We start from the raw sequence: 72,089 nt of genomic DNA on the forward strand, positions 1-72,089 counted from the left end.
CCGACGAAAGGACAATCTATACTAATATATAAATCTACAGTGGTTTTTACGGATGTTCCGTTATAACTACTGAACCATGCATCCAATTGACTTCATCCATGTAGAAAATACATACTTAATGGATATACTAATATTTATATGAGTGTTGAGCTCCCTAATAATAATGATAATAAATAATAATGTTAATTTTAAATACCCAGCGAAGCGGCCCAGTATTGCTAGTAATTTAATAAAATTTACCGATTATCCTGCTGTATACCACGTATTAAGGCGTATACGCCATATGCACAACGGTAAATTAAAAATACAGAGCGAATAAAAAACATGTGTGCAATTCACACGTGGTAGAAGTGAAACCTTCCAAAATTAAAATACAATTATCCTAAACGTCTTAAGTATATGTAAAATTTTGTCATTAGTAAATAATTGTAAGGTAGCGCCCTCTGTGAATTGATATTTTAATTTCACGTATAATCCTAAATTAAAATTCACTACAAGAGCTTTCATACACACGTTAGTATTAAAAAATCTCACAGATGGCGCTGTATTAAATAGTATGTATATTTCTGTCTCATTCTTTGCTGGCTTCATCCTACACATTTTTGTATTTGTGTCTCTTACCTGTCGTTTTTTCCGTTGCATCCGGTTTGAAATCACAACGATTCTAAAGAAGTTTTCACTTCAAAATGCCCCGACACCACTAATTTCGAGCAGGTAGAAGCAGCAAACCATTTGGGTGATTAGCAATATATTCGCTGTGGCTCTAGCATACTGGTTCTGGTTTTGACTTGACAGAATACTGGCCTGCCTTCGTAGGAAAAAAGACATTCATTCCATTAAAGGTATATTTCATTGGATTAAATGAATTAAATAATATACTATATTCGGTTGTACTGTTTTATTTCTCAATGTGTTTACAATAATTGGAAATTGAAATAAAATTAAGAAGTATCGAGTGACGAACGCATACATTGTTTCCGTGACACTAATTATTATCTTAAATCATATTCTAGTGCGACTATATGTGATATATTAAAAGTTACGAACTTTATAAGCATTTGATTGATTTAATAAAATACACGAATAAGATTTAGAAAAAACTACTTAAAAAATAATATGATTTAGTTAAATCGTTGGAGATTTATAATATTTGTTTTCATGAAATTAAATTTCAATGTAAACTCGCGGAAAATTTATAAGTGATCAATTTAACCTATTTTTTCAATTGTTTTTATTTACATGAAAGTACAGTACAATTACAGAATAAAAGGTGGAATAGGAAGTGTTAAATTTTATATATTATTTAAAATCTAAATCATATTAATATTCTAATACTCCTACATTTTTAATACAATTTCTAAAGTGAGCTTTGATTTTATCAAAAAACATATGATATGCTTTTAATTTTAATTTAATGAAACTTCATACATGTACAACAACCGTGTAAATAACAACAAAAAAAATATTACTTTTAATTTCCTTAAAGACACAACTAAGCAATAACAATTTACATATAATATAATTACAAATTCATTTTAATTATCATATAAAAATCGATATTACACAAATTAATTTGCAATCAATTACAAACGAAAACTTTGGTAAAAATTTAGACTAAATAAGATTTCTTTTCGATTTTCAAATCACGACTAATTAATGTATGAAATATTTTTTTTATTTCAAATAAAATCACTTCATTCTATCGAATTGCTGTATCAATAGTCATTAAGTAAAACGTCGCACGCATCACTGGGACATATTTAAATTTAAAATTCTAATAGTATTTTTATTTATTTACAATCTAACATTAATATGTACACAAAGAGTTTAGCTTATTTCACGAGAAGTGAACTAGGAACAAATATTTAAGTCACATTAAACATTTTTGAAACAATTACTGATTTTACGACAGAATCAATAATGTAGCTAAGATAACGTGATTAATAAATCTATTGACCTCAAATCGACGTATTTACAACGTTTATCTTTATGACTACAGCATTTAATTTTTACATTAACTTTACAATTAACATTCAATGTCATGTATTATGCCCTTACAACACTGAACTGAATTCAGAAGGGTCTTTAGTCTTTATTATATAGGTACACTTCAACAAGTACTAGTAGAAGTTAATATCTAATACGTTAAAGAACTGTTGGATTTGGAAGGTAGTGAAGGATTCTGGGAGCGCTATGTAGAGATGGCGAGCGGTGGAGGTGAGCACGTCACCTTTCCCATGAAAGAACGGATATCATCAAAGTACGCATCGTCGCGCTCCGTATCTGCAGAACTTGGTGAATCACCGCCTTCAGCCTCGTGCTTCTTCAAATGCCGATCGAGGTTTGTCTGCTGCCCGAAGCACCTATCACATAGCGGACACCGGAAAGGCCGCTCCTTGTTGTGAATGTTCCTCACGTGTCGCTGCAGATTCGACGAGATCGAAAACGAGCGCTCGCAGTATTTACATTTGTAGGGCTGCTCACCGGTGTGAGTGCGCAGATGTCGGGTCAGGTTGGCGCTGCGCGGGAAAACCTTCCCGCAGAACTTGCAGGCGTACTGATCCCGACCCTTCCTCGAGCCGGAGTTCAGTTCTCTGAACTTGGCGTACGCGCTCTGTTGCCGGTCCGGTCCGTCGGTACCCAGAAGGGGGGATAAAAAATTGAAAGGACTTGGAACGTAAGGAGAGTGTGATGCATTCAGGATAGACTCGGATGCGTGAAATGACGGAAATCTGGGGCGATACATCGCGTCAATGATGCTGTTGTGTTGAGGATGAACGGGCATGGGAAACGCAATTGACGGGGAGACCATCTGTGTGGGAGAGTCTCTCTTTGGCTCTACGCCCTCGACGTCCACATCAGTGGTGTCATTCTCGGGTGTCTTGCTTCTGGCGAGAGGACTCTCTGGTGGTGAATATGACTTGACAGAATTACGAAAGGAACGGTCATCGTTTTCCGCTTCTGATTCTTTGTCGCTCTGTTTCTTTGTAACGGACAAATCGAGAGGCTGGTCTGCTTCATCTTTTTTGGCATCTTCCTCCGCCTCAGAATACTCGGAAGCTTTATCGTCTTCCATTACATTCTTTGATAAATCTTTCGGTAAAGATGGAGAAGATGGTTTCACCCCCATAACTTCATTGTTGTTTAGTTTTAGTGAGAAGTTAAATGGAGACTTTCGTTTCATTTCGTCTCTTGTGAAATTGAATGGTACAATAGGAGTCTGCATTGCCATTATTGATGGATGCGTGGAAACTTCTTCAATTGATGGTGAAGACATTTTTGTGGATGTGCCCGGGTATTTACTAGGCGTGTTTCTATCAGAACTAGCACTGTCTTTCTTGTTCAATTCTGATTCAAAATCCTTCATTTTTTTCGCATCATCGAGGGACGTGCAGCTGTCCATGCTTTTGACAGACATTCTACCTTCTTGTTGTTTGGAAACTAAGTTAGCATTTGACATAGCAAGATCGTGTTCCATGGCCAATCTAGCGGCTCCTTGTACATTAAGGAATGGATTCAAAAAGTCAGGTGAATAAGCAGCAGCGGCTGCAGCCGATAGCAATGCTGGGTAGTGGGCAAACGTGTTATAATGCAACGGCAAAGTATGACCTCTGTACATTGGGAATGGATTGGCGTTATTTGCAGGATTCATCGCAACGTTTGGTAAAGGTGGAATCGGGGGCAGTCCTTGCGGCATCTGTCCTCTTAAATTTACGGATGCCGTGGCAGTATCGCAGAATCTCTTGTGCTTGGTCAGGGATGCGTACGATGCGAAGGACTGTCCACACTTGCCGCATTCAACCACTGCACGACAAGCGACGTGCATGCGTTTATGGCGGCACAGATTTGAAAACTGTGTGTAGGCCTGTAACGACACAACATATATCATTCACATAGATGCTCAAACTTATCTTTTATTCTGATTGCTTTATACTGTCAAGCTCAAATTTTTTTTTTTTACAAAATATTAGAACGCTTTCATTATAGAAGTACTTGATATATGATATATATGATAGTTATTTAAGTGTTTTGTTAGATAAAGTTAAGGAATATAAAGCGTTTAAAGATTTTGAGAAAGGCACCACCGCCCTGCCTATTTCTGCCGTGAAGCAGTAATGCGTTTCGGTTTAAAGGGTAGGGCAGCCGTTGTAACTATACTGAGACCTTAGGACTAATATCTCAAGGTGGGTGGCGCATTTACGTTGTAGATGTCTATGGGCTCCAGTAACCACTTAACACCAGGTGGGCTGTGAGCTCGTCCACCTACCTAAGCAATAATATGGTGATTATATACCCTGGATACCCTATATACCCTAGTATATAATCACCATATTTCCAGGGTTGCCAAGTAAAGATTAACAAAGCTGACCTTAAAGCAAACTTTGCACTGGAATGGCTTGACGCTGGAGTGTATGTGCGTGTGCTGCTTGAGGCCGGAGGAGGTAGCGAAGGTCTTGCCGCACTCGGGACAGGCGTGGCTGCGCGCGCCGACGTGCTGCACGCGGATGTGGCGCTGCAGGTTGGAAGGATCGGTAAACGCCTGAAATAACATCAGGTTTCGCGACACGTGAAATATTTACCGTTGCATTTACATTCTGCGCTTTCTTTATGTAAGTCCAATATTACGAGAAAAGACTTATTCTGTTTTTGTATTGAAACAAAAGGCTATTGGCAACTCAATGTGAGCATGATCGCCCGATCGAAACAGTTTAAGATTATCATCAAGAAAAGGATAATACGGCCTCTGTGATAGTAAACGCTTACCGTCGCTTATAGACTTTAGTAATATTTGGACCATAGCAAAGCTGTGAATGAATCCGTTTTAAATCCAAAGTATTTGGCAAAAACAATTTTTGATTGTATGAGCTAGTCTTTGACCTTCAAAATAACCCCGTTGAGGAACAGCACCCGAAATTACAAACTCGAAATCCCAATACATTCAGTAGCATGGTACCTCTGTGATGGGATCCCCAGAAAATTTGTAAATCCGACTTCCGACTAAATTCGAGGGCCCCTTTTGAACAATGCTTCTAAAAAAACTCTGATGATCGAATGATTGCGCATCTCCGGTACTTTCGACATATACCATTAACAGACTTTTCGTTCGGAACAGAAGTAAAGCGTACAGAAGTAAAGCATGAGAGACAGCAACAAATTACTTCACGTTAGGAATAAATGAAACACAGGCAACTGTAACTGGATTTAAACGGCGAAGTCGAGAACTACATCACACCTTAGGGCAGTTTTCGCAAGGATATTTCCTGATGTCGGTATGTGCGAGAGCGCGGTGTCTGAGTAGCAGCGCCCGTGAGCTGTACGAGCGGTTGCAGAGCTCGCAGTGGAAGGCACCGGCCGGCTGACCGTGACGCTGGATCAGATGCTGGTCGAGCCTGGAACAAACATTCATATCACTAAATCAGAGCCGCTTTTGATTATTTTTTTGGAACGAAGTTCCTTATGGACGATGCGGAAGGGTACCCTAACCGGGGAAAAACGTCCGTAACGTAAGATTTTTATTACTAATGCACACAGTGTACGACTTAACTTTGTAATAACGTACAAAAAATAACATGTTTTTTATCATTCATTGACCACGATCTCAGAGCGTTCGTTTGCGCAATACACTAACTCTTATGCAAACAACCGTGAATGAAGTGTACCACAATAAGTTCGCACATTACCGAATGACCGGGGGTTGTTGCGAAACCTCCAGTTTTATTTTATTTATATCTCGAATAGAACTTAAAATTAATATTTTTATAATAAGGAACTTCGTTCCTATCCGGTGTCCCACGACACCACACATCTTTTTTTTTATAGCTTAGACTGATGATCAAGCTCACGGCCAAGGACGTTAGGAGGTATAGTCATTACCAGAGCCCATAGATATCACACGTGAATGCCGCCACCTACCTTGAGACTTGAGGTGTGTCTCAATTGCACAGGAATTACGCAAATTCTCATTATTTTTAGCAAGTTTAGTTTTTATAATAGAGTTGTAGGGACACAGTTTGTTATGTAAACAAAATTGTTCGTAGTCATAACATGCGGCTGCGCCCGCAAGCTGCGTTGCTTTTTACTTTTTAAGTTCAGTCGCGAATAAACGCTCCGATTAACCAGTTGTGTTATTTAATTATCTCACTTCCGATAACCCCCTAATTCCTGAACCATTACACAACTCTACAAAAAAAAATTCGTTCTCTGTCCTAGCGTTTATACTAGGTTTTTGCGGTTAATTATTCACAAAAACGAAAATAAAATACCTTTTTTTGGTATAAAGTTTGCTTTTGTGATAGTTATAGTAATAATACTCATTTTTAATTTTTTTTATAAATTTTAATTAATTTTAATACTTTCAAAAAAACCACGCTATGAGAGTGGGGTGTTTCCGTTTACATAGTACCACTAGATGGCACTCGAGTCATAAGCAACGATCAGACGTTTTGTACAAGCCCAGAAAAACTTAAAATGTCACGAAAGTGGAAATACGATGCTGAAGCATTTTTTTTCATACGTGGTCAATTTATTCAAAAGCAAACTGTTTCTTGCCATGTATTTTTTTTCGTCTAATTACGATCTAAAATACCGAAATTTTATGCTTCGCAATCAAAGTCAAATTTGGTGTTGACTCGTGTTATTGACCACTACCAATATAATTCCTAAAGAGTATTTGGTATGCCTGCATAGTGGAAGTCATTCGTGAACATGAGCTGAATACGTATTTTAGTAGAAACTTTTGGTACGTATCTACGAGATTCGAACGCCGACAAAGTAGCATCTTATGATAAAAGTATATCAACTGTCTTATCATTTAGGACACGACAACTTCTAACGGTTTAATTATTTATTTTTTGTTCATTTTGACCATACTATCAAATAACTTTCAATTTGAGTGCTGTAAAATTCAAATTGATATAATTTACATTTTCAGGTGAAAAAGCTCATTAGTGTGTAATTAAATTAAGCAAAAACGTATGAATGTACTTGTTTCATAAGTTCGCCTGGGTTCATTTTGAAACATGAAATATGGTTATGTGTGAAAACAATATGACATTGACAACTGTATTTGTTAAGATTCAATGCATTCGGAAACGAGAACGCATTGAACACCAAAAAATAACCGACGCCATTAATAGACTCGGACACGTTTCGCGACGAGATGGTCGGTCCATAGAACGCCTCGTTGTACAGGGAAGCGTTGATGGTACAAGACCGCGCGGGAGGCCACCAATGCGGTGGACCGACCAAATTAAAACTGCAGTGGGAGGTCCCTTAAATGAGTGCAGTAGAATGGCTTCGAGCAGGGAGAGATGGCGCGACATCGTGAGACGCATCAAGTCTGCCCCTTCCAACACTACATGACGATCACGACCACTCTGTCAAGAGTGACACGATTGAGAAGAAGAAGAAGAAGAATATCTTTAAACGAGCAATTATTGTATATATATAATCTAAATATCGGAAACGGCTCCAACGATGTTCATAAAATTTAGTATACAGGGGATTTCGGGGGCGATAAATCGATCTAGCTACGATTTATTTTCAGAAAATGTTGTTTTATTCGTGTTTTCAATAATTAGCTTTATCGATAATCAACTTACACATAAACTTTTTTTTTATTGAAAGAAAATAACAAATAATATAATAAAAGATCAATATGTAATTTGTATTTAAATATAATTTCTAAAAAAAAACAATTTATAAAAAAAAAAAACGAGCAAAGCTCCTCTAGTTTAAATTTAAATGAAGTAAAGATTGGCTCGCGAATCGAAAATTGGTTCGAAAGCTTGAGAGTCGTTAACTTTCATTGTGTTTGGTTAATTATTTATAATTTAGTGTTGGTCTAGTCATAAAATTTATAAAATATTGTCTAAATTGAACATAAAATCTAGGTAATACTAAAACAGTAAAACAAAATTATCTCGACTAAGCCCCATTTTCAATATCATAAGCCGATATAATGTTTAATTAGGACGTTATAAACGAAATGCGTTCTATAAACTAGTTATTGGTGCTCTATCAGCAGCTCATGCACTTATTATCACTAAGTATAGACTTCATTTACTTTGCCTAGTTGATTATATTTTACGTACGCTTAAAAAACCAGCCCTACTGTTAGAACTAGGAAAAAATAATCAAAATAAGTATTCGTTAATATTAATCATTTTAATAATAATTACCAAACTATAGCATAATTACAACGGACTGAACTATGACCCCAATCTCTTTCATATTTGATATGTTCAACCAATGAATTTAATAAAAATCACTATTTTCATTATCATTATTTTTCTCTTTGTTACCAGAATGACTAATAGCTTAACTTAATTTAATACAACAAAATAACAACAAAAATATACAGAAATCCAATTAAAGAACCTCACCGATAAACACAAGTTAAATCACTAGGGAAACAAGAAATTAAGTAAGCAGCAATATATGCATATAATTATATGTAAATAATATATAATAACTATGCTCCTTGTTTTCTAAATAGGGACAATCTAAGTCAATATCTAAGCCGTGACGACATCTGATGGAAAACGTGTATCATTTGCTAAACGGCCTCAGTGAGTCTCCTTGACGTAACTGGTCCGCCACATGCAACCCTTACAGCCTCCGGCGATTTTCTAATGCTACACCTGCTACAACACGTTTATTGAGAATAAAACAAAAGTTCCTGTTCCATTGCCACTTTTGTCTGATAATTACTCCGATGATTGATACATAAAGATCAGTCGACATCGAAAAAGTCATTAGCGTTCCTACAACGGACACGATGAGACACGTTTTCATTCTTACGGACGGTTCGCCTTTCGTCGTATCTTTTAATTAATCTGAGAAATAAAATCGGCCGTCCGTAATGTAAGAGTCGTTTACGTGCTGGCTGTCTGGTCGTCTATTGCGTATTCGTGCCGTCCTACACCTGACTGGTATTGCTAAGAAAGCTATTGCGTACGGTTCCGGATAGATGGTGGTCACTTTGGATTTCGATTACCTAATAGCTGCCTTTCAACGATTAAATCCCAAATATATTTTTTTTTGTTCCCATACAACCCACACGGAGCCATTGAAACTGAATACAAAATTTCTAAGTTTAAATATTACCAATTAATGATTTATTAATCATAAAAACTGTTCCACTGAACAAGTAGATATAAAGAAGCATAGAGCATCAATACTTCAAACTAGACACGATCTTTGGCAATGAAGAGACCGACTAAGAAGAAGAAGAAGAATGACAAAGAAAACTGCACTGCTTCAATTGCGTTACGGCTGTTTCACAACGAGCACATTTAGTTGAATCAATTCGAGATTTGGCAATATTTCTAACAATCGAGGCAGTACACTCATTTATAGTAGTTATTTAGTAGATTGGTAATCAAGGCACGCGCACCGGTACAACAGACCGCCCCGGGGCTCGCTTACAACAGCTCCCATCTGTCAGAACAATCTGCGGCGGCAACATCTGTTTTTTTTTTTCTTATTACAAACGCATACAACATCTAAGTAAATGTTCCTAACAGAGATCGATTGTGTACGGTTTAATAGGATGTTGCATAATTTACGTTTACAATTGAAAGTACGTTGCGAATTCGTTTTGTAGCTCATAATAAGCGTTTTGATTGGGACGTTATTGAGTGGCGTTATCATGATCGTCGCTCAGATTTAAAAAGGTTTTATTTATTTTTTATTTTTTTAAGCGACCCGTATTCGTTTGAAGGGTAGGGAGATATTTGAAATCTAGAGCTAGACGGCCCATCGGTGGCCCAAATGCTTGGAAGCCAAAAATACAAGGCTCGTTTTGCACAAAATTACAAATCACTTTTGATTACTTTAGTTTTTATTTTTATTTTTATTGCTTAGATGGGTGGACGAGCTCACAGCCCACCTGGTGTTAAGTGGTTGCCGGGGCCCATAGACATCTACAACTTAAATGCGCCACCCACCTTGAGATATAAGTTCTAAAGTCTCAGTATAGTTACAACTGCTGCCCCACCCTTCGAACCAAAACGCATTACTGCTTCACGGCAGAAATAGGCAGGGTGGTGGTACCTACCCGTGCGGACTCCCAAGAGGTCCTACCACCAGTGAATAAATAAGAAAATGAATAATTAACTCTTGATTGAAACAAAAATGGCCTCGATCTCTCTTAACTTCAACGATAGCCTGATCATTGCAATAATCTACATGTTCTCGAATTGATAACATCCAATGAACAACTTTCGTTAGAAGTCGATCCATTAAGCTCCACCCACACGAGCCACCAGATGTGCATTAAAATGACGCATTTTAATTATTGAATTATTTAATTCGAAATACAAAAACATACTCCATCGAGACAATATAATATTATTCGATGCAATTCAATGATAAAAAAAATCTGAGTAACATACTTTTGATACATATTTTTATCTACATATAAAGGTCGGTGTGTGTATGTCTCCTATAGATTCCGAAACGACTGGGTCGATTTCGATGAAATTTTGAGGAAATCTTCAAATTGCCCTGTGAAATAGCGATCGGTTCAAAGTTGTCTCAAAGACTGGGCAGCAAAGCCTAAGGATTCGACTAATTCAACAAACTTACTTATCGTTTTTTTAGTAAAAAAAAAGATGAGCTGACGAACATACATCCTACCTGAAGTAGTGATTACAAGAGGCAATCACGAGAAGCAACACAACTAAAATACCTTTATTTAGTCCTAAGATCGAAGACCCTAAGACCTTGGAAAAATAATCATTCTTATCTTTGATGTGCCTACAGCCTACCCTTGCGGACTAACAACATCCCCTACTAATCGTTTAGTTGATTGATAAATTAGCAAAAATTTTAAATAGATTGACAAAAAAAAGCGTGATTTTATTGCTTCGCCACGAATAATGAACTACCGACGAGTACGCTTACATTTTAATAATCGATTGTATATCCCGGTACAGCTAACAATCGTTTGGATTCCGTAGCTCAGTCGATGTTGCGATAAAATCGATATTGCTAACTCATGTACGATTTGTATCTGTCTTCAAGCTCTTCAGAAAACAATAGGATGTCTATATTAATTATTTTTAAAATGATTATTGTGTTTTGAATGTCTATGAGGATTTTTTTTCAGAATGTTTTCTTTATTCAATTGAAACTCAGATAAATCAAGTAATTAATATTAAGCATTATTTAACATCTCGTAAACATTTAGTTTTATATTAAATAAAATAAGCGTAAATTACATATAAAATCAAAGTTCTTTGTTGTCAGTTGTATTGTGTAAAAAAAGCATAGTTACCATTTTGATTTAGTAACAACGAAATAAATCTAATATTTCTTCAAGGTGTTTGTTTAAGTATTTGTGGCTTAAAGGATAAGACGCCCAGTGGATGGCGGCACTAACGTGATCGATGTCTATGAGCCCCCGACGACCACTTAACATCAAGTGGGCCGTGAACTGGTCCACTCATCTAAACAATAAAGGCGTCACAATAGTGATGATCAAGCGAATCTTACCGAACACAGTGCAGAACGTAAGAGTGATAAAAAATAAAGACAAGACCCAGAGTGAGAGTGAGAGAGGGAGAGAATAAAAAATTGTAATAAAAGAAAAAAAAGTTTTACAGTTTTCACATATCAATGATACTGTTTAGGTAGTTAAGATATGTGTATGATATAAAATTGCTCGTGTTTTTGCGGGTATAGAACCAGAGGAGATGAAGATCATACAATTAAGGGAAAAATAAAAATAATCATGATTATATAATAGAAGACAGAAAAAGAGGTTGTGGATGTCTGTTAATTGTCTAGATACGAACAATAAAAAATTGAATGTTAAATAGATATTATCTGACAACCCTATGGTGCACAGAAGTACTATTACGTAGTAGTAGTTCTAAGAAAGCTAAATCCAAATAAAAAAGGATAATAGTTAGGGGCAAGAGCACGAGGACTGAAACGGGTAATTATCTATCTAATCATATTTTAATTGTATGCGTCTCTATATCTCTTTGTATGTTTTTAGGAATAGAATTTTTTTTTTTTTATAGAAACCAAGAAAGCTTATAAACTGGCCAAAATTTAGCAATTCTGTTCATTAATCCAAATAACATAATATTGTAATGGTTTTTTTCTTTTTATGAATAAAATAAATAATAATAAAAATTCGTTATGGATTTATACATAGTTCTTGTAAAAATATTGTTATTAGATACCGACGAAATACGAATAATTTAGTGACGTTCAGGATACAACACAGAGCACAGATCGAAAGTCATGTTTGAATCGTTAAGCACTAGTGATGGCGCGATACGACTATGTGTGCATGTCGATAATCTCGATATCGTGCATTATTGACAACCCAACGCTGTTCTAATAAATATGATGACACACCACGAATGGCCGATGATAATCGTCACAAATAATGAATTCACGATAATTGTTTTTTCGTGACGAACCAGTAAGGTATGTTTATAAACCGATGCTCCATAAACTCTATTTAAGATTCACATATGTTGTATATAAATAATAATAATATCAGACAGTAAACACAATCGAAGGGTTAATAGTGATAATGAATGTTTTTGAAGCTTATTATGTCTTGCAGTCTTAATGAAATTAATCTTTCAGACAATAAGAAACCTAACATTTTATTGTATTCTGAAATCAATTAATGTACGCCAAAAATGTCACAGGTGTTGTTGGTCCCGGCTAACAAAAAAAATCATCAGTGTTTCTCTTGATATTAGATCAAATGGGGGTCAATTAGAATATTGGAATATATATATTTTATAAAACTAGAGGTCCCGCAGTAGTCGAAATTCGACTATAATTAATTGGAATTGTAAGTTTGTACACTATTATGATTGTATTTTATAGTTCTATAATCACAAATTTCGCCAAGGCTACACTAAAAAAAAAACATTAATAAAGACAAACAATATTTAATCTATTCTCAATTTGACCACAGACGTCAAGAACAAAAGTTTGACAATAAATAGTATGCATGCGTGTGTGCGTCAAATACATGGTATGTAGTGTGTGTAATGTTTTCTTTATTGATTTAATGTATCTTTTATGCATTATTTAAAAAAAAATTACCATTTTACACTTATTCTCTATATTCTCTATAAGTGTGGAAAATTTCATACTCCTCCGTCCGCGCAATTTTCGTAAAAAGGGATACAAAGTTTTCGCTTCACGTATTAATATATTAATTATTATGTAACTTGATCAGTCTGCACTTCTCTACGTAGAAAAATGTACTCTAAATCTTACGTCATTAAAGTTACTTACAGTTCTATATTAGCGCAAGGAGCGTCGCAGAAGGAACACCTTGGCTCTGTGTCTTCTCTGTCTTCTTCTTCAGTTATCGACTGGGAGCTGAACTTTTCGCTGGTCGCTTGACGATCTGAAAATTGCAATAGTAAAGTTTGGATCAGTTTATTTTCTAACTTTGATACTTTGAAACTTGTTGCATAAAAACAAAAAATCCTTAAAACCAAGAAATATTAAAATTACTGGTGTTAGGACCTCTTGTGAGTCCGCGCGGGTAGGTACCACCACCCTGCCTATCTCTACCGTGAAGCAGTAATGCGTTTCGGTTTGAAGAGTGGGGCAGCCGTTGTAACTATACTGAGACCTTAGAACTTATCTCAAGGTGGGTGGCACATTTACGTTGTAGATGTCTATGGGCTCCAGTAAGCACTTAACATCAGGTGGGCTGTGAGCTCGTCCACCCATCAGAGCAATAAAAAAAAATTTGACTGAGACCCGTAAAATTTCTAAATGCCCGCAATTAGTCAATATACGGACACTTCAAGACTTCACCTGAAAGTGGGCGGCGATATTCGCGTTATGATGCCTATGAGCTCTTCTCACTTAACACCATTAACTCGTCCATCGATCCAATATATAAATTAAATTCCAATAATCTGGCTAGTTCAAAGCCATCAATCATTACTATCTTGAATTCATGATGTATCATAAGTTAAAACAAAATAACATTGAGAAAGAAAATTGAGTTACAACAAAACGGTGTAAAGATTTTAAGTCGCCTCTTCAGGCATAAAGAAAGTTTGGTCATAAGCTATCCCATTCTCTGTGTTATTATCTGGATATGCTAAATAAACGGATTAATGCAACAAACCGCCAGTTATTATACTGAAGACTCGTAACAGGACACATAACTCATTGTAGATAGTCTAACGTATTGACACGTGTTAATTCGTTATTTATCGAGTCCCCAGACAAGAGTGCAGTTCGTTAGCGACTATGTAAATACGCGGCTACCAACACTATGTCTTGCTATCGGCGAAAATTGACGTGAAATAATGCTCCGATGCTGTATGCTGATGTGTTTGAATATTCAAGAGATCGGCGGCGTTAGCTGTCGAAGCTCTAACATCGCCTTTTTGAAGTTTCAAAGAGAACATAAATATGAAATTTCCGAAATCAGATTTAATTATGCTAAATTTAATCGTCACTAGAGGTCCCGCAGTAGTCGAAATTCGACTATAATTAATTGGAATCGTATAATAAGTTTGTGCACTATTATGATTGTATTTTATACGTCTATTATCACAAATTTCGCCAAGGCTACACTATAAAAAAATATTAACAAAGACAAACAATATTTAATCTATTCTCAATTTTGACCACAGACATCAAGAATAAAAGTTTGACAATAAATAGTATGCATGCGTGTGTGCGTCAAATACATGGTATGTAGTGTGTGTAATGTTTTCTTTATTGATTTAATGTATCTTTTATGCATTATTTTAAAAAAGATTAGCATTGTGCACTTTTTCTCTATATTCTCTATAAGTGTGGAAAATTTCATACTCCTCCGTCCGCGCAATTTTCGTATAGATATAGAATATAGATAGTTAGCTTGCTGTACTTATTTCCTTAATAACAGTTTTCGTTTTTATTACAGCACGTGTTTCAACTATGAAACACATTTAACTAGATAATTACGGATGTTTCTTTAAACGGTACATAACAACGCCCTCATACACACAAATACGTGTGTGAGTGTGTGTGTGTGTGTACATGCAGAGCCGCTTATCTCGCGCTGACAACGATCTAGCATCGAAGACGATATTTATGACTGCATGATCACGACCCAAACGTCGGAAGTACGAAATGGTTCGCATTGACACATGCAGAATTAATACAGTCACGACGAGAGAGGCCACGCCTCGAGCATTGTCTGACGAAAGCCGCGTCCGTGATAAGGCAAGGCTGATAACGTGATATCATCAGGGAAATATGAATGGGCGATGTCAGCATCGTGATCCCTGATATGTGAAGGAATTTGTCGTCGCACGGGAATATCATTGTCTCAGACACGTCGCTCTAATTATACTCTAAATTTGAATTATATCTCAAGGTGGGTGGCGTATTTACGTTGTAGATATCTATGGGCTCCAGTAACCACTTAACATCAGGTGGACTGTGAGCTCGTTCACGCATCTAAGCAACAAAAAAAAATAAAAAAAATCAACTTGTCATCAACAACAATCATTTATGTTTTTTTTTATATATTTCTATACCTATCTATCTGTCTATATTTGATAAGCAAGTTCTATGAAAAATCTTATCCGTTCTATCATCAATTTAGTTTATAAATAAATAAATCCTACCTAAGCTTCCGAAGATTCGATCGGTATTTTAAATGGTCACGTCACAGGAGCACTTCAAAGGTCAACCAAACTGTATATGATGGCACAAAACACTGAAGTGTTGGTTACAAATTATCAGGGGCACGCCACCCCCACCCCACCTGCGAGGTGAGGGTTAATATGCTCACTTGACCCGGCATTTGCATCGGGGAAAATAGTAAAAATCATTTGTGCGTGACTAATTCAGCGTATGTAGGTTTAAAATTTAAGTATGCACCTAAATCTGTTTGTAGATCACGATAATGCTGACGAGGCAGTAATGAATTGGCACACAAGCAACTTTTTTTGATTATTCTTACCTACCAGATACGTACCAGACATGATTTTAAATGTTCGAGGTAAAAGATAAAAAATAAATGTATGTAACTTCCTAATCTTATACCTTTAAACGAGCTTGTATATAAATATATATAATATCTGAATTTCGGAAACGGCTCCAACGATTTTCATGAAATTTAGTATACAGGGGATTTCGGGGGCGATAAATCGATCTAGCTACGATTTATTTTCCGAAAATGTTGTTTTATTCGTGTTTTCAATAATCAACTCTTCCCGACATCTATTGGCGAAGAATAATACTATTTTTCTTGATTGAGGGCAACTAACCGCTTTAAAGAAACAACAAGATGGCGTTATCAAAAAAAAATCTAGTCATCATCTAGTGTTAACTAAGGTAGGACGTCTTGTGAGTCTGCACTGGTGCACCATGATTGTGCCTATTTCTACCGTGAAGCAGTACTTTCGGCTTGAAGCGTGGGGCAGCCGTCGTCTGTAAAAGCCTTAGAACTCAAGGTGGGAAGCCGCATTTACATTGATAATGTCTATGGGCTCGGGTGACCACTTAAGATCAGGCGGGGCGTGAGCTCGTTCACCTATCTAAGAAATAAAACATAAAAACAGCAATTCGAAATAGAGTTAGAATATACGGGTATGCAATGCGAGAACAATAAGTGTAGGCGATGTAAATAAAAGACGAGATTTTACTGAGGTATGAGCGCGTCCGATTGTCGTTCGTGCGGTGCCGATGTATCTGCCCGACTGACTGTATTAAAAAATGTCACAGTTCTTCAGACCATCGTTGACGATCGGGTGCGCTCGTGTATTTATTATAGAAACAAACGGAATCACAATTAACAACGAAAACATGTACACTGTTATAAAACACAATTCTAAATGTAACCAAACAAATAACCAAAATATTGATATGTGTCGCCTACATCCTGCCTCCCTAGCGATAACTAGTTAGCGCTATAATCCCGTGGTGTAAGCAAGGCGACACGCGTCACGGGTCTACGCAGAACACCCGTGCGAGTACGCACGTCTACAATTCGGACACGTCCATCCCTGCCTGCCTGTGTCGCACTCACTACTCCGTGACGCCAACAACTTCGTTCGATATTGGGTTCGACAAGGATGACGTAATCACCTACCTGCAGTGACCTAGACTCCTTGTTCCATTTTTGTCGTGGCAATAAAGTTGGTAAATATTCTTTAAGCCATCGGGTCCAGAACATATCTGCCAGTCTTTGAGCCACTCGCCAACGCTTTCTTAGACAGAGATCAGTGTTATCGTACTTACCGAACTGTGGACTTGTTGATGATGCACCAATAAGAAAGTGATTGGGCGTGAGTGCCTCGGGATAATTGGGATCGTCGGATACATGTGTAATAGGACGACTATTAACCAGCGCTTCAACTTCAGCTAAAAGAGTCACCAAAGTGTCCGGATGAGGCGCACGTTCTTTTAAAATTACCTTGAGCGAAGACTTAATGGTGCGAATCATTCGCTCCCAGCATCCTCCCATCTCTGGAGCACCTGGTGGAATAAATCGCCACTCAACTCCACGTAGAACTCCAGCTTCTCGAACTGCCTCCGTGTCCAGCTCGGCTACACTACGCTTCAACTCTGCATCGGCACCTCTCAGGTTGGTGCCGTTATCAGATATAATTACCTGAGGCATACCACGGCGAGCTGCCATTCGTCGAAGTGCCATAATGGTGGAGTCAGCTGTAAGGTCCTCGGTCACCTCAATGTGGATAGCGCGTACTGTGAGACATGTGAACAGCATTGCATACCGTTTGTGTCTTCTGCGACGGATTGTAACTTCAAGCGGTCCAAAGAAATCCACCCCAGTATAAGTAAAAGGACGCCTATTGTGTTGCATTCTAGCAGCCGGAAGATCAGCCATACGTTGTGGCCGGGGTATAGCTCGTCTGTACCGGCAGAATAGGCAACGTGAGGCTATTGTTCGAACAGTTGGTCTGAGCTTTAATATCCAATATTGTTGTCGTAAATTATTTACAACAAGCTCATTAGCGCCGTGAAGGGCCTGTCTATGATGGTAATCCACCAACAAACGTGTGATCTTATGTTTTCCGTCTAGAATGACGGGTCTTCGAGTGTGGTATTCCACACCCACCACCTTATCAATACGTCCGCCGACACGTAAGATACCTGTGTCATCAATATATGGCGAGACTTGTAGTAATCTACTACTCGAGGGCAGTTGTTTATTTTGTTTCAAATAAGACAACTCAGTTCTGAAATTGTCAAGTTGACATTTCTTAATAAGTAGGTTTTCAGCATCCTTCATCAAAGTAATGTCTAGCTTGCAAGATTTACGCTGACATCTTCTAATAAAGAGCAAAACCCTAGCTGTGGAGCGCACAAGAGTGATCCAACTCGAGATTCTATCTTCACTGGGTAAAGAGAATTCCGAGGAGAGTTCGATCACCACATGAACAGATCGCTCTTCACTTATTACCTCCTCCAGTATTTTAGTGCGTTTGAGGTCCCTGGGCCATTGATCTTCAGGACGACGTAAAAACGAAGGACCTTGGAACCAGTCACTAAGGTAAACAAGTTGTGGTGCATCCTCCCGCGTGGCTATATCAGCCACGTTAAGCCCGGTTGGCACATAACGCCACTCGCTTGATTTTGACAACTCGTCAATTTCACCTAAGCGATGAGCAACGTAAGGCTTATAGTTTCTAGGATCACTATTTATCCACTGTAAAACAGTGCTTGAGTCCGTCCAAAAATATCGCTTACTAGGTGAAGTATCTTTGTGGTCGCGCTGTACAGTAGTCGCGAGCCGTGCCGCCAATAGCGCGCCTTGTAGTTCCAACCTCGGTATAGATATTGGACGCAATGGACTCACCCTACTTTTACTGGAAACAAAACAAATAAGTACACGACCGTCTGATCGTCTAAAACGCCAGTAAACTACAGCTGCATATGCTTTAGAAGAAGCATCACAAAAAATATGCATTTGTTTATCAATAATCTTATCAATTTTTGAGCACGAACCCTGTTGTACGTCAGAGTAACATTCAACCCACTCGTGCGCATTATTATAAAACCGTGGAATACGAAGAGTCTGTAGGTTTTGTAAATCATTGAGCCAACTTGCAAACAAAATGTGTTCCTCGGCGTGGATGTGGCAATTCCAATCGATTCCACTACGATGAACATTTTGAAAAATAATTTTGCCCTTTATTATAAATGGAGTAAGAAAACCATATAAATCAAATACCGACATAATTATACTTAACATTTGCGCCTTTGTCGGAGGTTCAGAGCCATTTAAAATATTGGGGAAAATTTTATCGAGAGCAATTTTAAATCCAAATGAATCATCGTTAGGATACCACATCAATCCGAGAGTGCGCTCAGTTGTATTTGTAGCTCCATGTTTGAACTCCATGGCAGTCGGTGCAAGCGCATCGGAGGGGATTGACTGCAGTACTTCCTTGCTGTTACTCGACCAGCGCGTTATTTCGAACCCACCTGATTCGTGAATGGTTGTTATCTCCCGGACTAATTTAATGGCTGTACCTTCATCGCTGCAAGAGTGTAAACAGTCATCCATGTAGTGATTATTAACAATCACGTCAACGGCTTCGGGGTATAAGTCCTGAAATTTGAGTGCATTTTTATTTTTAATGTACTGTGCAATGAAAGGTGAACAAGTCGCGCCGAATAATAAACTTTGCATCACACATTTCTTTACGTCTGCTTCCGGATTATCTTGCCAGAGAAAGCGAAGAACATTTTGATCTTCGTCGCGAATTTTAATTTGTACAAAAAAATCTTTTATGTCACCTATCAAAACTACTTTATTTTCACGGAAACGTAGCATGATTCCTAGTAAGGAATTATACAAATCGGGGCCCGTGAGTAAAAAATCATTAAGACAAACACCTTTTACCTTTCCAGCGCAGTCAAACACTAACCTAAGTTTCCCAGGCTTATTAGGGTTCTGAACTCCAAAGTGTGACAGGTACCATATGTGACTAGACCTCGAAAGTTCATTTTCCTCAAGTTCTCGAGCATAGCCGTTATCGAAGAGCTTCTTCATTTCGTTCCGGTATCTCTCCGCGTATGCATTGTCAGACCTAAATTTTCTTAAAATACCTGATAACCTGGAACGTGCGTATTCATAAGTGTCCGGCATGCAAAACTCGTCCTTTACGAACGGTAAACCTACCTCCCACTGCTTGCCGGTGTGACGCGCTGTCTCATCTAGAATACGTACCGCTCTCAAGTGGTCCGTATTTTCACGACGTAAAGTTGAAACTCCAATCGAGTCAAGTTCGAACGATTTTTTAACAAGATCGTTTAGTTCATTTAAAATACACGTATTTTGTGTAATCTCATCCGTATGAGTGAGATGGAATATATTGTGATTGTTTAATACTGTATGAGTGCGGCCATAGCAACCATGGATGGACCATCCTAAACGACACTTCGTTGCATAAAGTTCATGTTTATTACCATGTATTATTTTTAAAGGAGCTAACAAATAAAAGTTATCCTGACCTATCAATAGGCGAGGCGTTACACATTGTTTACAAACACTATCTTTTAAATGCATTAAATTTTTACACTTCATATTGTTAATTGTAGACAAGTTTTGTTTAGGTAATTTTAATTTATCTACTTGCCGAAAAATTACATCATAATATTGATTCATATAATAGCCACAAATTTTGGTACATATTTTAGGAGCATCAGATTGAAAAATTTCTATTCCAAAGGCATCAATGAATTTAATAGGACTAGACTGTGACGTCGAAAGGCCTAATTCCGAAACGAGATTTTTGTCGATCATTGAAACAGACGCACCGTCGTCTAATAAGGCAAAAGTACTCACTATACCGTTTGGTCCACTTAAATTCACTCGAACTACCTTGAGTAACACATCACATTGCATCGCAGGGTCGCACGTTCGAGTTTGATGCGGGACGTGTCTAAGTTGTTCGCTTGATGCATGCGAGTGAGTCACGGTTTCGCTGCGTGTCGATGATTCATCCTCGGCTACCAACGTCGGCTCCGCTCCTTGCTCGTCAGCTGTTCGTGTTTGTGTCGAAACCGGTTTGCTAAAGTGCAATAAGCGATGATGTGCTAAACCACAACTATCTATGTCGCATTCGGGCGCCGGGCAATTATCTTTTTCGTGTCGTTCCAACAGACAATTAAAACATAAATTATTAGATTTTACGTATCGCCATCTGTCTTTTCTCAAAGCCCTTTTGAACGGTCGACACTCAGTTAACAAATGCGCTGATTTGTTACAAAAATTGCACAGTTTAGTATGTATTTTACCACTCGTAGCAAGTACAGGTCTCTTGTAGTTACTCGGGCGATGTTTATCATAAAACTTTCTGCTGGGTAGCATAGTCTCAGGTTTTCTGGTGTCTCGCAACTGAGTAACTCCTACAACAGAAACGATTTCTGCCTCTCTCTTTAGAAAAGCTGCTAACATTTGAAGCCTTGCAGTATTTGATGAAAGCTTAGCATAAGCATAGTCGGTCCATCTGCTTAGCAATATGCTTGGTAGCTTAGAAATTATCGCTGCTGATAGCTCAGGACTACGCAGGTAGTCGTGTTGATTTAATGAATATAATGTTGCAACACAATTATTAACTTTTATGGAAAATGGTATGAGGTCATGCTGATAATTATTATTAGGCAATGGTGACAGATTTCTCATCTGCGATGTTAGATTATGAATAATAAGATCTGAATTACCAAACCTCAGTTCAAGTGCTTCCATAACAATGGCTGGTGAAGAGTTGCCAATAAGTAAGTCCATCACTGCCTCTTTAGCCTCACCTTTGAGTGCTCGACGAAGACGCCACAGGTTTTCACTGTTATTAAAATGACATACGTGGGTAGATTCTTCATATGCGGACTTAAAGTGTAACCACTCAATGCAGTCACCACTGAAGGTGGGCAATTCACGAGGTGTGGAAAGCCGTGTAAGTAAGCGTTCTTCCTGCTGGGTAGACGACGTGCTCATGATGTTCTTCAAAGTATGAGCAAGTTGCAGAATGCTGTCGACAGGAGGGCCCTGGGCTTGTGCGCGAATTGGTTCTACTTGTGGTATCCACGCTGCCTCCGTCGTTGCTGCCGCTTCTCGTAAGGGTGGTTGCTGCACATTTTGACGCTCCAACCAGTCGTTCACAACGGATTTATTTCGATCAGTGTCTTGAGATTTACTCACTTTTGAATGATGTCTTGATACACGTTCACCATTCATCACCGAAGTATGATTATCTAGTGCTAAATCATATTCGAGTTTCTTGTCTATAAGCTCCATTTGTATTTTAGCTTTTGCCTTTGCTGCTGCCAGCTCAAGCTGTTTCCGCCTGAGGACTGACGAAGACGTGGACACTGATGAGGTCGAAACCGGTGCTGTTTCTTCATTTTTTACCACTGATTTACTCTTCGTGGGTACTTCGTTCTCGCGATCCGCGAGCACATGAGCAGACGCACTTTCTAAGCGTTCACTCAATATTTCCCGATCTCTTATTGCCTTTAATCGATCTCGTGGTGGTGTAGTGAACATAGTTCTGGTGAGATTCGGCTCGATTGACCAAACAACTTTGTAGGCGATGTAAATAAAAGACGAGATTTTACTGAGGTATGAGCGCGTCCGATTGTCGTTCGTGCGGTGCCGATGTATCTGCCCGACTGACTGTATTAAAAAATGTCACAGTTCTTCAGACCATCGTTGACGATCGGGTGCGCTCGTGTATTTATTATAGAAACAAACGGAATCACAATTAACAACGAAAACATGTACACTGTTATAAAACACAATTCTAAATGTAACCAAACAAATAACCAAAATATTGATATGTGTCGCCTACAATAAGTATGCCAATTCCAATAGGAATTATTTAAAAATATTGTAATCTTTTAAAATATTCAATAAAAAAAATATATGTACATAGACAGCAAGATCGTAACGCAGAGTTAGTAGCCTTAGAGAAACAGCAATGAAAATCGTTGAACACTTTTGCTAAAAGCACAGCGAGAACTCTTTTTGTTGAATGTAGTTTTTAAATTTTTATTTCTTGTTTCAAATTTTGTAATAAAGGTTATAAATAATATATTTTAAGATTTTCACGTGTCGTAGTCATTACTAAAATTCGAGGGTAGTTAGCAAAATATGTCGTGGAATAACGTATTTTCATGACCACGAAAACATTAAGGGATTCGAAGCGTCAGAGATAACAATGAAAATAATAAATAAGAGATTAAACCGTTTTATGCCTTTTTGTTAACGCCATAATAATACAATTAGAGCTTTAAACAGCTTTTAAAACACTAGAAGAACAACAAGTAACAGAATTCACTACCGTCGATGTAACAAATCATTGACCTAACTCAATCGTTGCGCGGAATCATTATTATCATTATTACCATGTTCTGTAGATATTTTCCCATACAGGCCAAAAGACATAGACGACAAGGGGTGGGTGTAAAACGGGTGTTACATACGTTAAGTTTTCCCACGACGCCACCAGATGGCGTGGCCCGCACACCGTGACCGGTGACTTACCGATCTTTATAATGAATTTAACCCCTAAAACTAAACAGTGGCACCTGTTGTCTCGCATTGCCGTTTTTAATTTACCTCTAATCAAATTGAATCGTTCTTGTTAAAATGTCGCAATATTTTAGGTGAAAGAAAAAAAAAAGTGAGATTGCTGAAAATCTAATTGTAAAATGGGGTTCCTAATTAACATTCTTTAGTAGTTCTATAGATAATTTTCATGCGGTTGAGGAAACAAGAAAATATATAATTCTTTTACTTTCCTTTAAAATCGGAGTAGAATATGATATTTTTTTAAATAAAAACTTTAATGTTTAAACGAGTATTTATTGTGCACATCGCATATAATCAGAGCACAGGACATGTGTCCGCAGGCGCTATACTGGACACGTCAGGTGCGTTCGCACGCGTAAGTTACCGTTACGCCCTGCGGTGTGAACGGACTTCGACCGGTATGTGTTGTACTTCGTCACGTTCGCCTCCTGTGTGCTTAGTCCGAGTTTCTTAACGTTCGTAAAACTTAACTCAAATTCGTATGCAGTTGGAACAGCGCCCCTAGCGGCAAACGTAGGCAAACGTTCCAACTCTATAGAAATTTGAGTTAACTTTTACGCTATCGAGAACGTTAAAAAACTCGCACTCAGCACACTGGTCGCGATTTTAACAGCGGAACTCTCGACGCTTCCATTTCCAAAATCAAATTTATAAATTTAGAGCCAATGATGGAATATTGGAATTTAACAAAAAAATAACGCTGCCAACAGTTTAAATGTCAACAATACAATAATTATTAATAAACAAATAAAAGTAGACGTAACATTTGAACGCATTAAGATACTAATTGCAAAAGCACGATAAAAACTGATCGTCAATATCTTCCTGCAAAACTGTCAAATCAGATGGGTTAATGAACGTTTTTAAGACATCTCCAAAGGCTAATTAATATCCGCATTGTTGAAAACCGTCACCTTGATGCCAGAAATAAAAACATTGAACAATACAGGACGAAGATGAAAGCTTTGCGACACACCAGAGAGTAACAGATAACGGTCAGAGAGGGATATACATAAATTATTTATTTTATTACATAATAAAAATTAGACACGCTACGAAAAAATATACACAAAGCTAGATACTATCTTAGCCCGGGGTACTTGATATATAATCCTATTACGTGGAACAGAATAAACCATGTACCAGATTAATTTAGCAGAAAAGCGTTCACCGGAGGATTTCGAAAAAAAATAATTATCAAAATGAAATTTAGAAGTCACGATTGTAGTCTATTGTGGTAGAAATTATTCAATTTCGCGTGACATCAAGATAGTGTACAAATCTCTACACAAAAAAACTTTAGGACGCTATCAACCCTTTACTGAGGGCGGCGTTATTAAATTGAAATATTCCCATTTTATTGTGCGTAATATTTATTTGATTGTTAAATAAATACGGTACGCGGGCTGTGTGTCAGCTTAATGGAGGGTAGGAGCTATTATTATCGGTTAATTTTTTGATTAATAATCTCGCGTACGTTGCGATTCCACGATGGCTTTTATTATGTCTCTTGCATTGTTGTGAACAATAGTTATGGCCACTGTTTGATCTAAATCAGCCTCGTATTAGTTTTGCAGAAAAAATAATTTATTTCGCTACTTTTTTTTTCTGTATATTTCGTTACTTTATACTATATTGAGTTCACGATTATGTCGACACTTGAAATAAAATGGCCATAGTTCACGAAAGCTGTAGCGTTTCTTTTTTAATTATTGCTAAAAAAAATCCAAAATCAGTCTAGGGGTCAAATCTGCCCACCTTTGTCTCTTTCACTCGATAATTAATATACTTATAGAAAATCGAAAAAAAAACATAATGGCATAGCGAGATAAGACGGCTTTTACACGTAACAATGGTGCGTGCGTCGCGTCCGACAAAGCTACGTCATCAATTTTAATCTGTACGACAATTGCGCGATGACAAATGTCAGAACGGGCGACACTCATTCATTACGCGCACGAATGCACGCGGCCCATACGTTAACGCAACGGCTAATAAAGGGTTAACTTTATATTATTGTTGTTGCAGACGACAGGAGACGAATTGATATGATGTGTTTTCTTTTTTTTTTCTTAATAATATTCGATATTTTGAAAACATATTCGCACAGAGAATGGAACAACACTAAAATTTTACATTAATTAAAAATTGTGTCCAGAAATAAAAAGCCGTTATGTTGTATCGGGTTGTGAATTTTATGAATTGATTTTTCAAATGTTATTTCTAAATGTGTAAATGTATTGATTCGTAATAATGTACCTAAATTTGTGTGAAGCGCTTATGTATTCTGATTTAGGGGATAGAATGGCTGTAATCCCAATAAAAGTTTGCGACTTTGACACTATATTATGTTAAGTTGGCGAGCGCACTCAAAATAATCCATATGAACTCCTTTTTTTAAACCATAACCTAATATTCAAACATTGATTATTATAGCTTTATCACGAAGAGACGGAACAAAGTGATTTCTAAATCCAAATCTACCTATCCACTTTCAATTATTGTTATTGGCCTACGTTTCTACTTTCGTTCATTTAAATTCAAAAAAAACATAATCGGACTGAATATTAACCGAATATTTATGCAATACAAATGTCACATACTTCGAATACCTAACGACCGGTCTAGACTGCTTCATTGTTGTGATTTAGCTTTTTGACCTTACAAAAACTCACTGAATACATTTTTGAAATCATTGCGCATTTGTTGCGTAACGCAATAAAAATAATGTATCTGATTTAAATCATTGTGGCCCTAGTGCTGGCTTCATTACAAAAAATAAAAATTAATTATGAATACTTACTACAGCATATAGATATCACAAAATAAATTACGTTCTCTACTTTGAGACATGAGGTTAAAAGTCTCAACCTGATTATACAAAGTTATGCCACACTCCGAACCGGAATGCGCAAACGCCTTCCGGCGAAAATTGATTTAGTGGTGCAATCCATATATGCATAGTCAGTACTACAAAAATTAGAACGAGCATATGAAGAATTTGGGAAGGCAAAGGCAGTTGAAGATGGGATACGGCAAGTGCTTCTAAGGATGCATGTGTATCGTCCGACCTGTCAAGTTTTAGCAATGATTATCATTTGAAAATCGAGATCATTATTTCTTCGAATACAATGTTAAGATTGATATGTATAATCAAATTAATCTCAACATATCCATCATGTTCATTATAAAATAGGCTTTCGGGCCTCCCTGTGATATCTATAAATCTAGTATTGGATTGGATTGTAATAAAAAAAATTAAATGGTGTTTTTTTTTCGTGAATTTATTCCCTAAATGGACCTTATTGCGAAAGATACGTATTATAATACGAACTATTCCAAAAATACACTATGATAATGATGATGAGATAATGTTTTTGCGTCTAGATTCGGAATTTATTATTCTGAGTTACACATTTCTGAGCAATAGGTTTATAGTTTTTATTGCGGCGATGACTAAAATTCAATTGTCATAATTTGTTATATGTTTCTACTCCTGGTCTACAGATGTGGCAACCGCGTCTGAATTTATAAGTTCAATAAAATAATTTACGGCGATTTCGCCTCAATTTAGTTATTTCTTTAAAATATTTTATAGTTTTTGCGAGAGAGAAAAAAGAGAAAAAAATAACGTTTCAAAAAGGTTTCTAATATTGAATTCGTAAATATTTTCAGAATATGTATAAATAAATCATTATCCGTTTTAATATTTAAAATATCCGGATTTATATACAGTTGAATAGCTGTTCAATACCTTATCACCAAATCGTAGAAACAACATATGAATAGTTCAATCTCTTTTCGCTTTCACCCAATCAGTTTATCGTGCGCGATACGTCAGCTGCTTTAGAGAATCATCAATCATGTCTTGTGCAATGAAACCGGGAGCATTTATGACAAATGTATGTGGAGGCTGCAAATCGATCCTAATTATGGACATTTAAGAGTCATTGTGGATATCGGTCTGTCATGCAACAGTTGAAGGTCTACGATGAGGGTCCAGAATAATCAACTTATTGTTTCATTGTTATTGCACGTATACTGTTGATTGCTTAATGCAGTTGTATTCGATAAAAATTATAGTGTTTGAATAAATGAATTTTATTTAGTAACTAGTCGAAATCGGCACGCTATGCCTACTTCTACTTATCTCTACTATACACAATCACTTTGATCAACTAAGCCAATCTGAAAATATCCTGAAAATTTTCATCAAATTTAATCGGGTCTTTTCGAACTCTATATAGAGCCTACAAACATAAATAGCTTTTATATGCAATATAGATAAAATATAAATAAAAATATTAAACGAATAGCCTTTTTAATTAATATCCCGTTGACTATTGATAGCAAGCTAGTCATTTACCACTTTTTTTTTTCCTACCTATGCTGATAGCCTTGAGAGGCTATTTCAGCTTCACCCTAACGTTTGTAGGTGAGCTCGCGTGGCTCAACCGGAGAGTTGCTAGCACTGACCCTAGCAAGAGCAGTGCTTCACAGAATCTACCACCGGATCGGAAACGCGACCCACTGAGAAGATCCGGCGAGAAACTCAGTGGGCTGTGTCTTAGGTTAGTTCGCTCGTCGAGCCCTTCGTCGCAAGCGACGGGTTTGACGAGGACGGTGACCGGTGCTTCTGGTGCCTAAAAGCACCGTTAATGGATCAGGAGGATCCGTAATGACGTGCAAATTTACCATAAATGACGATATCTCATACATTTGGTGACTATATGAATTACTTGTTAAATTCATAAAACGTTGTTCGTTCTCACAAAAAAAAAACTGTTGCAATTAAAAACGAAAACTGTATTGAAGTCAACGAGTGATAAAAGTGAACAACGTTCCAATTATGTACAATTCAAAAAACATAAATCACGAACGCCGGCTGCGGCGACGGCCCACCGGAAGGCGGTGCAGGAAGTCTGAAGACCTCACGCTAACGTAATTATACTAGAACAGACAGGGACGCGGTAATGTGTATCACTGCTCACATAAAATAGAAATTTCTAGAAGTCTGATCCTTTTTATTTTGTTCATAAACGATTTAGCATTCACATACAAAGAAAGCAATATTTTTTTATTATTTTTTTGCTTAGATGGTTGGACAAGCTCACAGCCCACCTGGTATTAAGTGGTTACTGGAGCCCATAAACATGTACGACGTAAACACGCCACCCACCTTGAGATATAAGTTGTAAGGTCTCAAGTATAGTTACAACGGCTGCCCCACCCTTCAAACCGAAACGCATTACTGCTTCACGGCAGAAATAGGCAGAGTGGTGGTACCTACCCGCGCGGACTCACAAGAGGACCTACCACCAGTTGTTTCAAAGTTTTTTTCCATTAAAATCGTGTACTCGTGGCTATAGTTATGAATTTATCTCCAAAACATTCATTGCACTCGCCCACAATTTTTATCATGTTTCACATCACAGTTTTAGTATGTCTGCTACAAGAGACTTTACACCGAAATTGCACTAAAAGCAGTAGCTGCTTATTACTTATTATTTAATGTGTTAATTTTCATATTACACAATATTAACTTTAAAAAAAACCTCTGAAACTATATTGAACAAGTCCAAATGGCAGCCAATCTGATAGATAAATAGATACAGCCAAATTCATTTTTTAAAACCGGTGTTAAACTTTATTAGATTTTCCAGTAAAGCTATTTCAGAGCCGTGTGTCATTATTACAAGCATATGCGTGATTTTTCACACAGGACAGCGCGGGGTGGCGCGTACGTCCCGATTTATCTAAATTAAATATCGCAGGCGCGCGTGGCACTGGTGTGTCCCCCGACCTGCGATTTTACAAAATACAGACTGTAGATTTTTTTTAATACAATAAAAAAACGTGAAAAAAGAAAACAAGTGATGATTTTACTTATTATTAAGAGATTATGTGTCGAGATTGCAATTTAAAAAGTAAGCCTCTATCGATTCCGCTTCATATAGAAAGTGGCTGTTTTATCATAATTATTCTAATACGAAGTTTAAGGCTCTCAACCGAACTGGTGGTAGGACGTCTTGTGAATCCGCACGGGTAGGTACCACCACCCTGCCTATTTCTGCCGTGAAGCAGTAATGCGTTTCGGTTTGGAGGGTGGGGCAGCCGTTGTAACTATACTGAGACCTTAGAACTCTTATCTCAACGTGGGTGGCGGCATTTACGTTGTAGATATCTATGGGCTCCGGTAACCACTAAACATCAGGTGGGCCGTGAGCTCGTCCAACCATCTAAGCAATAAAAAAAACACCGATATATTTTAACTTCTCAGAAAATATTTTCGTTGAGTTGTAGAGTATGTATAGGAGCATAATGTTTGTGGTTAAGAATACATTGACAATGTTAATAACGTAAATAAAAATGAGTGATATAGTAATAATATGAATGCTTAATTTTAAAAGTAATGTAGAGAGTTTATAATTTTATAATAGCCGAATAGAAAATATTCATTCAATCGATTTAAGCCAATTCAATTTTATTGTTATTTAAAACTGCTGATATTATCTAACCGAAAAAAACGACGAATCAAACAATTGTCGTAGGCCTTATTTATGTATTTTCTTGATTAATGTCTGCATCCAACAAAAAACTAAGATAAGATTTTTTGATCTAGATAACACCTTTTAAATAGCACGACTAATATTTTATTTTAAACATGAATACGTTTTATGATTTTTTGACGCAGTAAGCATTTATACCGGTGGTAGGACCTCTTGTGAGTCCGCGTGGGTAGGTACCACCACCCTGCCTATTTCTGCCGTGAAGCAGTAATGCGTTTCGGTTTGAAGGATAGGGTAGCCGTTGTAACTATTCTGAGATCTTATAACTTATATCTCAAGGTGGGTGGCGCATTTACGTCGTAGATGTCTATGGGCTCCAGTAACCACTTCACACCAGGTGGGCTGTGAGCTCGGTCACCCAACTAAGCAATAAAAAAAAATTGCTTTTATGAATATTCAAATTAACAAAAATGGCGTTTGAAAATCACTTGAATTTTCATAAATAGGAAAATCAAAGCTGCTTTTTTTTCCTACCTCTTCTGATAGCCTTGAGAGGCTATCTCAGCTTCTCCTTGACGTGTAGATGAGCTCACGGGACTCAAACCAGAGTGTTGCTAGCACTGGCCTTAGCAAGAGCAGTGCTCCGCAGAATCTACCACCGGATCGGAAACGCGACCCACTGAGAAGATCCGGCGAGAAACTCAGTGGGCTGTGTTTATGGGCTAATTCGCTCGTCGAGCCCTTTGTCGCAAGCGACGGGTTCAACGAGGACGGTGACCGGTGCTTGTGGTGCCTAAAAGCACCGTTAATGGATCGGGAGGATCTGTAATGACGTGAAAAGCTCTTTATATTCAACAGCAGAACTGTTAGATTATAAAAAAATATCACTATCTTGGTTTAGAACAATGAACCCGAATAACCTTATTTTTTTGCTAAGTTCATGTCGATATTAATAGCTCGCAATTTATTTATTATCTAGATTACACAGTTCCTTTAAATTTAGTGAATTGTAGAAGAGAGTAGATGTAGTCTGTGTAGGTATATTCACGAAGTATATAAGTTATTTTCTTACCTAATCGTCGGTAGCGTAAGGGACTCTTACAAGATCGCACAGACCGGGTAATAGGTATATTCGCGATGACCATAAGACGAACGATTTTAATACATGTGTATTTTGTGCGGCTTTCGCGAGTCCTAGATCTAATTAAAACTAATTTTACGGCTTAGTTTCGTTTTTTTTTTTTCGTTACATTATTTCCTACGAATGACCAATCATAGACGTCAATGGTCACGAAAAACGTAAAGTATACAAAACGTAAAAAAAAAAAACACACGAGTTTAAATCTTAAAAATAGCTTTAATTACACATGTGTTTAGTTAACACGTAAACCACATCAACCTGTAGATGAAAAAGTAATATAAACAATGCGAGTGGGCGAGGGTCGCGCAGTCCGCGGGGACAGGTGACTCCAATTAACCGCCCTGGACTGTGGATGGTCAGCGATGCGTGAACCACGTGCCTCCGTGATTCAATTCAGGTCTTTACATATTCCACATGTATACATACATATATATGTACATATATATAGTGTTTATTATTAGTTAGAGGTTGCATATCACGTTTTAAAAATATAAACTGCAACGGCTATATTTTTTTTAATAATTATAATTAGATTGTTTAACTGTTGTTACAATTAAAGGAAAATGAGTAGCCAATAATTTAAAATTCAAAGACAGTCGTAGTGAAACACTTTAATGTCAATTTAGGGATCAATTATGCAAATATTTAACTAATACGTCGCAAAAGTTGGGAGAATTATAAAATATATGAAATCTACCCGTTTGTTTATTTTCGACACAGCAGCAATGGTAACGATATCACTGCATAGTATAAAACAAAGTCGCTTTCTCTGTCCCTATATCTGTCCTTATGTATGCTTAAATCTTTAAAACTACGCAACGGATTTTGATGCGATTTTTTTTTAATAGACAGAGTAATCGAAGAGGAAGGTTTATATGTATAATGACATTTTTTATTTTTTTTATTGCTTAGATGTGTGGACGAGCTTACAGCCCACCTGGTGTTAAGTGGTTACTGGAGCCCATAGACATCTACAGCGTAAATGTGCCACACACCTTGAGATATAAGTTCTAAGATCTCAGTATAGTTACAACGGCTGCCCCACCCTTCAAACCGAAACGCATTATTGCTTCACGGCAGAAATAGGCGGGGCGGTGGTACCTACCCGTGCGGAGTCACAAGAGGTCCTACCACCAGTAATTAGGCAAATTATAATTTTGCGGGTTTTGATTTTTATTACACGATGTTATTCCTTCACCGTGGAAGTCAATCGTGAACATTTTGTCAAGTACGTATTTCATTAGAAAAATTGGTACCCGCCTGCGGGATTCGAACACCGGTGCATCGCTAGATACGAATGCACCGGACGTCTTATCCTTTAGGCCACGACGACGACATCCATTAAATAGTGGAAAAATCAATAATAAATTATCGAAGCGAAGCGAGGGCGGGTCGCTAGTTCAAAATAATCTTACCGTCAGCATTGGGTACAAATACTTCGAACGTCAGCGGGGTCCTGGGTCCGAGCAGCAGCTCCTGTCCTGAAGGAATATCTCGGGTCGCCTTATACCATATCTGAAATTAGAATTTCGTTTTCAAAAATTATATGTAAATAATTTCTGTGCTGATGTTTAAATTACAAATTTTATTGTAGCGTTCCTGGAAAACGTATTCTGTTACTAAACAAAATAAAGCTTATTTTTCTTCAAACTTTAAATTGTCTACGCACAAAATTTTATGATAATTTCAATGAATCATTAACTCTAGGTCAGCACGTAGTTTGAAACAAATCAAGAATTCATGAAGCTTCAGACCTCGTTGATCTCATAGCTAATTATTGAACCATAGGTTCGGGTTTAAATTCTTGGTCGTAGTCAGAGATTTTTGATAAAAGTATTCGGCGTACCTATTTCTTATCTCGGTAGGTAGGTTTCTTGTTTTGTATATGTTTTCGTCACTCAAACTCTTACTTAGGGTTGTCGATTAGTGTTATTACAATTCTAATAAACCTGATGAGCTACAAGAAAATCACCGTACCTACTGTAAAAACTGAGACTTTAGAACTCTTATCTCAAAGTGAGTGGCGGCATTCACGTTATAGATGTCTATGGACTACGGTAATCACTTAACACCAGGTGGACCGTGAGCACCAATCAAAGCAATAAATATATATATCGTTTTTACTATATTATATTAATTATAATAAACTTATTATTATAACTCTTTATTATATTCAATTTAAGTTTTCGTTCCACTAAATTTATTAATAATGTCAAACAGCATTTAACCCCGTAGGCACGAGGGTAGTAATAAGTGAATCTAATCATTGCATCTGTTCTCTCCCCTCCGATTGACCGGATGCATGTCACAGTTGTTCAATCGTACGCCGATTTTCTGCCACCGGAAGTACCAACGTTCCAGATTCAAATTTTACAATGCGTTTTTCGAGGGCTCCCGCATCGAACGGACGTCGATGTACACTATTATTACTAAGTTTTTTTTTTCATCTACCTTCTTTATTGTCTATACTAATATCATAAAGAGGCAAGATTTGTTTGTTTGTTTGTATTCAATAGGCTCCGAAACTACTGAACCGATTTAAAAAATTATTTCAGTGTTTGGAAGCTACACTATTCCCGAGTGACAGAAGCTATAATATTTTTTGAAAAAAATTTGAGATCCTTACTAAAACTCCAATAATGTAACCCAAGGTGTAAAAAAATTATCTAAAATATTCTTTACATCGCGTGCTCTGCGAAAACTATTGATGATAGAATAAAATAATGTACAATGACTTTGTAGAGCACATTATTATTTACAAGAAATGTCGCAACAGCATATGTCTAACTATTATAATTATGCCGCAATAAGTGTTCTTTTATTTAAAAAAAATAAAACAACGTCAAATATCGTTGAAATTTTTGTTAAAGACCCGAGCGGAGCCGGAGCGGGCCGCTAGTACTAAATAAATTGATCAGCTCACGACCTTTTTTTTAATGATTGAAAGATTACTGGTTGCCCGGAGGCCTTTCCAGTTTCAACAGGACATGTGGGCGAGCAAAGGCTCAGCCAGGAGGGGTCGGATTTGCTAACATCTGCCCGAGCGCCTCCAAAGGAGACCTAACAACTCAAGAGCAATTGCTTCGAGAATGAATCTACTACCGGATCGGTACTCACGACCCTTAGCCAATGGACAATGTAATATGATTGCCGCCAGCTATCTTCAAACATGGATCGAAGTTCTTGATTGCATCTATAACGATTAAGCAGACAACAAAATGGAACACATCACTGTTATACTTACCTGCAAAAATGAGTCAACAGCGATGCCTACCGTCTAGTAAGATTATTAGCATAAATTATCACGAATTTACAAATTTTGTGTTTGACTAAAAAAAATACTCTTATATATCGCTTCTATTTAAGGACTTTTTGTGATTGTGAATAATAGAGAGAGAGAGAGAGTATTCTTTATTGTACACCAAAAAAAAATAAACAGTGCGATACATTAAACACAAAAAAGTACAATTGGCGGTCTTATCGCTAATACTTAATTATTCCATAGAAAAATGAGCTCATGGCTTATCTGGTGTTAAGTGGTTAGCGGAGCCCATAGACATTGAACGGCACCAACTTAAAACATGACACCAAAATCTGAACTCACACGCTTTTCTATACTAATATTATAAAGAGGAAAGATTTGTTTGTTTCGAATAGGCTCCGAAACTACTGGACCGATTTGAAAAATTCTTTTTCCATTAGAAGCCGACATTGTCCCTAATGAACATAGGCTACTTTTTTTTTTATTTTTATGTTTCATGTGTGTTTTAATGTTTCCGAAGCGAAGCGAGGGCGGGTCGCTCGTTTACAATAAAATCATTTTTTCTTACACTATTTTTAATTCAAATTTATTATAATTTATTTTCTATTTTTTAGTTGGATTTTCTATAAAAGCGTATTTTTTTGTTTTTTTAAACTATTTTTTATTTATCATTTTTAGTTGAACTCCAATTTTTTCAATTTATTTTTTAAATACTGAGTTGTCATCCGTCTTTAAAGTATGCCAAATTTCGAGTTAATCCGACGTTTTGCATCATGTTCAAAGATTCCGTTACATACTAACACACATACGTCTGAAGCTAATAAAAGCGTAGGTATTAAAAAAAACAACATACTTCGCCTGATAATAAAACATGCTGCATGTTGACGTCCCGAGTGTAGCTGCTAGAACGAACCAGTTTGAGCCAGTTCGTCTTGTTCGTGGTCCCGTCCATCCAGCATCGTATGCTGTTCTTGCCGATAATCTGAAAAGATACGTTCGATTATTAGAATTTTATATCTTACTAGCGTACTCGCCCGCTTCGCTGGACATTTAAAATTAACATTATTATTTATTGTCATTATTTTTAGGGAGTCCAGCGTTCATATAAATATTAGCCTGTCCATTAAGTATATGTATTTTCTACATGGATACCAAGTTTCAAGTCAATCGGATGCATGATTCAGTAGTTATAATGGAACATCCGTAAAAACCAATATAGATTTAGATATTAGTATAGATTTTTATTCGAAGATACTGACTCTCTGAGGATTGTACGGCACATTTCTACTCTGTTATGCTTAAAAGGCAAAGTACAATCATGTACAATAAATCATTGGTTATCTTTTTTATAGCTCTAAATCTATATATAAATAGAATTGCTGTTCGTTAGTCTCGCTAAAACTCGAGAACGGCTGGATCGATTTAGCTAATTTTGGTCTTGAATTACTTGTGGAAGTCCAGAGAAGGCTTAAAAGGGAGATAAATATAAAAATGCTCGGAATTAAATAAAAATAACAATTTTGTTTTTCCTTTGATGTGTCGCCCGTCGGACGGATTCCTTTTGTTCGTTTTAAGTTTATTTTATACAAATTTTAAGGTCTTTTATTTATCGATTGAGGCACTACGAAGTCTGCCGGGTCAGCTAGTAGTGAGTAATTCTCGGTAAATCTCATGTAAGTTAATATGACTACCACATTAATGCCACCACCTATCTTGACACATCAAGTAATGTGAGCCGTATGCACGCCAACTTTTGCATACAAAAAAACTGACTTCTATGTATTTGTTTTTAATTTCGGTTTGCAGATTTCTGAAGCTACACACTGTTGACGGTAAAGTAATTGTCATTATTTTTATAGCAACAGATTTGAGAAAGGTTACTTTCTTTAAACGCCATCTATGAATGCATGTTAGAACTAAAATACCCTCACAAACAATTAAACAAAACTGGAAGACATATTTTGTTTTTCGAACTTGATTAAATTATTATGAACCCATTTCCATTTAATTTTTATTTTTATTGTACTTAATTAATACCATTCTTACTGAGCGCTTCTTGTATGTACTCTATAGTAACTTAATAACATAATAGTTGTTGCTGAGATATATTTAATACCTACTTTCTTATATTACAAACTTATTCTGAATTTAACGTCTTGGCACTTAACAGTTTTATAATATTGTTATTATTTTATCCCGTAATTCAAAAGAATTTCTAAGTCTAAAACAAATTGTAAGCTGACTACTAGCGCCATCTAAGAAAAAATACAAACACTTTTACAAATGGACATAATATCGGAACGTTAGATGGCGCTTTTAAGATATGGCATAAAACAACATGAGTTTCATTATTCAATATGTATTCTTATGAGTCATCCAATACTAATATCTAATACAGCTTTAATCCTACATGAATTGATAATGTAATTAAAGCCAATGATTGCAAATATTATACTAAGTATGTAGCTAATTCTATTTTCCATTTGATTCCTTCAACAAATATGTACCTTTCTAGATTTTATTTCGCTTCACTAACGTCTAATGTCTTTCATTATAAGCCTCTATTCTATTTCAGCGTGCATTTTCTCAACTACGAATTAACTATACCGTAATAACCAAAACACAGGAGGGCTAGTAACCCACAATTTGCTTGTAGACACCACAATAGCCACGGAGTTCGATTGAGTCATAATACTTTACGAAATGATAGGTGTCAGAAGATGTGTACTCAACCGATAGAGGGTTCGGAGTTTGTTTTACCGTTAAATTGAGGCTTTTAACTTGATAAATGACTACAGTAAGCAACGGCGTCTGCACAAGGGTATTGAGGGGAAATTATTTATTTTTGTTTATGAAGGGCTGCCTTGAAGATGATAAGTAGAAAATAGGACTTAATTTCACGATACGTTATTATTATTATTTTTTTAATGTGTGCACAATTAAGTGGTTACTGGAGTCCATAGACCTCTACAACGTAAATGCGCGACCCACCTTGAGATATAAGTTCTAAGGTCTCAGTAAAGTTACAACGGCTGCCCAACCCTTCAAACCGAAACGCATTACTACTTCACGCCAGAAATAGGCGGAGCGATGATTCCTACCCGTGCTGACTCACAAGAGGACCTACCACCAGCAATTACGCAAATTATAATTTTGCGGGTTTGATTTTTATTACACGATGTTATTCCTTTACCGTGCAAAGTCAATCGTGAACATTGTTCAGTACGTATTTAATTACAAAAATTGATACCCGCCTGCGGGATTCGAACACCGTTGCATCGCTAGATACGAATACACTGGACGTCTTATCTTTTAGGCCACAACGACTGGTCAACTTAGCCAACTGCGATACATTTGACGTCTTAACTTCGCGGCTCAAGATTGCTTCGTTCTTGTTATGCTGTGTGCTCTTCGCTATAAAGTAAATTAAAGAGACTAATGAAGACAATGTTTGCAGAGTTTTTTTTTTCAGTTACGTTTTTTTTAAAATGGTCCTATACTACGATAGACGTGGAGACTGTGAAGACTGTAGTCGGAAAACGTAAAATCAAACCAAAATTAAACCATAAAATGTTTTAGTAGGTATTGCGTTTTGTTAACCCCAAAAACAAAACCGAGATTATCACCTAAATAATAATAACAAATTAGTTGAAACTAGTTAAAATAAAACATGTGTGGCACTCGGAGACTGCCGCGGTAAAGCTATTGCATAGCATTTTTTATCAACTTATGCATTTATAAATGGACAATAATAATTTTATATTAAAACAACAATTTACTGATTCAGTCGCCGCGCTCAAGGCCCGCGATAGAAGCTATGCTATAGCTCAAAATACATCGCTTTTATTGGTTCAACGAAAAGAAATGTCTACGCGTTATCCATTAGTAAGAATTAGTCAAACTCGCAAACTCAAGGAAGCAAGTGCGTAATTTGGCGCGAAATTAAAAAACGATACCCACTTCATCATCCCCTGACAAGAAAAGAGATTCAAAGAATTTAAGCGCAAAAATAAAATGCATCTGTTGCTCAATAAAAATAACGTAACAAGTAAAGTATTAATAAATACTAGATGTTAGACAAACAGGGACGTAATAAGGATTGATTGAAATTTAATATTTAACTTCGAATACTTTTATTATGATCGATTTAACCTATTGCTTCAATAAAAACAAGGACAAACCTTACAGTATTTTTTTCGAAAAATGCAAGTACAGTATAAACTTTAACCAAAAAAAAGTAATTAAATAAATAATGCATAGTAACTGTACATTGATAAACAATTTACTAGTATAATAAATATTTACCAGATATATTGTGATCTGAGTAGGGCAAATCACTGTATCAAGTAATAGTAGGCATGAGGAATCTTAGTACACATGTGTAATACTGTGAAGCATAAGTCTGCAAAGATCCCAATAATTCTTAATTTAATAATGTAAACGTTATAGTTTTATTGAACATATTATCAATTACCTACTTCTACAAATTTAGAGTAATATCTACTGTTAAATGTCTAAATATCATGTAAACAGATAGCACCATTTATGATATTCATATTAAAAAATTTAATTCAATATCTTTGGAATCCGGCCCTGCATCAAACCCTCCTTACGCGTCACCGACAAGCCTTTCCGCAGCATTTATCACGTTATTAAAACTGCTTCGGGATCGTTCAGTAAAAAAGATAATTATCTTAGAGTAACAACCCTCGTCTTGTTTAGGGTTGCCTACGAATATAGAGCTCAGAAAAAATGCATGTTCATTTTACCAATTCTACTGACAATCTAAGAAACTTTGCTATCCATATAAATGGTCTATCGTAGTATTATCGGAAACTGATTGACACTCCAGAACTGGTGATTATTCACACAATAGATTTTAATCGCAAAATGCTTATCTCTATGTCTGGCGAGTAGATACTCGTACAAATATAATAAAACATCGTAACAATTTACAGCTGATGTTACTTAATCAATACATATTCATTCCAATAAATTACATTTAATAAGTTGGCATGTGAAAACGTCACAAACATATTTATTTATATCTTAAACAATTTTATGAAATGCTAAAAAAATAAAAAAATATGTAAAATATTTATATTTCCTAGAAAATATATAGCGTGGTAACCCTAAATAAGTTCGGGGTGGATGAGTTAGCGAGTGCCGTCGGCATGTGTTCGCAATCAGTCATCGATGAATGACCAAGGATGCGTATTGCGTGGACACTTGTTACCGATCTAATGGGGCTCGTGCCCTGTGAATTATCGTTATAATCACTCATAAATTAAACTTTGTACGCACCAAATCTAAAATGTCAATATTGTTATTTATTTGTCTTGCAAATTTTGCAATAATTCAATAATTTATTTATTTATTTATCGCTTAGATGGGTGGACGAGGTCACAGCCCACCTGGTGTGAAGTGGTTATTGGAGCCCATAGACATCTACGACGTAAATGCGCCACCCACCTTGCGATATAAGTTCTAAGGTCTCAAGTATAGTTACATAGTATAGTTATCTTGAAACTGACAAATAAAATACGTTAAAAATGTAATTTCCTCAACCATAAAAACGTAACCTACATACGACTTTTAAACTGCAGCAAGCGGTTGCCGCTGCGGCATGAAATAATAATAATAAAAAAAAACTCTGCAATTTAAACGGAGTGCGGGTTGATCTCATATTTTGCACACCGCTCAGAGATCGCAATTTCCCAGAATACTCGGGAAAGCTACAAACGTTCGTGAGTCGCAGTCGTCAGAAAATTACATTTCATGAAATTTAGTGATGTACTTCGTTTCTTATATCGATATTATAAGGCTCTATGGCAGTGCATGATTAAAACTGAAAGAAATTTATTAAATTATTACATTTTCTTTCAACAAATATATGGCATGTAATTAAGCTTGCGTTAATCGCGGATGCCTTATTCAGAAATGTAATTAAATAAAAAAAATATTTGAATTGGTTTTTCAAAGAAACCTAGTAACATTTACTTACTCAATTAATGTCATACAATGTAGTGTGTCCGTATAAAACAAATAATTTAGATATAACTACAAATATTTCTGCAAACGAAATCACTTGGTTTTTAAATACCATTTAGACTTCATCGAAGCTAGTCAACACTGTTAAGCATTGCAAAAACTTCATTGTAAAATCGGAAATCGTCTTTTCGCATTAAAAGTGTAAAATTTCCAAAAATATTCGAAATTGACTTAACAGGCGGAATAATTTGGTATCACCAGTATTTTTCTCATAAAGACTGTCAAAAGAGCGTAGTTTAGTTTTAGATATTATTTTTTTAGTTTACCTATATTTTGACTACTATTAACAAAATTAATACATAATTTTATCTTACTTTAAAAGACAGATAATGTAATATGGTAAAATCTAAAAAATAAATGTTGCAAAGATGATTAATATTAAAAACTAGCTGACCCGGCAGACTTCGTAGTACCTCAATCGATAATTAAAAGACCTAAACTTTTGTATAAAATAAACTTAAAACAAACAAAAGGAATCCGTCCGACGGGGGACACATTAAAGGAAAAACAAAATTGTTATTTTTATTTAATTCCGAACATTTTCATTCATTTATCTACCTTTTAAACCTTCTCTGGACTTCCACAAATAAATCAAGACCAAAATTAGCCAAATCGGTCCAGCCGTTCTCGAGTTTTAGCGAGACTAACGAACAGCAGTTCATTTTTATATATATAGATAGATATCATATGTTAAGCCTTTAAAGCACTCACCTGTAAAATTTAGTAAGTTTTGAGATTATACAGTTTTAATGCGAGAAGACGCACATATCGATACATCGGTCCCATCCCTTGCTACATACAGTTGGAGAGCGCCGAGCGCAGTTGCGGTAACCACGCGTCGTTGCGCGAATCATACGACTCGTTTCACAAGATAACAATTTGTGTGAGCGCTTATTTACCCGGCCGCTGCACGCCTGCCTCAAATTGCACCGTATTACTATTTACTAAGGTAATGTTTAAGATTATTTGTCAAAATTTATCTTTCACCGGTAATGATATTCGAAAATTAAAAAAGCTAAGATAATGTTTTAGATTATTTGTCAAACTTTATCTTTCACCGGTACTGATATTCGAAAATTAAAAAAGTTTTACTAGTGGTACAAAGGACGTCTTGTGAATCCGCACAGGTAGGTACCACCACCCTGCCTTTTTCTGCCGTGAAGCAGTAATGCGTTTCGGTTCGAAGGGTGGGGCAACCGTTGTACTGTAAGAACTGAGACACTAGAACTCATATCTCAAGGTGGGTGACGGAATTTGCGTTGTAGATGTCTATGAGCTCCGGTAACCACTTAACACCAGGTGGACCGTGAGCTCATCCACCCATCTAAGCAATATATAAATAAAGTAGTTTATTAAACCCAATTTTTGTCTTCGTTTGTTGGAAATATTTGTAGCCCATTCAGTCCGTCTTCAAAAAGTCATCGATTACACATATTGAGATAATTATTAAGGACGAAATTTGAATTTGTATAGAACTTCTATAAGTAAATGTCCTAATTCATAAATTGGTCTCTGTCTCCCATAGTACCTACATGGTTTCTATTTTGATGAGCGTGTGTCATTTGTTTCTACTATTTATTAATTTGTTTAATTTAAGGCTTTTATTACGAATATTTTTCTTTTATCAATCAATGATAAATCGTTTTTTTTATAGAAAGAAAGCTATATTGACACTTTCGAGGAGGTAATAAGGCTTTCTTGGTAAAAACCTTTTTTTTAACATTGAAGTATAGTTTACCGAAACAATAGGCACTTTGTTTGAGTCGCTCCATTTTTCCAAAAATTTTAATGTTGTTTTCGGCAACAAAACAATTGGTATCAGCCTGAATTTTCTATTCTTTGTTTTATTTTTGGTGTATTTACAAGTCTAGACAAACTGTACAGATTTTTCCATAAATCGTGCTAACATTTCGGCGGGCTTCCTTTCCTTGTCTGTTTTTCCGACCGAGGAAAAGAATTGTTTCCGGGACGTATGTCCGAATAAAAATGTGATTATACATCTTTTTTGCATTCTTGTTCGTTCCTTTTTTTTATTTTGAACTAGCTGACCCGGCAGACTTTGTAGGTAGTGCCTCAATCGATAAATAAAAGACCTAAACTTTTGTATAAAATAAACTAAAAACAAACAAAAGGAATCCGTCCGACGGGGGACTCATCAAAGGAAAAACAAAATAGTTATTTTTATTTAATTCGGAGAATTTTCATTCATTTATCTACCTTTTAAACCTTCTCTGGACTTCCACAAATAAATCAAGACCAAAATTAGCCAAATCGGTCCAGCCGTTCTCGAGATTTAGTGAGACTAACGAACAGTAATTCATTTTTGAAGAAAATCAACAAAAAGTCTAACACTGATTCTTTATCGCTTAAATGACAATTGTTTTCTATATAAAATCCCTAATAAAAAAGCCTTTTTTTCCAACAACTTTCTATATAACGTTTCTATTTCAACAAGCGAATATGAAAACGGATATCATTATGCGTGAATATAAAATAAGTTTTTTTATTTATAATTCAAATCCATGATAAATTATCAAGGATTAAAAATAGGTGTGTCGGCAATCGGCAAATATTCACAGCGATGTCGGCGCTCACACCGTCCATAAATTAACCGTGAACTTTCAATTGGAATTCACAATCTTTGTCACATAATCCCAAACAAATTATTGTGAAATTAGGGATGCCTTTTACGGTCACGTTTCGACCATTAAAACGGAGACAAAACGAACTAATTCCTGACAGGGTACGATATCCACGGACTGACGTTATCATTGCGCAAAAAAGTACAACCACATGCTTAATTAAATATATTATATCAATAGACTATTCACCACAAAAATCGACCCTATGACGTGCATTATAAAGTTTAAGTCGACATTACTTGGCAGCATCACGAAAAGTTAGTGGGTGCAGTGTTCCATTGATCTAATGTCAAAGACACCCTATTGATCGGAACAAAGAATGGACATCGTTTATTCATTGATCTGTGAACAATAGGGTTGGTTGCATTTTGTAATAGATTGTATTAGTCTTCGTATTTTTAAGAATATCACTGATATACTGTTCATAAAATCTCTAATATTATTTGTATTATTAATTTATAATTAGAATTCTAATAAAATACGGTTTGCATATTTGCCGGTATCTTTGATGAAATTAAACTAGCAAAATGTGCATCTGGAATAGAATAATCTCTCCGTAATTACAATGAAAATAGGGCAAATAAAATCGTTGTAAACGGGAGCGAAGCCAGGCGATGTGCACATCCACATCTGGACGCGTTAAAACGGATTAAGTGGAAGATTACACTCGCAAAAAATACCGATGCCGCCTGACAAAGACACCGACTGCCTCGTCACGGTGACAATTGGTGGGATCCGGAATTATTCGCCTATTTACAAACTTTTTCTTTTCTGTCACCGATGAAGTTTTTTTTTTTTGTTTTTTTTTTTATATTTTATTTTGATTACACCACGTTTGTTTACAGCACTGCCGTATCATTTTAAGGCACGTTTACACAGCACTCGTTGGTAGTTTTTTAGACTTATTTGCTTTACGAAGCCAATGGGCCGTTTTAAAATAACAACACGATGTCAAAGTTAGCAACTTGGCATCGGCGAAATCACCATTCGCCTTTGCCGCGAACACAGTGTAAACAACGCTTAACCTAACCCAATAAGCGGCGCTATATCGTATTGCTTTCGGGTTATTTCGTTATTTTGTCTACACGGATGCTGGCGATGGTATACAATCGACCAGTCCAAATGAGCTGTGCATACGCTTGACTGCCACCTGAAATCGGCTAATTGTTGTATCGTGGGCGGGACGAGGAAGGTCCTCTTAAATTGGTGGGTGGTAACATTGTGGCGCGAACGTGCCGTGGCTTCGATTCCGCAAACTATTATTGTTCTGGCCAGCTCAGATGAAATATTGCCCTACTGTGAACTCTGGCAACGTTTTAGCGAACATGAATTTGCCGAGAAAAATAAGCGAAAACAAGAAACGCTGAGTCGATTCGTGAGTAAGTTTTACAGTGAATTTTGCTTAACATGTCAAAAAATTCAAATTAGTTTTGTGTTTAAAAACAGTCAGTCCCAAATAGTTAATTTATTAGAAAAAAATTAATTTACTGCTGTAATTGATGACTTTTAATGTAATGTCATCCACAACTCGAACCTCTTGGAACACATCTGATTATGACTATATAGCCGATTGCAGATAAATATAGAGAAAAAAAATAGAAAAAAAAATACGACCTACTAAATAAGATATAGTGTATAAAATTTCTGGTAAAATCTCTTTTATTTAAGTAATTTATCGTTAAGATTTTTTACTACCAGTGTATATAATTCGGTTACGCTCCTCTTTGATTAATATTGCGGCTTGTATTAAGAGCATGTATATCTTGTATTATAACACGCGCGCCAGTCTTAGAGTGCAAACAACAAGTGTACAGAGTCTCATAACAATTTAATGAATGGCTTATGAAGCTGTACAGAGAACGGACATTGTTCGTAGCTGTCGTCCGTGACTACGAAAACCGTAAAGCAATCGAAATATCGGACACGATATAACTTTAATAATCGTAATCTCGAGATTAACCGTAAAAATAGTTTTAATTACAGATGTTCATTTTTATTTATCTACATTTTAGTTTCAGAACATTTTTGAGTGACTTTTTCGACCCAATTTTACAGAGGTTACATTTGAAAAAAAAACAGCATTAATCGATCGTTTATGTCTTCGTTATAGAGGATTTGACTGATATTGACAATGTCAGAATTAAATCGATCTCGCTATGAGCTCCTAAAGAGATTTTCGTACAGATAGCTCTCTTTAAGACAAAAAATGTTGTAGCGTTTAGTTTGTTAGGTAGTTTAACCTAGGCTTAGTACTTTATACAGTAAAAATAATGATATGTTAATTCACGCACTGGATGTATCACAAGAACGTACTCCAAAAAATTTCTATTTATATAGAGTACTAGCTAACCCGGCAGACTTGGTAGTTCCTCAATCGATAAATAAAACACCTAAACTTTTGTATAAAATAGACTTAAAACAAACAAAAGGAATCCGTCCGACGGGGGACACATCACAGGGAAAACAAAATTGTTATTTTAATTTCAATTCCGAGCATTTTCATATTTTAAATCTTCTCTGGACTTCGACAAGTAATTCAAGACCAAAATTAGCCAAATCGGTCTAGCCGTTCTCGAGTTTTAGCGAGACTAACGAACAGCAATTCATTTTTATATATAGAGATAGTTATTTAACAGAATCAGCAAATGGAATAAAACTTTATTTTACTGCCACACATTGGTATGTCTGATCAAAAAAACAAAAAGCATAGATACTAAAATAAACGTTTAACCTCCTTTGAATTTGTACAGAAATCTGCTTCTATATTCATTGCGTTCTCAAAATATCGACGTACATCGCTCAAACAATCAATAGGGATCGAGGGTTGAAGTGACAATGTAGTTGGTATAAGATAAATTTCTATCACGCCTTAGGATTAGCCGGTATTGTACAACGGTGTAAGATTAACTGATAAGTGTCTGTTAATAATAATGTTTACGGGAGCTTGGGGCGAGCTTCCCCATCTATGTATTTTTTGTGCCGACATATCCATACGTGTTATATGTTTTAATATTAAATCGATAGCTATTTTGGGGTCGATACTTTTTTTTATTTTAGTACAGAAAATTAACGAATTGCAGAAGACTTTTTTGTTTTTAAATTAAATGCCATCATTCACGAATGACAAATGAGAACTAAACAGATAGTGTCACCTTGACCAGGTGTTCGATTGACAACTCAACAACTCATCTACGGAAAATATTTAATTGAATTTTACCTCTAATACATATAGATATAACATTGAAATTAGGAATAAACGTATTGTTATCATTTTTACAATATTTGACGGAAATCGGAAATCCCGAAACTAAGTAGGATATTACCATCGATCACAGATTCTAAATATAGATACTAGAATGAATTATTAAAATATTTAATTGTGAACTAAAACGATAATAATTCACAAAATAACCGATAGATCCGCTCACATCAACTACCTTTCAACGAAAAATTATAACATCTGCGTTCTCTTTGTCAGCAGAGATCATACGCGAATCGTGTAAATATTATCAACGGTGGCAATAAACAAAATAACAATAACATTTTTTTGTGACAAAGCAGTAAGCGTGGGGTGACCAGACGCCTACCGAAATGAAGATGTAATACGGCACATCAGTAATCCTCAACCGAAGGGGGTGACCATAAATGAAAGGATGTCACGCGAATATGACGGATATTTTGACAGTAATGCAGCGGATTGTTCTGTGACGTATTAGCTGCAAATTAGCGTTTTCAAAATTATAATTCGATGATTTTTATTCAAATCCTCACGACGTGGCAGTGATGGATATGTATTAAAAAAAACGGTGTATTACGTGTATTTTAAAATTAATAGGTACAACAGTAGTATTTTTAAATTTTATTTTATTAAATATGCATATTTTGCCTTGATGTAGTCATAATAATGTACATCTTTGTCATTGTTGATACATAAAATTTTTAAATTAATTTGTTTCTTAATTAAACACTAGATGATGACCGAGCTTTGCTCGTTTTTTTTTTTTTTTATAACGCCATCTTGTTATTTCTTTAAAGCGGTTAGTTGCCCTCAATTAAGAAAAATAGTATTATTATTCGCCAATAGATGTCGGGAAGAGTTGATTATTGAAAACAAGAATAAAACAACATTTTCTGAAAATAAATCGTAGCTAGATCGATTTATCGCCCCCGAAATCCCCGGAATACTAAATTTTATGAAAATCGTTAGAGCCGTTTCTGAGATTCAGATTATATATATATACAAGAATTGCTCTTTTAAAGGTATAAGATAAGATATGATGCGACGGCTCTTAGTTACAATTTTTACTTTCGCACGATGATTAAGTTTGAATCAATGAGACATTAACCAAAAAGACGTCGGTGATGGCACTCGTCTCTTCCAATAATGACACTTATTACGTTAACATTAAGTATGTACAAGTTGCACAAGTATTTTCGTTTTCAGAAAGAATAACTTCACTCCTAGAACAATAGTCGGAGCAAATATACTAGTAAAGACAATTCTAGTTTGATCATAAATCTCAAAACTACGATATCATAAGCATTTTATATGGTTTAATAAAATAGTTTGTATTTATTAGACCAAAAATTTTTAAAATTATAATACATCTTTGAAAACGAAAACACATTTTTATGTGAGCTTTTATACACGAAGAACATTTCAGCACAGTCGAAACACTTAAAAAAACATCCAAACGGATATTGCACTATGAAAATAACATGTCCAAATTAATAATTCAATTATCAAACCGATGTAACCATTAAATAAACAATATTATTCATGCACGAACGCTTCTCATTGGAAAATCAACCGAATGAATATTTCATAGCCGGCTTCCCTTTGTAGATTCCCGGTCGAACTATCGATAATATGCAAATTTTTAGCCAACTCAATTAAAATTAGGGAATTATTTTTCACATTGGAAGGAGAATCAAAATAATGATAAAAATTCATAACATGATTGACGTTTTGTCATGAGACGATCCCTTCGCTATGCCAACATGAAACTAGTTATCTTAAGTTATATTCAAAATGGATTCTCTGTTATTAAAGCATCTACATCCGAAGAATTAATTACGGTTTATTTAAATCAATCAAACCGGCAATCTTTATTGCAGTAGCAACGGTATACTTTATCTGTGGATCTTAATATCTGTGAGAAAAATATTAGCCCATCAATTCGAGTGGCAATTGAACAAAAATAAGTTTTATTATCAAAAATAACAAAATTCAAAGGGAAGCGATTCCGGGAGATTTCGTGAATATAAAAAAAAAACTAGCCTATCAACTTTTCATTTTAAAATGTGAGCACTGTGACATCTTTACCGTTACCTACGTTTATTTGGATGAAAAAAGTGTAAATTGTTAAAAAAAAAGACGTTGACGGGGGTCACGCCAAAACCAAAATTAGGGTTTAGTCATACGCAACCTTTTATTGCACTTTGACATTCGGGATGTGCACATAAAGAATTCTCTGATTACCCGGATCCTTGCAGTTTCTAAAGATTTTTATTGAGATATCGACATTTCGGGAAACGGTGGTTAGATAATGTTACGAAACACAATAGAACCCTTTGAGTTTACGTACACATGAGAACTTATCGAATTAAGTAAAACCCTTTCCATACTTCACCGAATACTTTTGTCATTATGAAGACATGTTCACTTATTAAAAGAATACCTCAAAATTTCAACCGAATATGTAATGAAAACGATTTAACAAATCACTATTAGTGTTTAATTTGCACGTTATCTGAAAACAGTCGTTATATCCGTCGCGTTTTACATCATTTAACAAAAGCTGCTCCAATGGGCACGGTGGCTTGAAAAGATCTTTTGTGGCCAACGAAACGGAAGCGTGGTCAGCATGCGATTGTTCGCATCTCCTAATGATGTTACCACAATTGCCCCTGTTACTGTTATATCACGTACAAGTACGAGATGAAGAAAACTGCGCCAAATCATTTGATGTCCGAATGACTGAAATATCGAAATAAAGTATATACTTTTATATATGCCAAAGGATTTGATAAAGCCGATTTAATAATTGTTTTCGTTTTATACATAAAAATGTTTCCAACGGCAAAGGTAATCTACAAATTAAATAACAAACATTTAGGAGTGCTTAATCATAATGTTTTTGTTTTTTTGAATTGCAATATGTATACTCAAGTACTATATCGTAAATAATACATGTCGCTTTCTTGTTTCTCTGTGATTTATATCTCCGAAAAACATGATGAGGGTATCGAAGATACCTTTTTTAATAACGTCGTTCAATTGTAACAATAACTGTCAATAAACTCACAGTTTGTGAATCGCCGGAACTAAATGTCCGCCCGACAGGCATAATGGTGTGGTTTGATTGTAACATAACACCTATAATGTGACCATATGAGATTTAATAGTCCAAAATCAATATTTTTTATTCATCTTGTATGCAATTTAATAATACAAATATTAAGCTACCTATATTTACAAAAGAAAATAGTTTCTGTGCATTCGCCTCAACTAAGCGAATGAAAATTGTGTTAACAGACTTGACCAAATTTTTTTTATTTGTTAAAATATTTTGGCTCTTTGGTATCATATGATCAAGGTAAGCTTCGATGTTATGCCTCGAAGTAGTGGGTATTACTTGCGTTTAGGGGTCCATGCAAACCCTTTAACACATGTAGTGTGGGAATATCTGTTCATTTTCAAAAGCTCAGCCAAACTACGAATAAGGTCTGAAAGCCCTAGAGCACCAAATTTTTTAGAAAAGTCTCCAATAAATAATTTAAAATCATGTGGACTGTACACAAATCGCTGCAAATATCTGTCTCGTGAGACTGACATTTGATGAGCGTTTGCGCATCTCTGGATTACTATAGCTATAGCTATGTCCGACCTACGTCCGGTCTATTGTCGTGTTTATGTGAATTCAATACGTTTGAATTGTGTTGTTGTTAATTTGTGAATTGTGAATTGAGTGAACAATACAGTTCTTAAATCATTAGGTTATGGACAAAATTTTATTTATTAATTTAAAAATTTAAGTCCCAAAACACATTGGTAACTAACTTTTTCTTGTTTTGTCTACCTGACAAAAGGGTTCTTTGGGCTTCTCAACTAATTCAAGAATTCAAGAATTATTTTTACTGGGACGGACTATAAGATAACATACTCATTTTATTTACTTTAAAAAAATACATAATTCCAATACATAAAATTGTTGTGAACCGATTTTGTGCATGTTGAATTTTTTGTTTTAAATTTTGCAGAATGAACCTTTAAAAAAAATGTTTTATATCAAAAATTCGCAAGTAACTCGATACTTTCGATCGCATTATCCAAGTAGGCTCACAATTGATTTCCGTTTCCTTCAGAAAAACAGATAACTGCGGTCACGCCCACTACCAGAATTGCGAAGTAGCTATAAGGCATCTTCACTGTTTATGAACTCTACCTAATTGTAAACGTTTATGAGACAAAAAAAAACGCATTGTCCGATCGTTAATTTATAAAAAATTTCGAATTCTTAACTGTTTATCTACATACTGTTAATCCATAGGGTTACTATTTGATTACAGAAAGTGTACCGTGCTAAAAAAATTGTATAGCTACACAAAATGAGAGATAGATTCATAGTTAGCTTACAAAGATGTTTATCCGGATTTAAATTAACTTCAATTGAGTTGAGCATTACGTCACATAGCTTTACAAAAAACTACACTTTAGTTTCAAATCAAACAAATGAATGAACGATAATGAGGTATAGTAATTCGAACCAAAAAGCAGGTACTTCACAAGATAAGAGTAGCACGTCGACTGGTAGAAAAATAATAAACTGTTAAGTTTATTGCATCAACTTGACGTTCACTTTGAGGGTGTAATTTATTAGACAAACATTTGTACACTTGAATGTCTATCTTGCTCTCACTTAAGAAAGCAGCAACGTAAGTGAGGGTGACAAATGTATATATAATATTGGTGGCTATACATCCTGAACAAGTGACCTTTTCATGAGTAGACAAACAGAAACAGCCTTTGTCATCAACTGATTATGGTGTTAATGAATTTAGTAAAAATCAACACTTTCTTTACCACACTTCAAACTATAGACGTGGTACTTTGTATCCGAAAACAACTTATTTTTATCTCAATATTTGTTTTTGTATTTATTACTCTATGAAACTTACAATGAATTCCTTTTATTATCACTTATACCTGTTATTGCAATTGATGCTTCTGCATTTATTTTATCGCAACATGATATGACAATAATAATGTTGATCAGTGAATGTTTTTGTCGTTTAATTTCTTAGAACGGACTCACCTCCCAGGCGTATCTCCGGTCCAATGGCTGAGTCTCCCATTTGCCTATAAAAGGTCCGTATTTTGTTCCGACAGCAATATTAGCGCGCGCGTACACTCCATCGTTTTTCAACGCTAATTCTATGGGCAGATTCAGTTCTGGATCGCCTACGTCATCATCTTTCGTGTCGTCATTTTCGTTTTTCACATCTACGAACTTTTGATCGGGTAAATCGAGAGGCCTCGGCAAGTAGGGCCTGGCGTAGTCGGGGAAATTGGACAAGTATGTTTCGGGTAGACCAAAGTCCAGAGTCGCGTAGTAATCTTTCATGTCGGCTCCTGGCGCCATGTTCTCTTGTTTAATGTGGACTAGGGTGGGCGCGGATTCCGATGTGACAGAGTCAGTCGGGCTCGGCGGTGGGCTGCCAGACTCCTGGCTATCTCCTGCTGTGAACAAAAAAAAAAAATCACGCTTTTGGACATTAAAGCAACATATAATAGTCGTAAGTCTGTTCTTTTTTTTTAATTTATTGATGCACAAAGTAATTACAATCATTACAGTACATATTAGCTAAATCGTACAAGTAGTACCTAGATCTAATCTGGATTGCAATCTAAATAGTATGTGCACTCAGCAAAACCATATTAATATGCATAACTTTGAAAACACAATTGAAATTACAAATACTGACTTTAATATTAATAGGGATATTATCATTTATCTTTATTTTTATTTCTTAAATCACACACTGCAATTAATTTATTGATTAAATTCATATTTGAGTTTACGAACTTACAACGCATCTGTTAAGTGGATGCAGCCACCCACCCACCTTGAGATATGAGCTCTAAGATGTATATTGGGTATCTCAACTTTTAAAAACCGGAACGCACTAATGCTTCGCAGTAGAAACAGGGTAGGGTGGTGGTGGTGGTGGAACCTACCCGTGTGGGCTTATAATAATCCTTCTATCAGTATTTGATTCCCATGGATCCTATTTTGGGATCAGGTGACCGTGTATGACTTATCCCCGGTAATTATTATGAATAAAATGTAGTGAAAATAAAGCCATTTTAAAATTTGAGAAGACAAAAACATTTTAATTCATCCAAATGCTTTATCAGTGCGTCAAAGACAGGTGACATGGCGGACGATTCATTTGCAAAAATCTGCATAAATTCTCGTTCGTATAGTGATTCGGATAACTCGAGGATGCATTCAGAGATGTTCCAAGACAAGAGACAAACGGAAGCTCTTTGTAAAGAGCGGAAACAGACATAAAGCACGCGTCTTCATTTTTATGAACGGTTTTCATTTATTTGCTCGAAGATTTTTGTATTTGAAGACTTCAATTCTTGTGTCTTCAATTTATTTGAATTATTCAATCACGCTTTAATGTTTTATAGAGCGGTACGTTGGACGCAGGCATATGTACGTTTCGAATGTTATAATAGTTGTTTTTTTTTAAATTGTAAATTACATTTTTACATTAATTTTTTTTATGTCGTCATAGGCAACATACTCTCCGGCTATGGAACATTCATAGATATACCTAATCTATACTAATATATAAATCTACAGCGGTTTTTACGTTATAACTACTGAACCGTGCGTCCGATTGAATTGAAACTTAGTATCCATGTAGAAAATACATGTACTTAATGGATAGGCTAATATTTGTATGAGTGTTGGACTCCCTAATAATGATGACAATAAATAATAATGTTAATTTTAAATGCCCAGCGAAGCGGGTGAGTACGGCTAGTACTACTTAGAAACAGATGAAGAATTCAGTGGTTCCAATAAAAAAATCCACAATACACAGCGTATGAATGTTATAGTTTTAAAAAAGTTTATGTAAACTGTTCCAACAAATGTTCCTTTTGTAACGAAGCGTGTGTCATCAATAAAACGCAACCCCCGAGCAAATAGCTGAATGAGACACTCCATAAATCATATTACCCGCCCCATTACTACTAATATAGTTGTTAAAACAACCCCTATCTTGTCCATAAGTCTTCCTAGCACGTGTCGGCAAAAAAACACCGATAAAATTAGACGCTTGATCGTTCACAATGCGATTAAAGATGATAACTGTTTTACATAACAAAAGTGCAGTTGAAAACCGACAATGGCCAGGATGTGTCTGTCTGAATTACTATACAAACTCTTTGAATTCGACGATGTGTTCCTTTACACGCTGTTGCTATGCTAATCCACCTGTCACTAAAGAGAATAAAACAAAATATCGTTTTATTCTAAGAAATAAAAAGAATAAAACAAAATATTGTTTTATTCTTTTTTTTTATTCAAAATAATACAACCATAACTTTAATTAACTTTGTCCTATGATTACTATAATATATCAATTTATCAATAAAAATACAGATAAATATAAAAAAAAAACAAAATAAAAATTACAAAAACATATCCCACCGTGTAAGTAATCTTGTGCGCTCTTAGTTTAAAAATATTTAAATATTTGTCACGAGTCACTACATACGTTCGATTTTCAAATTCAAATTAGCCATACATTTCATTTGTCCCGTTTAGTGACGAGCGCTGCGTGAGCGGACAATGCAGACGAGCCATCGTAAAATCATCGGTTTCCGTAGAAATTCGCGCCACATTTAAAATAAGAACATTCATATTCTCTACAGGAACTGTTGTGGAGCTATTTCGTGTTTTTTAATTGTTAAATAAATATTATTGTCGTGTGTAAAATTATCGAAGTCTCAAATTTATCTCCCAAATCTAATCCTAACATTAAAATCGGAACGCAGGACTTATCGTGGCAGAAATAGACAAGACAGTCATACAAGCCCGTGTGGGCTCACATCAAATAGTTCTTCCTTAAACTAGTGCCTGCCCGAAGATCGATCCACGGCATAGTAATTTGATAAGCTATTTATATCGGGCGTTTAATTTCAAGGAAGTTTCAAACGTAATATGTTTTAAACAAATTCGATAATTGATGATTTAAAAATTTTGTAGACGCGTTGTCACTTCGTGCGTTTCCTATAGTCTGCGGACCCCACTGCAAGCCGATTTCACGAGTTAGCCACGGAGACTGACAATAAGCGCGTTTTAGTTCGTCCGTCCGTCTGTGACAGAGGGCTCGCGGCCCGACTTATGCCAACTCATAAAACACTTCTCAACGTGACAATAGCAAATTAGGATGAAGTTTTAGTGACGGCGACGCGTCGGAAATACGCTAACAGGATTTAAATAGGTATATTGATACAGAATATCGAAATATTATTAAAATCGTGTGTGTTTCGTTTAAAGAAGTTTTGTTCTAAATAGGTCAAATAAAAATAGATTTTATTCATGGAAGAGAGCATTCGAAATTGCAAAGAAGTAAATAGCTATTTAAGCGATTATAAATCATTAACTAATCTGAGAGTGTACATAAATTTATATCTATGCCATAAGAGCTCACACCTACGGGAATTTTTATTTATACCTTTTTTGCCTTTCGGTTTTTTTTTCTTTAACTGTGACGAAAGATTATTTATTCAGACTTTAAGGACATATAACATGAACTTGATGATTCGTCTGATTCATTTATTGAATAGATGTGTCAACGAGCTCACGGCCCGTCTGGTATTAGCGGTTACCACGGAGCCCACAGGTATCATAACGCGAATGCCGTCGTCTTGAGACATGAGGCCTTATAATTATAGCTGGTTTGTCTATTTATTACGCAATATTATTTATTCATCGTGGATACAATCCCTTATACTGTGTATCGCATTAAATTACTGTAAACATACCGATAGCCTTAATCAAATATTGAAAACTAATAGTTCTTTGGTACAAAAACCGCCCGGCCAAAGATGGCACCCTCTCGATAGATCGAGATTAGCATTTTACAATTTCGGGTTCATTCGCACGTCCTTAACGGACCACAGGGAGATAATACGAGTGTTTCGAAAAAAAAAACAACATCGGTTGCTTTTGAAGTGGTTGTGAATTTAGGTTATTTGATCTGTTAGTTATATTTATGACTATAACAGAGGGCCGCATTGCCTACTATTGAAAAAAAAATTTTGAAACATACCGTATATTTGTGTATTACGAGAATGCACTTTGTTTTTTTTTTACAGCTTAGATGGTTGGACGAGCTCACAGCCCACCTGGTGTTAAGTGGTTACTGGAGCCCATAGACATCTACAACGTAAATGCGCCACCCACCTTGAGATATAAGTTCTAAGTTCTCAGTATAGTTACAACGGCTGCTCCACCCTTCAAACCGAAACGCATTACTGCTTCACGGCAGAAATAGGTAGGGCGGTGGTACCTACCCGTGCGGACTCACAGGAGGTCCTACCACCAGTATTACGAAAATGCACTTTATGTATCTGTTTTTAATTATCTAATTGCTAGACTCGAAGATAGATCTTCACGCTGCCCACTATTCTGCTCTTTTTGTTAGTGAGAACAGTCACCGATGCTTATGAGGAACAGAAATGCTTGAGACACAAATAAAGCGCTGCCCGCGTGTTGAGGTTCATTTCTAGTCTCAGTGAAAACAGTGGAATATAATTAATTTCAGAGCCAGACCGTGTGGGGCAAAGACCGAATGTAACAGCTTCGGATACAATGGGTGGACTTGTGGTGCCGTGGTGTGCTTGTAGAATAAGGATCACGTAATCATCTGATAATTGCTTTCAGCACATCTCATAGAGCAGGGAGTAGGTACGAACTCCTGAGAGTATCACAGTCTAAGCTCTAATGTTCCAAACCTCCTCTATGGTCTAGCAAACACTCTGCCCCTAACCTAGGTCTGACCTAGGCGCCCCCTCTGACCTAGGCCGTGAGCTAGCGTAAGGTAGCAATGACTTGACTATCACCATCTTGGAACACGAGTGCGGGGTCTCACGTATGTTATGCTGTCCGTTTCTTGCACTCTCAGTACTTTTTTTTATGATTGAAGGATTACTGGTGACCCATGGCCTTTCCTGTTTTACCAGGACAGGTGGGCGAGAGGTGGGATTTGCTAACAGCTGCCTGAACGCCTCCGAAGGAGACCTAACTACTCAAGAGCAACTGCTTCGCGAATGAATCTACTACCGGATCGGAATCGCGACCCGCTGAGAATATCCGGCGAGAAACTCAGCGAGCTGATGCATGGGTTAGGTTGCACGTCGACTTCTTTGTCGAGTTCGATGAGTACGGTTACCGCTGTCCCTAATCCCGCTCCTAGTGTTAGAGCTGAAGGCGTCTAATGCAAAAGCTGTTGGATCTGATGGATCCGTAAGGAAGTGTCTCTCAGTACTTTGAGGCAATTCAAGCAACGGTTTTCTTCGCATCGTTTCGACACAACGCATTAAGTTTCTCTGTTGGTATATTCCGTGAATCACTGCTCTTGCTAGGGCAGATGTTGGCAAAGTCACCCGGGCTAAGCCCCGTGAGCTCACTTACCAGTTCGATAAAGGCGGACTAGGCTTTCGGCTTTCGCTACTGGCGATCAGGTAGGCAAAGAAGCACACCTAAATGTACTGTATCTTATCCGCCACTTTAATTTACACTGAATTTGACTTTCATCTTATTTTTAACGCTATTATAGGCAAACCAGTAACTAGTAAGTAGGCACAGTCGCTCGTGGACATCAGCAATGCTACAGAGACAAGATAAAACCGTGAATGTGATCATAATTATATCCACGACTCGCTGAAAACTGAGAGAATTACTTTGAACAATGCTTTTTTTTGTTTTTATAGCTTAGATAGGTGGACGAGCTCACAGCCCACCTGGTTGTTACATGATTACTGGAGCCCATAGACATCTACAACGTAAATACGCCACCCACCTTGTGATATAAGTTCTAACGTCTCAGTATAGTTACAACAACAATAGTGGCTGCCCCACCCTTCAAATCGAAACGCATTACTGCTTCACGGCAGAAATATTTATTTGTATATGTAGTAATTATTGAAATTAATTTAAATAGTATTTGGAAGGGCTTAAACGACAAAGGAAAGATCTTCCACCGAGCGGGTGATATTTCCTCGGTAGACCGACGGTCCGAATGTTGTTGTTCGGAACTTGTATATATGCGAGTTTATCTTGAACATGTCGTAAGCCAGATTCAGGCATCTGTCAAATATCTTGCATTGTATGATGGCTACTCGCCACAAGTACAATACAGCTTCAGTATCTTAATGAAATTAATATTATTGTTCCGTCCGACTGATATTGTTGAGCGGAATTCTAAATGTAATTACGATCACATTCCAAAATTTTCAGTTTATGTAGTGCATTTTAGAACTTGATTATTGCACATAAAGTATAACAATTCGCAAACTAAAAACACAGATTACTTTTACACTAGATTACATCACACTAGATCTTCGTATCATCGTGACTAAATTAATAAATTATATCTCGACACTAGAGGTGTCAATTCGAATGTAAAAATATTTTGAAAATTTTAAATTTATTTTACATATTTTGAAATTATATTATTAATGACATCATTTCTAATGCATTTCATGTAAGATATTTTAGAAAGACATATATTCCATTCGCGAATCGGCTGTAAAAGTGATTTTTTTTTAAATATGATTACTATGATGATGATTATTACATGTAGGTACTTCATTGTTTTTTCTATTATCACAAATCCTATTTAATGATTATTATACGTCCATTAACGGTGTTTTTAGGTACCACAAGCATCAGTCACCGTCTGCGCCGAGCCCGATGGCTCGATGAGTAAATTAACCCATAGACACAGCCCACTGAGTTTCTCGCCGGATCTTCTCAGTGGGTCGCGTTTCCGATCCGGTGGTAGATTCTGCGAAGCACTGCTCTTGCTAAGGTCAGTGTTAGCAACACTCCCGGTTTGAGCCCCGTCAGTTCACCTACTCGCCCTACGGTTACGCTGACATAGCCTCACAAAGCTATCAGCTTAGGTACGAAAAAAAAAAGATTATTAAAACTACTTTTACGGTTTCATCTTTTATGTTTATTATATCCGATATATCGAATACTTCACAATTTTCGTGGTCGACCATTGAATATTTTGCTAAATACCGTCATTTTTTTTAAAACTATCTTTTTGTTTTGTTTGTTAACACGATTATTAAACTGTAAAAGTAATTTTAATTATAGATATACATGCATACATATATAACGAACTATGTTATATTGAAGATCCGTATTCCGAAATTGAAATTAATTGATAATTAAAAATCACACAGATGATAACGGTAATGAACAGACGGGATAATTGCGAACTGTCCTATTTCAATGCAATGGCAATTTTAAAAACATAATATGCAACGCGGTGTATAAATTACGAAATTGATCTCTATGTAAATTATATTTATGCTTCAAATTTAAATGTAGATACCATTAAATTATTTTCACAATCAAATCTCATTCTATATCTTGTTTTGCATCCTAATAAATACAAAGAGTTCTTACCCCAACCTCAGCGACCTTCTGTAATAATAGCTTTATTATCCTACCACCTATACCTCCTAATTCCTACCTTGAATTACCTATAGCGTTGGTTTCCCTACCTACGTGGTACCTCAGTAGCTACCTAAAATATTCCCGAACCGTTTCATTTCTGTCGCGCAAACGCTCAGCCGTTACTAATACAATTGAGGCCTCGACCTCACGCCTCAAGATACGTGGCAACAGTTACATTGTAATGTCGCTAAATCTGGTAAGCATTCAACACCAGATGCTTAACTCACTTAGTATTCTCAGTGCAAAAAGCAATGCAATTCGGACTTTGATATTCATTGCGTGTTTTATTGATAGTATTTTGAAGCAATGATTAACGCTAGCAAATCAGCAATATTAATTAATCCAACGTCAATAACTTTTAAAACTCCAAATTTATTCCTAGCACGGACCTAACATTTCTCATTATACCTATTTAAGAATAAATCTGTAATTCGTTCATGTCTTATATTATGATGATTTTTGGTGTGGATAAAACTCAAGCGAATTCCGCAAGGCATTCCTTTAGATGCTAAACGATAATATGTACTTTGAATTTCGTCTCTTTAGCTAATATTCACTTTTACTTTGTAAGCGGATAGCGAATTTATTACTGATACAAACAGTTGAATTTAGCAAGAACATTAAAATGCTCATTTTCGTAAGATCTTTATCAAGATTTGTAGCAAGATTTAGTTTAGTACCGGTAATGATTTGTGCCGATTCGTTTTGCCTTTGTGATTGATTGGCCATTTTTTTCGAATCTGACTATAGATACATAAATTGAAACAGAATATTCTATTAAGAGAACGTGCAATGTTATTAACATTTTTTTCTTCTATTTCAACGCACTAACCATAAACACTTACCGGACATCTTCATTTTCAAAGTCGTTTCGAAATTCAACATTCGTATAAATCAATAGTCATATTTCACAATCGAATAGTTGATAATTAATTTAAAAAAAAATTTAAAAATAAAAAACTTTCTCTTTGATTCCAAATTTGAAATACACACTGGATTACTGTAGCGATTTTCAAATCACCGATTCGAATCACTACGGTTTTTTTAGTGATGAGAGCGCGTTCGGGCATTCGCGTAAGATCCGAACGTGATAGTGCGGGGCCGACGGACGATCGGGCGCGAGATGTGTGCCGGCCGACGTGCGGTGCCACAGTAACGGGAGGAAGCGAGAGCTCAATGCTCATCCCTTGAATCCCGATTCCCCCTCACCCTCCACACCCCGTGTCTTTGTGTAACACCCCTCTCTGTCGCACGTTTATACAAGGCTGTCGCCTGAAAACACTACATCACAATCCATATGTTACGTAATCAGTTCATTATTATATATAAAACGGGAAGACTTTCAATCGCCTTCTGTCGCTTAGAGAACTTGCATAACTCTATGTTATGTCTAATTAAATAATTACATTGGTTCACGTCAACTTATGATACCCATGATTCTAGATTTATTTAAGACGTTACGTTCTATCTAAAGTTAATGTTTTTATTCAATTGCGTAGAATGATTTGTTTTGAAGCACAACACTGCTTCGTTTTACCCACAGCACCTGTACCTATATCTTTAATGCTCACATTTCAAAACATTGGCAAACATAACCTACCAGAGTACTATACACGAACCTCTTAAATAATTAACATAATACCTAAAGCAGGAACACCTAAAACAATAGCCCTTCAGTTATCGAGAATACTTTTAACTAATCGCTTGTACAGTAGGCCCAGTCGTTTTAGACCTTCGGCTTTACATCTTGCTCTTCGTTTTCGGTCCTTATTCCTGAGCCTAGAGAGGGGAAGTGGATCAATCAATGCTGGTCACCGATACGAGGGTGCCGATTAAGAAAACACACCGGATTAAATGAGAACAATTGTGAGCTTATCGTATCGTATTCTATCGCTCCGTGCTACCTTACATTATATCGTTAGATGTTTATAAGCATAGTGTAGTTTAGATTGGAACAGATTGCTGTAAAAAATAGTAGAGTATCTTAATTTTTTTTTTTAAATATGTTATTCACTGAAATCTTTTTCAATACCAGCTCGGAACGTTATACGTGGAATCGACGCGCGTCTGAAAATAGCGGGCGCCGCGAACAGAGACGGCAGATAACTAGATAACGCTCGAGATCTGTGGCCGGGGCTGCGATTGGCGGCGTCTGGCCGAGGGCGTGGCTCCACCTCGGATGCACCAATGGGATGTACCTTATTATCTGCGTCTTTGTCTGTCGCAGATACAGTGACGTGGTACAGGTGCTTCGATGTTTACAGATTGCCATCTCACTCTGCTCCCAGAGAGTACGGGGTGTCCAACTCAACCCACGACTCTATACCGCGTACCTAATAGGCAATGTGTAGGTGGAATAGTTTATGAACATTAACGTCACATGTGTGCATGTTGTCTGCATACATGCAGACTCAATAACAAAAACTCAGCGGTTAAGATTAAGAAAAATAAAAAATATATATTCTCAGATCACTTCCTAATTATAGGTGAGAACAATTGATGTTAATTAAATTTCATTGATAAAATTCATTTTAATTTAAGTATTACAGCCAATATATTTTATTTGATGCTTACTGTATTCTTTTGTAAAACTCTTGAGTAGTAACCAAGAAAATCGATTTAACAATCAAAATGCAAATTCCACAAGAGATCAGACTGTGTGACGTGAAGGTGACAACTAGAATCGATTCGCGTCGGAAACGACGATCGATCTATAAATAATCGATTTCTCGTTTATGCGGAAGCCGGAATCGATTTCACGGTGCTTCTGTTTAATCGATTCCGTGTCAAGAATCGCGGTGCTACGTTTGTAATTTGTTTGATCGCTAACATCACCCGAAGAATTTGCGTAGGTACATAATTAATTGAATGTGCAACTTCGAAAAGGGCACATCTCTGAAAATGTTCAGGAAATGAAAAAAACTGATTATTTTCTAAAGCAGTGTAAAATTTAAAATATTAACTTTTGAGATATATTTTAGTATTAATTAGCAATTGAAAATTACTGGAATTATTATAAAATGTATTTGACAAAATATGCGACATGTGCCCTTTTCGTAATTGCATATTCAATTTTGTTCGGTGTTCGCGTTGAATTATGTTTATTGATTAACATATTACCTAATTAAAGACGGGCATAAAAAATATTTATATAATTAAATCCCAAATTCATCGCATTCAGTTTGTGCTTTACCGTAAATAATAAGACGAGAATTACATTGAAATAAAACATTGCTACGAAACATTTAAAAAGGAAAAATTAAAAATTACACGCCTTCTTCACGCTTCTCCGCGGAACACACATTTTATCCGGGCGCTTTTGAATTCTGCGGCCGTATGAGGATTTATATTTCTTAATAAACGAACAGAGTTTATAAAGCGAACGTGCCGCGAAACGCCGCAGTGTAATTCACAATGAATACAAATCGTTGTTTATGAGGTGAGGGTAGGACACTAGTGGAAATATGAATGATTGTTTTGAGGCAAACAGCGACTCGGTGACGTACATTAGCGACGTAGACCACTCACAAGCAACTGCAACTCTGTGCCAACAAAAGCAACGAATAGATGAAGATATTGTGCTTTTGAAGATTTTGAAGTCGTCGTGGCCTAACGGACAAGACGTCCGGTGCATTCGTATTGAGCGATGCACCGGTGTTCGAATCTCAGGCGGGTACCAATTTTTCTAATGAAATACGTACTAAACAAATGTTCGCGGTTGACTTCCACGTTGAAGGAATAACATCGTGTAATAAAAATGAAACCCGCAAAATTATAATTTGCCTAATTACTGGTGATAGGACCTCTTGTGAGTCCGCGCGGGAGGGTACCACCACCCTGCCTATTTCTGTCGTGAAGCAGTAATGCGTTTCGATTTGAAGGGTGGGGCAGCCGCTGTAACTATACTTGAGACCTTAGAACTCATATCTCAAGGTGGGTGGCGCGTTTGCATTGTAAATGTCTATGGGCTCCAGTAACCACTTAACACCAGGTGGGCTGTGAGCTCGTCCACTCATTTAAGCAATAAAACAAGATATTGTTTTTGTTAATATCAAATCATTTGAGTCAACGTAGACGGCTTGTGTATTCGACCGAATCTCCACTCTTTTCACGTTTGAAGGTATAAAAGTAAATCCACTAAGTAACTTCAGCATCCTTTTTTACCAAAGCCTCCGACACACATCGAGCCAAAGCTCGGAATAGCTAAGAAAACGTTTAACGCTTTCACTATCCCTAGATTATCTACGTACTAACCTAGCATTTTTTACTAAACGAAGCAAAGATAGTCAAATATAATTAGGACGTCGTTACAATTGTCACATTGTTACATACGGACTTAAAGTCAAAGTCTCTATGGCAGTGATTCCCAAATATTGTACCGTGGCGTCCTAATTTTTTATTTAATTTAAACAAAATATTATTATAGATACGCTTCCGCGAGCCAGAAAATAAAACACAGACTGCAGTAGTTTACTTAATTTGGTACTTTATTTTTTGTTATTCCACTTTTACAAATTTCTAGGTCTACTCCTACAAACAATCCCCTCCTACACGTTTTTCTCTCTTTCAATCGAGATCGAGGGAAAGAGACCGTGCGGGCGCAGTCCGACAAGATTGTTCGACCAAATCCGCACCACACTAGAGATCCCATTCCACGACGCCCTTCATGAGGCCAATAATCGGAGGCGCTGGCAGGACATTACAAGGAGCAAAATCCGGTCGACATATAATGGTCACGATCCTCAACAGTGAGGAAACGACGCGAGGAGGACTCCTACAAAGAATCCCCTCCTACACAATTTTCTCTCTTTAGTTCATTCCCTCCCCATCTTCTTACCCTCTAGGTCTATGTGCCCATTTTTCTACTCGTCCTAATATGCACATCCCCACTACGCTCCCATCAACAGTGTTGCCACATGGCAATCAAATCGTAGCAATTAACATGTTAATTGTATAATTAATTTACAACAAGACTTACGCGGTAAGTGAACAGGTTTTAAACTTATCTTTTTCTTTGTGACAAATTTTAAAATCTTTTAACGGGTGCTTTAACTAAAAAGTTTGAGAATCACTGCTCTATGACATTACGATAGCAGTCAGAATTTAATTCCAACTGGAACGTGTAACTTTTAATAGCCAAAATATATATTACCCTTTTTTTTGCTTAAACGGGTGAACGAACTGACTGTCCATCTAGTATCAAGCGGTTACCAGAGCCCGCAGATCACTAAGTGAAAGCAGCCACCCACCATGAAAAATAAAGCCTACGTATCAATTATGTAGTAGCATAGTTGTCTTACCCATTGAATGTTGTTTTTTTATTGCTTATATGGGTGGACGAGCGCACAGCCCACTTGGTGTTAAGTGGCTACCGGAGCCCATAGACATCTACAAATTCATTGTTATATTTACTCGAGAACCATGCTGCGTGTCTATGTACGTTATATAAACACACATAGTTTCCTAAGTGTCGTAAGTTCCAAGTTATAAAAAGTATTGTACGTACAGAATCCGAAATGACCGCGCTACGTGCTCCCACGCGACGGTCCTGCGGCGACGATATTATTGCCAAACTGCCCCGGCTTGCGTTTCGTGACAGGCCGAATGAAGGCGGAATACAGAACGGAAAAGCTTGCCGAACTTTTACTTAGGAGCTTACCGTTAGGTTTGTAATTCTTAAGACTTCTTTATTTGTGGAGAGACGTTGGAAAAGAGTGATTTTAGTTTTGATGTATAATTTTTTATTGCATACCAAAAGGCATTTAGCATTGAAGATCGGACAATGGGCAGGTAAAATTTGTAGCGCTGACTGTCTTATCGCTAAAAGCGGTTTCTTCCAGGCAACCATTTTAATATAATGATATGATAAGACAGCTATGATCTATCAAATTAAATCAAACCTTGAATACACTAGGTACTAAATAATTCAATGTATAGTTAATTGTTGTTTCTTTAAAGTATTTTAAGGATTGTTTAAGTTTGCGTGTTGACGAATATTAGACACACACACTTTATTACTGGTGGTAGGACCTCTTGTGAGTCCGCGCGGGTGAGTACCACCACCCTGCCTATTTCTACCGTGAAGCAGTAATGCATTTCGTTTTGAAGAGTGGGGCAGCCAACTATACGTGAGACCTTAGAACTTATATCTCAAGGTGGGTGGCGCATTTACGTTGTGAATGTCTATGGGCTCCAGTAACCACTTATCACCAGGTGGGCTGTGAGCTCATCCACCCATCTAAGCAATAAAAAAACACCCACATACACACACACACAAACCCAGCACTATCAAATGAAACTCATTGAAAATCGAATATGACCCCTTGAATAATCGATTGTTATCACTACGAGAAAACATTCGGAACTTCGATCGATTCAAAAGGATAAACGATTTTCAGTTTAAAGTTTCTCCTCGTCCCGACAACAAAAGACCCTCAATCGTATTGGATCGGGGCATCTATTTACGAGCCAGTGAGAATAGAATCACGTAGAGTCGGACATACCTATTATTCGAAATCTACACCTAAATGTATCTATCAATAGGCATGATAATCGATTTTTTTAAACTTTTTCTTTGTGTTTGAAGTATTACTGGTGGCCCGTAGGCCTTTCCAGTTTCACCAGGACAGGTGGGCGAGCAAAACTCAGCCAGGAGGGGTGGTATTTGCTTACAGCTGCCCGAGCGCCTCCGAAGAAGACCTAACAACTCAAGAGCAGTTGCTTCGCGAATAAATCTACTACCGGATCGGAATCGCGACCCGCTGAGAAGATCCGGCGAGAAACTCAGCGGGCTGATGCCTGGGTTAGGTTGCACGTTGAGCTCTTATCCGAGTTCAACGAGTAGGTTACCGGGATCCCTAAGGCTGTTCGTAGTGTTAGAGCTGAAGGCGTCTAATGCAAGAGTTATTGGATCTGATATATCCGTAAGGACGTGATTTTAGAACTCTACCATAATCGAATGTACGGATTCGATATGTTATATATTCAAATTAAAACTACATTTACGGTTTAATATCGCATTTTTTTATTGTCATTATATTATTTAAGACCGTCAGTCAGTCAGGTCATGTTTGTCGTTCTTGACTACGAAAGTTGTAAAGTATTGAAAACATCGGCTAATTATTTAGTCACAACAAACAACGCGAGATTAAACCCTATAATAATTGTCTCTACGACACCCGAAAGTTGAAGAAAATAAGAAATTCTATTTATAAATGACTAGCGACCCGCCCTCGCTTCGCTTCGGAAACATTAAAACATACATGAAACCAAAAAAAAAAAAAAAGTAGCCTATGTTCATCAGGGACAATGTCGGCTTCTAATGGAAAAAGATTTTTTCAAATCGGTCCAGTAGTTTCGGAGCCTATTCGAAACAAACAAACAAACAAATCTTTCCTCTTTATAATATTAGTATAGAAAAGCAAATATCTCAGCTGGTCGCTTAGTAATGCAAAAATAAACGGCCCTCTTAACGTTCATATAATATAATAATGCCCGTACTACATTTTGGGCGCAGAAGACAGATGTGCCTTTCCCGCCCATCACATTTCCATATAAAGCCACGTTTTCGAGCCCGTTCAAACCGAATCCTCGCCAAATAAATATTTTTGGAATACATCGGAATAGTCGAATTTAAACTGTCCCGACAAAGGGGCGAGCATTTCAATTTTGAGTGAGGAGAGTACTAAATCGGAATTCCCGATAGCCACTCGGCAAGTGCCTCCGTGGGGCGATTGTATAGAATTTATAGGCGTAATAAAACAGCATTAGAATGTGACGTTGTTACTTGAACGAGCCTTTAGATGGGACTTGATGATCTTAAAGTTAATGTACCGTCGAATTTTATGCTGACACATTTAAATGACATATCCTTAGCCGCTTGAGATAAAAAAAAACAATCTCTTAATCGGAGCCTTTTAATAATAAGAAAATCACTTTCGCTCCATTATGACTAAGCTGCATATAAAACTGTATTAGAGAATATTTTATGATAGAAACTTTCTCTGGAATACCAAAAACAACTGTAATAAGTTTCTTCATAACTCGATGATGGTTCTAAAACTTATAGAAACCAAATATTTATTTACATCTAAATTTAAAGAAAGATTTCAACTGCCGTTAATTTTGGCATAGCTAAAACGTAGTAGCGAGATATGAATTATGAGAACAGAATACAAAATATTTGGTATTTTTAATTTAAATTATATCTTTAAGTTACAATAAATAATCATCATTCTCCTGCCCTTCTCCCAGTCACCCGGGTGTTGGCGCAACATGTTTTCTCCTGTCATATACCATTTCTTCGCTCACTCCCCTCTTACCCATATCGTCTTTGACGCAATCCATCCATTTCTTCTTAGGTCTACCTCTTCTTTTAAAGCCTTCCATATTCATAGTTAAAACTCTCTTTAAAGTTATAATAAATAATGGTTATATATATTTTTCAATGAAACATAAACACTGATTGAAAATAAACAACACTTTAACAAAGTTATTACGTGAACCTCTTTATCGTTAACCGGGTAGCGTCCAAACTCGAGGGTATCATGTCAAATTAAGTAATCGCGGTGTAATAGAGTCGGCGATCAGAGAACAAGGTCGACTCATCAATCAACCCACCCTCGCACACTGAGCCACTCACTGCTCGGTGATAAACGACAGCGATTTAAAAAATAATAAACTACGTCGATTTTTAGATTTAAAAAATAATCCAATAAATGTTTTAAGATTTGAAAACATTTCGCATGTTTCATGTCCATATGAACGCCTCCTAGATACGTAATTATTTAGTAATATTGATAACTATATAGAAGAAGTCGCACAAATCTTATGGGTTAATTTTTTTTATTGCTTAGATGGGTGCACGAGCTTCCTACCTGGTGTAAAGTGGTTACTGAAGTCCATAGACATATACAATGTAAATGCGCCACCAACCTTGAGATATAAGTTCTAAGGTCTCAAGTATAGTTACAACGGCTGCCCCACCCTTCAAACCGAAACGCATTACTGCTTCGCGGCAGAAATAGGCGGGGTGGTGGTACCTACCCGTGCGGACTCCCAAGAGGTCCTACCACCAGTGATAAACTATTCATTATTATTAGTTAAATAATTGTGAATGCACATACTTATCGCTTGCTTCTATTACTCAGCACTTGTCCAATTACAGTTGCGGTTGTATCCTCAGTTCTGTTTTAGTAGTCATTACGAGAAATCTCGCTAATGCGTCTTTGCACTCCTCCAGGAAGAGCTCTTAGGGGAAACAGCTTATGGTTACGGCAGTATAAATTAATTATTCCATTACAAAACACAAATTAATTTCGATCTAATACTTTATAGTTCAAAATAATATGACACAAACAGTTTTAAGTAAACGCAATGCTTATACATATATAGGGCATTCACAATTAATCTTATACCTTTAAACGAGCAATTCTTGTATATATATATATAATCTGAAGCTCGGAAACGGCTCCAACGATTTTCATAAAATTTAGTTTACAGGGGATTTCGGAGGCGATAAATCGATCTAGCTATGGTTTATTTTCAGAAAATACCTTAAAAATACTTAAGATGTTCAAATCGAAATTTAAATTTAAATTACCTTATTTGATTTCCCATTTTAGAAGACAAAATTTTGTATTGTATAGTTTTGTTCCGGCTTGACACTAAGTTCCGGAAATACTTTAATTAGAACAATGCTACATTGACACTTATAACGCAGTTAGTTCAAACCACAATAAAGACTAAATGCACTGAAAGCGTAATTAATACAAGAAAGCAATAATAACAAATTATCTAAATCGTTTGTCCCAACTGTGATGTGGTAAAAGTATTATTAACGTTGACAACCTTTCAATACTTCATACATTCAATCTATAAGGTCGATACGTTTCTTAATATTTTTGCATTAAAAAAAAACGCACAAAATTCATCTAAAATCAACGGTAAAGTTCAAGCAGAATTGAACTCAATTGAATATGGTCCCTCAAATTCTGCGCTGATAACGTGTATGGTCGCATTGACTTCGGTACAAGGGGCTTTCGCAAATTACACACCAGGTCGGCAATTACGTGCGTCTAACAACAGATACATTTGTATGACAATGGAAAGGTTTTTTTCTGCGAAACACAATACATGTATCCAATGGCACTCCGAATTTGTTTCGTTGCAAATTGGGTATCGGATTTTCGAAATGTGTTTTGTTTAAAGCGTCGTATTCTTACTTAAAGGTTTTAGATAAAATGTTAATAAGTTAGACTAGAATAGATATAACAAGTATAAAGGTAAGTATTTTCGTACAACTATTTATTACACGTACAAAAAAACATCTGAAACAATATTAAAATATTCAAAACGACAGAACTACTATTTGTTCTCGCAATTTTTTTCGGTCTGTCGAAATCACTTCTGTCCGTAGGTACACGTTTTCGATCGTAACCGTTTCGCAAATGATAATGAAAATGTCAGCGAGGTGAGAGACGCCCGGCTGTGATATGTCACTGGTGAATGCGTCAAAGGGTTTTGTTAAGGCGCAAATTAAACCGGCCAGCGGGAGGCTGTTGAAGCAATTGAACGAGGACCGGTTCATTCGGGAGCATACCGGATTCTATACTATTTTGTTGTTAGATCAAAATCTATACGGGGCTTTAGAGTATTTCATTGCGTTATATTTAGCAGTTATATACGAGTATGTATACATTATACTTTGCAGTTATTGGTGGAATCTGTACTGAAATAGAAAAACAATAATGTAACTGTAATTTATCATTTCCTAAACACAAAGAATACGTAAGACATTATTGTAGTCGAGTTTCGTCTGCCACCCCAAAGGCACCGATCAAATAATTAGCTTCTCGATAAAATATTGGCAGGAATTTCCCTCGCAACGCAAACGTTCCCACCCCGCGAGCCACAACTGACGTTGTCACCTTAATTTACGGCCTTCAATTATAAATTTTACATCCTCAGTTCGCAAATGTACAAAGTGAAATTCTATCTTAACGCTGAAATGTTACGGTCGAAATTAATAAAGTCAATAATACTTTAAAGATGATTGCAAAACTTTCCTCCTCAGTATCGAGGGAATGAAAATTTAAGAATTACAATCAAAACTTCGTTGCGGGTAGGATTCGATTTATAAAGAGAACAGGCTGGCCTCGAGTGAAACACGATAGTGTGCACATTATCGTTGTCATTAAAATAAATATAAAGATAATTTCACTATAACGTATCTGATAAGTTTCTTTTAATGGACACTAACACAATTTCCCGTAATTAAAATTGTTTGTTTTAACAAAATGATAAATGGATGATTAAATTAATGGTAGGTTTCGAACGAACGTTTGAATGTATAAAAAGCTATAGTTTCCTCGTATATGACCTTTGACACTGGTATCTGTCATCCTGCTAATTAACTACGTGTTATCGCTGTTTTGGTATTCATTAAATTGTTCGTTGTTATTAAGTTGGTTTTTATACCAAAAGTGATATCGAGTTAATGAGAATTTGTCTGCAACTAATTAAATCAATATAGGCGGAAGCGGTTGTGGGGTATTTTGAGTTGCACAAATCGATATCACCTTCCTGCCTATTTTTAACGCAAACGCCTATCCGATTTTAATAACTTTATTGACTATTTCGATTCTAACATTTTTCAGAAATAAAACTTCGTCTAAATATTTAGAAGAGGGCAAAACTGGATGATGAAGGACTTTGGTAACGTATTTTCAGTGCTTATAAGTACTCTCCCTTTAAATTCAAATTAAAAAAAATACACATACAAATTTCACAGTGAAATTGTCATTTCTACCGCAAAGCTTGCTTGGCATTTTAAAGTTTGTGACTAATAATAAAGCAGTAAGGCGTCCTTGTATTGTAATGGGTGCGAACTTGAATCCACATTGTGGCCTCTTGGTCCTGCTGAATTGTTAAAAAGAAAAATGACGTTACAATAAGACTTTCTTCTTTCTTTTCATTTCATTTCTTTTCATTCATAATGACGTAATTAGTGTTGGCTCCCAAATCATCGCGATACCATGTAGGTATCCTGGCATGAGGTAAATTGGCATGTCCTTGATCGCTAAGTGAATTATTTAGACGCATTATATTTCCTCATGGTGACCTCTATTTACATGAATTCACTATACGATGATGCGGCCATTGTAAACAAAGAAGATATGATTAAACTGCCAAAAGCCAAGACTTTTATTTTATAAAATAAAAATCATTTGACGAGGGTCCGCCATTAATTTCGAGTACAATGTGATAAATAATGAGAGAGGTGTAATGCGGGGGTCGCATCCCTCAAGCATTAGAGTGGCTGTCCATTAAAGAATTCGGAACAAACACCTTAAACCAATAGATACATTGTTAAAATATTTACATCTTAATCACAACCAACCAGCCATCTTAACTGTAAAGACTTCAAAAGATAACTACATCAATCTAGTTATTGAACCCATTAGAAAAGAAAACGACTGATCTGAAAGTCTTAGTTATAGGGTTAAGTATGTAGGGTATCGGAATCGGTTATAGGACTAAGTATGTAATCGGTACTAATTTATGCTTACGTAAGCTATGCATTAGAATAGAACCCAACTAGGGTTGAAAAATCAGGGCAAGACACGCCGCCCTCCGAACAATATCGCTTTAGTAGACGTTGTGTTTTAGAAGTTCCTCTGGCGGCTGCTTTTGAAGTTTTTGACGGCTCACATCCTAATTTTCTTTCTAACGCTGGAGTGTGCTCCCGTCGCGGTTGCCACTTTTCAATAACGGCTTCTTTTGTACGCAATATTTCAATTTCAAGTTTTGATAATTTCTGTTCTCGAGATATTTTCGCGGCATATATTTTTTTTGGTAAATCTGGCTTATTAAACATTATTTAGGATATTTGGCGTCGAGACCTAAATCCAGCCAGATGGGGTTGGAGTCAATGAGAATCAAACTTACGATCCGCAGGCCAGCAGTGAAGAACTAACTATTACACTAGCGAGTCAGTCAATTGGAATATTCAACCTCTTATCTCAAGGTGCATGGCGGTATACACGTTGTGATCTGTATAGACTCCGGAAACATTAGATAGGCCGTGAGCTCTTTCACCTATATAAGCATTTTAATACAGTTCGTTAACCAAT

At 36.4% G+C, this 72,089-nt stretch overlaps 1 protein-coding gene across 3 annotated transcripts; it reads right to left on the reverse strand.

Moving 5' to 3' along the window:
* Positions 1–883: 883 nt before the first annotated feature.
* LOC114248966 (transcription factor hamlet) lies at positions 884–60,122 on the reverse strand. Of its 3 annotated transcripts, none has more exons than XM_089740062.1 (8): positions 59,802–60,122; positions 51,493–51,914; positions 35,335–35,463; positions 32,635–32,734; positions 13,279–13,393; positions 5,234–5,390; positions 4,370–4,540; positions 884–3,865 (listed from the first exon to the last, which is right to left on the reverse strand). In XM_089740062.1, the coding sequence occupies exons 1-8, from the start codon at positions 59,839–59,841 to the stop codon at positions 2,192–2,194; spliced, it is 2,808 nt and encodes a 935-aa protein (XP_089596188.1). In that variant the 5' UTR covers positions 59,842–60,122; the 3' UTR covers positions 884–2,191. The 3 variants fall into 3 exon arrangements, with proteins under 3 accessions (XP_089596188.1, XP_089596187.1, XP_089596189.1); XM_089740061.1 differs by having other exon boundaries at positions 51,493–51,917; XM_089740063.1 differs by having other exon boundaries at positions 4,370–4,513; positions 51,493–51,917; positions 59,802–60,121.
* Between the last annotated feature and the right edge of the window lie 11,967 nt (positions 60,123–72,089).

This window comes from Bombyx mandarina, chromosome 03, assembly GCF_030267445.1.
Source record: "Bombyx mandarina strain Sakado chromosome 03, ASM3026744v2".
Lineage (NCBI taxonomy): Eukaryota > Metazoa > Arthropoda > Insecta > Lepidoptera > Bombycidae > Bombyx > Bombyx mandarina.

Coding starts and splice junctions, on each gene's coding strand:
- LOC114248966 (XM_089740061.1), bottom strand. CDS start 59,841: ATGTTGAATTTCGAAACGACTTTGAAAATGAAGATGTCCG. Junction 5,391..13,278: donor CCTTGCGCTAATATAGAACT/GTAAGTAACTTT, acceptor TGTTTGTTCCAG/GCTCGACCAGCATCTGATCC. Junction 3,866..4,369: donor AGTGCAAAGTTTGCTTTAAG/GTCAGCTTTGTT, acceptor GTGTCGTTACAG/GCCTACACACAGTTTTCAAA.